Genomic DNA, 72,089 nt, shown 5'->3' with positions numbered 1-72,089 from the left:
ATGTGTTTGTTCATCACAAGTGTTTACCTTGTTTTGTGTCAACGGCTGTAACTTTTGCCATGACATCAGAGAGGAACTTTGCATCTAAGGAAATACTCAAAACTATCACACAAATCATTGTTAACTTGTATTTATTCCAGTTCTTTCATTTACTTACCAGTTTTCATTCTTTCTGCAACTTCCTTGGAAACCTTAAGAGTAAAGGTTCCTTCTTTGCTGTCCTTCACATTCATTGTTATATTATTCATTTTGTTTTTTCTTGCACTTGGTAATGCATGGTCTTTATATATGCTAAGTGAGAGACCATGGGACTATACTCAAGGTGTGTGACTCGTTATGTCTAATAAAAACTCATTAATGCAATAACAGATTTCAATTTGTCTGATTTAAGTGGTTGTCTGTTTGTAATTGTTGTGGTTTAGAATGTATGTGATATTTATGGCATAAACAAGTTTTAGTAAACTAAAAACATTGAACATGAATGACCTGCACATTATAAGGAATTAGGCTGTTTTTTTGTAGTTTGATTTAGATTGTAGTTATGTAGTATAATTTTGTAGTTATGTTGTGTTTTGTGGTATGTATTTTTTTTTACATTTAACTCTTTCCTTCAGTTAGCTAAGGGCAGGTTAGACAAACCACTGAGAAAAATCACAGATGCACAATGTATTTGTCTTTATTATAATTTATAAAAGTGATCTGAATGTTGTATTTTTCAATTGACAATGCACACTAGCACAATGCAGCACATGCAAGTGAAGCAGCAACTACAGATTTCAGCATAAACCAATGTTGACCACATTACATTAAATGTCTGTGACATTTTAGTTATTCCATAAAAAATATTACTTAAATATGCAGCTGAATACTATAAGTGGTCTGTATGAAAAAAGTACAATAAACTTATGCACAAATCCAATATAAAGAATTTAAAGGAAAAAATTCACGAAATGGCATGCACATTGATTTATTATGCAATTATATGGATTAAGGCACGAAAGACTCGTGATCATCGTCATGTGTTGAATGTGGCCAATCATGAGAAGCTGTGACGTCATCACAGCCTGGTGCAGTCGCTCCTGAAATTTTTTTTTTTTTATTCTTTCAAAACAGCTTACAACAGTATTTAACAGCAACATATAAGACAATACAAACAAACAAAAACAAAGAGGGGGATACATATAACAAGTATACAGCATGTACCTTACAGCTTACACATAACATTTTTTAACCTTCGAGATGTTTTTATACATTTCTTGTTGCTAGTGATTGAAGTCAAAGATTCAAAAAAAATATTAAGGTCTTTACAAAAAAAATTTAATGAGGGAGTAATAGACATTATTTTTGTCTTATGAATATGAAACTTCCCAAAGAGGATTAAAACCTCTAAAGCATTATTAACTTCCTCTGATCCAGTTTTACAATTCAGGAAAAAGATCATAGATTCCTCTATTTTAACTATCTTATAAAATACATCAAAAATTATATTAGATATCCGTTTCCAAAAGCCTTCAGAATATATACAATTACAACATAAGTGAGTGTTTCATCTTCTAGATTACAGAATGAACATTTAGGTGAGACATCTTTTTTAAACTTGTTTATAAAGGTATTACAGGGATAGTACCTGTGCAATATCTTAAAGTGTACTTCCTTTACCTTATTTGGGAGTAAATATTTATTGGAAGCTGTCGCTCCTGAAATGCTGCGCTGGCTGAGCAAGCCGGCTGTACTCGAAACACTCTCGCGTTACTTTGATGCCACACGTGAACGTCACGTGGCGTCGGCGCCGGTTCAAGTCGGACAAAATTTCTAACCGGCATGCACTACTTCAGGTCAGCCGCCGATCGGTCTGTGCAGCGCCGCATGAAGTCGAACGCACCTAACGTCTCCCTCCCGCTACACTGTTTAATCTAAAAAAAAAAAAAACCAATAAACATCGCTAATGACACTTGTGTGAGCGCAAACTAACAGAATCACTGCTGTAAAGTAAAACAAACAAACAAACAAATGACCCAGCACCTCACCTCTGAAAAGATTTGCGACGGAGTTTCTCCGGAGAGCAGAGTGTGTGTCTCTTGCCTTCATTTCTGTGCGCGCGTGTGTGTGTTTGTGAATGGGGGTTTCACACACACACACACACACACACAGCCGGCACAGTGTCTAATTACGCTCGCGCGCACACACACACACACACACACGCACACACCGCAATGAGGAAGAAAATAGATTTTTAACCTCTGTATTGAGAATTTCTTTTGCCTCACTCGCGCGCACACACGTGTGTTATAAGAAACAGTACACGCGCTGTACACACGCGCTTCCGAACACATAATAAAATATGTTTCACACGCACACGTAGTCACAGTGTTATAGTAAACAGTACACACGTGCACAGATGTTGATTATACCAGTAAGAGACGAGCACCAAGACCCAGCAGGGGAGATGAACACCCGCAGCGCAAGAGAGAGAAAAACCGTTGGCTCAGTTGTGATGACGTGACGCTTGGTGTCAAAACAAGAAGCACATGCGTTATACATGATACTCGGAGCTCGTAAACCAACACGAGCTCCGATCCAACGAGCTAAGTCAAAATTTATTAAAAATCTTTGCTCGTCTTCCGGAACACTCGTAAACCGCGTTACTCCTAATCCGAGGTTCCACTGTATTAGGAATAAAGAAGACTTACGTATATTGTTACATATAATAACCATACATTAAAGCAGATTACCTCTTCAACTTCGACATTCCCTGGCAACAGATGGATGTTAAGTTTATTGAGTCTTTGTTGATAAAAGAGAAGAAGTTGGGCTCTGACTGGTTCTCGAAATAGCAGTTCTCTTAGAAGGCCAAAAAGGGAGAAATGCTAAATATCAATGACCACGTGCGTGCTGGTGACTTTTAGGGGCTGAATGATCTGAATATCATCCCCGGTCACGTGTGCCACAGTCAATTTGACACTATCTATACCTGTAAGATAATACATAGACTGTCTAGTTTCTATATATAATTACTTTTTCTCTAAAAAGACAAATCACAAACATATAATATAAATCGATGAAGTCACTATTTACTAGATACTGTTGTATTTCACTTTTGAATCAAAAGTTTTATTACCACAGTAATGAAACATAATTTGATTTTCTTTTAATACTTTGAGATATATTTGGCTGTTCTTGGGGATCTTTCACCTCTGTAAAAATAAATTTTTACGTGCAATATATTTGTTTTTGGAACCAGTCGCAATTCTTTTAGCCCTTAAATGGTTTTAGCCCTTAACAGAGTCCTACATAAAGTTATTTTGAAAATACTAGAAGGCAGCTTTCACTTTTTTGTTAAGTTGTGCTTAATAGTAATAATATACTTTAAACTGCACCTCTTTATTGAACTCTAAATGGAAAAAAAGTCAACTTACTGGTCTCACAATGTGGAAGGTGCAGGCGACGGATCGATCCTTCAAGGCATTTAATGCTGTATAGATGTCCTGCAGGCCTGGGAGTTGGCAGCTTTGATCCTTACCTTCCCCATGACCTGACTTTCACTTCCTGGTCACTTCCTGAGTGTTTTCACGATATACATTCATTAATATCACAGCACTTTGTGAAGTCTCATTTTCTTGCGAGTCATTACTATTACTGACTGCCTCGCCATTTTTTGTTTATTATTGTCTTTTTAAAATCGTGTAATTTGATAAACTTTCTGCCAACTTTTTGCCTTTTGGAGATTAGTTATTCTTTTATTTACTTAACTAATAAATTTTAACCAACTTTAGTATGCTACTGTATGGTATGTCTCTTATACAGAAGAGCTGTTACGGGGACCCAGACCCAGACAAAGATTGTACTGAACAGAACCCAAACGGGTGGTTTATTAACAGACAGTGAACTACTAGAATCACTTTAGGATATCAAAACCAGAAAGTCTTAACTGTGGGGATGAAGGAGGTGGTGGAGATGAGGATCCGATCACAGGCGGTGAGGAAGACACAATGGCGGCGTGGGGTCGGGAAACACGGAGAGGAATTAGGACGCTGAGACGAAGGTGAGGAGGTGTAATTTCAAATCTGAATAACGGATTGTGTAATGAATCTTCTCCAGGAACAAACAGGACATAATAGTGTATCCCTGAGCCGCTGGGCGTGAGTGGGTGACGTGGCATCCTTCTACTTGAACAAAAGAGAACGCCTGGCCAGGAGTATCGCAAAAGATAATAAACGCTGTTTAGCTGGAGTTAGACGCCTATCTTTCACCCCAGTGATACCAAAAAAAACAATCAGAGGGTCTGGTTCAAGGTTGCATTTCAATAAGTAGGACAAGGTTTTAAAAACATCCCTCCAGAATTTTTCCAAATTCGGGCATGTCCAGTACATATGAGTAAGAGACGCCTCTCCGCTTTTACATTTATTACAAGAAGGATCAATGTCTGGGTAAAAACGAGAATGTTTAAGTTTGGAGAAATGAGCCCTGTGTACAACCTTAAACTGTAATAAGGAGTGGCGTCACATAAGGAGGTTGAGTTGACAAGTTTAACAGTTGAATTCCAAGTATTATCTGACAGTGACAAATTTAAATCTTTCTCCCAAGCAGTTTAAATTTTACACAAAGGGGTGTAACTCGAACCCATCAACCCACCATAAAAAGTGGATATTAGGCTTATACGCAGCGGGGACAAACAGAGGAGATTATCTAGAATGTTTGCAGCAGGAACTTCAGGGAAATTTGGTATTAAAGAGCTAATGAAGTGTCTTACTTGCAGGTATCTGAAAAAAATGAGAATTGGGTGGGTTAAACCTTTCAGAAAGCACTTCAAACGATGCAAACCTATGGTCAACAAACAGATCTTTGCAAAGCTTGATACCCTTATTGTACTATTCCTGAAACACTGAATCATGTAAAGAAGGTTGAAAGAGATGGTTAGAGATGATAGGACTGGACAGAGAGAAGCCCAGAAGACCGCTGTGCTTTCTGAACTGAGCCCATACTCTTAAGGTATGCCTAACAACTGAGTTATTGATTAATTTAATTGAGGGGATGGGGAGTGCAGATCCATTTGTCAGAACTGAAGCAATAGGGCTTGAATATAATAATTTAACCCAAGTGATAAAACTTTAACCAAAATTGAATTTTTCTAAAGCCCTAAATAAATACTCCCATTCCACACGATCAAAAGCCTTTTCAGCATCCAAAGAAAGGACACACTCAGGGATCCCCTTTGATGGTGTGTACAGGATATCCATAAGACGTCGAATTTGAAAGTAAGAATAACGATTTTTAACAAAACCGGTCTGATCCTCAGATATAATTGAGGGTAGAACATTCGCTAATCTACGAGCCAAGACTTTAGCAAGGATTTTAACATCCACATTGAGAAGAGAGATTGGTCTATATGAAGAGCCCTTTGTTAGGTCCTTATCCCTCTTTGCTATAAGGGTGATGCGAGCCTCATTAAATGACGCAGGCAGCTTACCTTGCTTAAAAGATTCAGATAGAACCAAAGCTAGTTGTGGTGCGAGGTATGAGGAGAATGATTTAAAAAACTCTGCAGGGAACCCATCAGGACCCGGGGACTTACCAGATTGCAATGATGAGATAGCTGAAATTATTTCCTCTTGTGATATGGGCTCTTCTAATCTTAATCTAGAATCAGGGGACAGTGTTGGGATATCTAGTTGATTCAAGAAATTCTCAACTGAATTACGGTCCTTTGGGAACTCAGAAGTATATAATCGAGAAAAAAAATTCCTGAATGCATCATTAATATTAGAATGGTCAGTAGTAATGTTACCATCCTCCATCTGAATTTTTGTAATATGTTGCTGTGCTCTAAATCCTTTTAACTGATTAGCTAAAAGTTTCCCTAATTTGTCACCATGAATGTAAAATTGGCTCCTACTCTTTAATAATTGACGTTCAATTACATGAGATGAGTTTCTACACGTTTTTTTATAGAGATCGAGGTTTTTAAATAGAGCATACTGCTGATCAATTTCTTTAATTTGGTTGGTCAAGTCTTTTCGCTCTTTATATGCCTTCCTTTTCATATTTGCAGTGTATGAAATTATCTGTCCCCTGAGGTAGGCTTTCAGAGCATCCCAAACAATTAATTGTGACACTTCAGGTGTTTCATTTGTGTTTAAGAAAAAAACTATCTGATCTTCCATAAATTTAACAAAATCGTCCTCTATCAGTAAAGATGAATTAAAGCGCTAATGTTTATTAATTTGAGAGAGATCGGGGAGCTTTATGCAACTTATTTAAAGGTATCTTACACCCTACACCATTTGATGTCAACCTTTTTTTTGTTGTGTCGTGCTGTTTTGTCTTGTCATTTGTTTTTTGTTCTGGAAGCTCTGTTACTAAAACCAATTCCTTGTACGTGCAAGCGTACTTGGCAATAAAACTCTTTCTGATTCTGATTCTTTATAGACATAACAACTGGAGCATGATCTGATATCACAATGCTCTGATAAGCACAGGAATTAATTGGGATCAGTTGATTATCTATAAAGAAATAATCAATTCTGGAGAAAGTATGATGAACATGTGAGAAAAAGGAGTATTGTCTCTTTTTTTTAATTAGGAAGCGCCATATGTCAGAAATACCAAAGCTGCAGAGATAGGACTGAAGTAGCGTGGCGGATTTACTCAAAGGTATAGGATAGGGAGATAAACTGTGAAGTGACGGATCAAGTGACAGTATGAGCTCAGATCTGGTAGAACAGAACATTTTTTTAAAGAAGGAGACATCATCTTAATTATGGGCATATAAATTAACCAACACTACATTAGAATTAAATAACTTCCCTGAAACAATGATAGAACGACCATGTATATCCGTAATAACATTATGATGCTCAAAAGAGATGTTTGGATTAATGAGAATTGAGACGCCCCTAGCTTTGGCCTGAAAGGTCGAGTGGTAGTGCTGCCCTCCCCAACGCGACATAAGGCGAGAATTATCAGAACTGCGAATGTGAGTTTCTTGTAAAAATGCGATTGCAGTGTTAAGTTGTTTAAGGTGTGAAAAATAATAATAATAACAACTACTCATGTTTAACACAATACTCTTACTAGGAAAAACGTAAGCATGGCCAGATTTTCAGTTAAAAATGGTACTTTCCTGAGTTCTGTATTATTGCGTATTGAATAATAATAATAAAGTGCACTACGGTGTTTTCGGCAAGCTGTCTATGTGTTTCTGCGCCTCTTCTGTCCGGTAGAGAGAGTGATCCGGAGCCGTGCTGATACAGGAGAGAAGGCCGGAGTCCATGCTGGTATAACTCGGTCATAACTTCTCTACACTCGGTTCGCTCGCTTAAAACTTCGGGAGAGTAGTCTTCCACGATACGAACCTGCTGACCGCGGAATTCCAGCTTCCCTCTCCGCCGAGCCTCCCGAATCAGAAGGTCTTTAACCTGGTACCGGTGTACACGGAGAATGATGGGCCGAGGTCTTTCCTGAAGCGGGTTTGGATGTTGGTATGTGGTGGGCTCTATCAGTCTCAGGTGGGGATGGCAGCGGTTCACTTCCAAACACCTCGCACATTAGTGGGGAGTCCACCTTCAGTACCTTCTGGAAGACCCAGGACACGCAGGTTTTGTCTCCTGCTCCGGCCTTCTAGGTCTATAACTTTGGCCGTTAACTTAGTGGTACTTTCCCGAAGTCCGGAGCATATGTTCTCCAACTCGGTCACACGCTGGCTCGGGTCCTCCGTAGCGAGTTTTAATGAGGCTAAGCGCTGTCCATGGTCCTCCACTCTTTCTCTTTCCTCTCTCCTCCTGTCTTCCCCTTTCACTCTTTCTCTCTCTCTGTCGAGCTACACATGTTGTTCCTGAGCTGCCAGTAATCCAGACTTCCTCTGCCCTTCGGACCTGTCTGACCCATCCTGGTGCCCCACTTCTGGTTGGAGATCTTGTCACATGGATGCCCCGTGTGTCTCTTTGGGATGCGTCTGGTGTCTGGGGATGATTCTCTCTACCTAGAAGATGGCTCTGGGCTCGACTGGTGTTGGCAACTGTTTCTCTGGGGACTTCACAGTTCGATAGTTCAGGACTGGAACTTCCTACAAGTCTACCTGAGTCTTCAATAACTACCTGGACTCCATATTAACATCAATTAATATCAGCTATTATAGCTGAACTGCCTCCCACCCTACACACTGTAAATTAATGATGCAGATCATTTACTGCTTTCTGTTTCACCCAAATGAGGATGGGTTCCCTGTTGAGTCTGGTTCCTCTCAAGGTTTCTTCCTATTACCATCTCAGGGAGTTTTTCCTTGCCACTGTCGCCCTCGGCTTGCTCACCAGGGACAAACTGACCTTTCTGATTCATACACATTCACATTTCATACAAACTTAAATAATTCTTTTGATTGTGTAAAGCTGCTTTGCGGCAATGACAATTGCTAAAAGCGCTATACAAATAAAATTGAATTGAACTGAATTTAAATTCAGCCGCTTAGATGGCCTCGACTGTTAGAGCGGTCACAGAGTCGTCTTTTTTCACGGCTTTAACACTCCTGGTAGCCATTATAAATAAAAAATATATATAACCATGGCCTTCGAGTGGCGCAGTGGTAAAGCGCTCGCCCTATCATCCGGAGATCGCTGGTTCGAACCCCGGGTGATGCTGTTTTCCTCTCACAGCCGGAGGCACAGAGAATGCTGATTGGCCGAGCTCTCTCAGGGGGGCGGGATGAGAGGTACTTGGGCTCCCACATTAATCACGGCTCTACAGCCAATCAGGGGTGTCTGTGAGCTCGCGCACGCGGAAGGGGCGGCTAGCGCTTTCCTCTGAGTGTGTTACTCCGCCCCTAACGGTGCGTGAGCAAGCAGTTCGAAAAGATGCGGTCGGCTCGCGTCACGTGGTTCGGAGGAAACACGGGATAGCTTTCGTCCTCCCGACTGAGTGGTTGTAGTAGCCTTAATGTGGGAGCCCCCTAGTGACGGGGAGGAATTGGCCACGACTAGATTGGGGAGAAAATCCGGAAAAAAGAATTGGACACGACTAAATTTATTAAAAAAAAAAATATATATATATATATATATATATAACCGTGGGGTAGAGTATAAACTTATTGTAAACTAAAGATTTAATTAACATTTAGAGAGGAATAAGGGAGTGAAGAAATTTGAAATTGTCGGAGCACCTAACTAACACGTCTACTCCATGTGGCTGCTAACCGGAAGTCCCCCACACACCAGACATTTGTCTGGTAAAAACAATTATTATACTTAACCACAGTTAAACCACAATCTAAACACTTACCAGAAATGTCACCGACTATCTTTGACTACTTCACTGTCTTTTTCACACCTGTTAAGATAAATAAATAAATGAATAAATAAATAAATGAATAAATAGTTTTTATCTTTAAACCATTGCTGTTGTCATATACTGGAATCCCCCCCAAAAATATGTACTTCGTTAAAAAAAGTGAAAAACTAAATATTATTTTAGTACAGAGGAATGCTATACAGAGCGTTAAACCTGGATGAATCAGAACATTCTGCAGAAGAGTGGTATTTGTTTTTTTGTCTAGACCTGGGGTTGTAACAAGTGGGGGCTCATCCGGGATACTCAGCCTTTGGTTTGTTTGGCTGCCTTCGTAGGTTGGACAGTAATTATAGAACACTGGCTTTTGACTTAATAGCCTTTACGCTAGCTCCTAGGAAATAAAACGAGAGGAAATGGAGGCTCAAAGACTACGGTTGCGGGAGCTGGAGCTTGAGATGGAGAGGGAGCATTTTTGGCAAGATTTCAGCCCGAGAGTTCCCCTGCCCCTCCATCATTTGCTCAGTTACCTGCAGCGGCTGCGCCGGGTTCTTCTTCTCTCGTTTCTGCCCCAGTTACTACCTCCCCACCCCAGTTTGATGTAAGCAAACATATTGTTTTAGTACCTCCTTTTAGAGAGACCGAGGTGGATAGCTATTTTATAGCTTTTGAGCGTGTGGCGGCTACATTACAGTGGCCGAGAGCAATGTGGGCTCTCTTGTTACAATGTAAGCTGACTGGTAAAGCGCAGGATGTGTGCTCTGCGTTGCCTATTGAACAAAGTCTGGATTACGACACGGTCAAACAAACTGTTCTACGTTCAGGTTTTGTGACCTTGCATTTAAAACAATGCTAAAATAATGTGCAAACAGTTCAAAGGATTCTTTAGCTAAAAGATCTATGCTATGTTTAATAATATTCTCATACATAATGCTATCAAACAGCACTTTTTACTGTCATGGGTCTCTTATACCTTGTTATGAAATTATGCTTAAATAAAACTTTATGGTGAAAAATATGATGTGAGATATTAAACTCTAGACAAGGCCTTGATGCATACAGTAGTACCACAGCTGCAAGGAAAACTCTTAGCATTACAACTTTAGAAACTACACCTGGTTTTTATTTATTTACTTATTTATTTATTTATTTATTTATTTATTCATTTGTGAGCACTGAAGTGGAGATCAAAATTATAAAACAACCTACAATTTCCTAAATTTCCACATCGCTGTCATATTTGAATTATTCCAATGGGAGTAGCACAGTAGCTTTGTAAGCATGTTTTAAAAGTTAGATATATTTTTAAGTAATTTAAAGACTTTTAAGAAAAGACGCCTGGTCAAAACTTTAGAACACTTTCACAGTGTTTTAGCAGCTTGTGGACTTTCAGACCAACCTGGATGTTTCTGCAGTTTTTCGCCCGGTACGTGCCAAGTTTGTGAGTAAAATTATTTTCAAATATGGTATATGCTGATGTTCGAGTAAAAATTACAAAAGACACAAAAATGATGTGCACAAAAGATGTGCAGAAATGATGCAGCCTTGGTAGTACAACCCCATTAACAAATAAAAACAGCAATCAGTATCACAGTAGCATCCCAGCTTCAGTGGAGCTACAAAGTTTCAGATCCACAACCGCCAAAATACTAATGATGCATTTACAGTGCTGTTTGTCTACAGTATGTATAGTCAAAATTAAATATGATATATTAAATATACAGTACTTATTTGTGATTGTGATGTGAGAGATGTAACAAAAAGCCATTAAATATAATGTTTATAATTATATAAAAATGAACGATGTATGCGTTGATTTCATTAGATAACAATAATTTGAATTATTTAATTAAAATAAATGTATTAATTGAATACATTATTAAGAATACTACAAAGGTAAATTAGATTGTGTAAATTTGATTTAAACACGAGCTGAATTAGTTAGGGTTATTTAAATTAAAAGAGACAACAAGCAATTAATCCGTACCTGCCTTTGTTGTGGAAGAGATAGATGCTATACTGTTTACTCTGTTTTTTGTATTTTTTTTCAATCAAAATAAATTTGAATGTAGGCTATGGCTTCACTGCGCATGCGCAAAATTAGGTCGTTTTCTCCTAGAGCGGTGCTGAAAAGAGTGTTCTGTACATTAGGAGGAAGTGTACAGTACTTTCAGTTTACGTTAACCGCATTAAAGAATAAATCACTGTGTTAATATATTGTTAAACATGTTTCTCAAGCATTTTTTTCTGGTAACCGTGAATGAACTTAAAATGCTCCGTTTTTTTTTTTTCTTATACATAAGTGTACTTAGTACATCATTTGAATCTGTAAAGGGTCTATTTTTATTTATGTACACTAACAATATCCACAAAACATTATTCTTTTAGATAAATAAAGAAATAAAGAAAATAAACAGGGTGCCAATTCTGAAACGCCTCACTAAAATGAACTGAAACCCCTAAGACTGCACACACTGACATGAGAAATATATCTATAGAAATCTTAAAGTGTTTGCTGTTAAATGAAGCAACTTATATAAATATTCTCAGTTTATGTCATCTGTATGAATCCAGGGAGAGATACGGTCTTTTCGTTTGACTTTATTATCTGATAACATCCTGAGGCAGGACACGCCCACACGCTATTCACAGGGGAAGCACTCTAGGTAATCTACATACAAGACCACGCCTTATGAGGCAGGACACGCCCACACGCTATTCACAGGGGAAACATTCTGGGTAATCTACATACAAGACCACGCCCACCACGCCATTCACAAGTGGAAACAGTCTGTAATCTACATATAAAGCCCCGCCCCCAACACACACACACAAAGACAGTTTTCTGCGCGTGTGGAAGATGTCACGCGCTGTACAGATTTTTAAGGTTTTTTTTATTTTAATTAAGCTTTACAGAATGTTCTGGACAGTGGGAGGAGTTTATCTTTTCTTCAGAAAAACACTGAAACTCCGACAGAGGGAGGGTGTTGTTTGAAGAGTGAGTTAAGTTTGTTTGATATTCAGACATTAGACAGACATACGGAAGCGGTATTTTAGGAACTGTCTACAAATTTCCGTAAAGTGATTAGATACATTTTTTATATTAAATCACGATTTTTTTTAAATAGCTTCTAGGTCATGTGACCCGGTGACACCAAAAGGCCCCCCCCCCCAAAAGGTACACCTCATTGTAACCCAAGATATTTGTTCATTTTTATTTTAATTTCATCAAGTCACTATTTCTTCAATAGCTTCTAGGTCATGTAAGGAGCCGAAGTTTGAACTGCCAGGCAGGAGGTCTAGAGGAGACCAAAGAGGAGATTTATGGATGCAGTGAGAGAGGACATGAAGTTAGTTGGTGTGAGAGAAGAGGATGGAGAGGATAGGGTTAGATGGAGGCAGATGATTCGCTGTGGTGACCCCTGAAAGGGAACAGCCGAAAGACAAAGAAGAAGAATCTTAACATTTAAAATGCATCTTTTCCTCTAATGTTTACAGTGAATTATATTTATTTTTAACTGCTGCATGTCCAATAATCCTTTTTCTAAACTACAAAACAATAGGAGCAGTATGGACAATACAGTGTTTTAAACTTAAAGTTCTTAAAATATATATTTATATGAATTTACACACTTGGACTGTTGTAGTGATACTGTAGCTTCTATGGGTCACAAACATTTGCTAACCTATTAGCTTAATGTGTTTTGGCAACGGTTTAGCTATAAAAATAAAATAAAACATTACAAATAAAACAATTAGCACAGAGAGGCTGTAAACTGGGTGATTATTATGATATGCTTTGATGTCTCTCTTCAGGTTTGTGGTATTTTTCCCAGCTGTTGTGTTTCCCACATTGTTTCACTGTTTTCTTTTTTAATAAATTAGCAAAAATGTTGCTGTGTGAACATTAATGAGAAAAAAAAGACCTTTATTGATTTTAGCAAATGGCTGCAATATAACAAAGAGTAAAAAATTTAAGGGGGTCTGAATACTTTCTGTACCCTGTGTGTGTGTGTGTGTGTGTGTGTGTGTATGTATGTGTGTGTGTGTGTGTGTGTGTGTGTGTGTGTGTATATATATATATATAACAATAAATGATTAAATCATGCTGTAAAAATCTGTCAAAAATACAAATGAAGCAAAATACATTTTAAACTAGTAATGAACATCAGCTCATATAGAATAAACTTCCAGTCAAAAGTGTATCATTAAATACAATTTACATACAATTACATACAATTGCAAAATACAATTATTAATGCATTTATGATGCTAAATACAAAATATAACTAGATCAAAGCAAGATAAGACTGTTAACAACTAAACCATTTTTTACCATACAATTAGAATTGGGCTCAATAGAACACAGAACAAGTCAAATGAAATGTGCCGTACGATGTGTGTAACGTCCACTATTCCAGAGTTAAAGCTGAATCCAATTCATCTACTAAGAAAGGCTTTTATAGACGTCTGCTTTCACAGGTCTTCCTCCTGGCTCGAGAGATCTATACAGAAGTCTTGTCTGCTTAAACTTGTACATTTCATAAGTAATCATTCTTCAGTCAACAAGTTGACATTATGGCAGGTGTGTTTAACCAGGGGTCAGTTCACATTTGGAGCCTGGCTCAATGAGAATGTTGCACTTTCATTGTAGAGGTGGAGTCTTCAAGAGAAACTAAAAGAAATTATAGTAATCACTGCAGATGACTACAAATTGACTAATACAAAATCTTTTCATCATTTGTATATTAATTATATAATAAAAATTAAGCATAAAGCACACACACAAACCTCTTTTCCGGTAATTTCTTCACAGAGCCGTAGAACCAGGTGTTTGATATAACGAATTTGGTATCGCAGATTGATGACGAGCCCGAAGAGGGAAAAACCATGAAGGTCTATGATGACATGTGTGTTTGTCACTTTTAGTGGCTGAATGATCTTCACCTTACCACCAGTAATAAGGGCAGCAGTAAATTCAACCACATCTATATCTGTAGAACAAAAACCAAACCTGCTATTTTACATAACAATTACAAACATTACCTTTTATATTTAGCCCAGAAACACATATTGTAGATTATAACAATAATTACTCATTGACCCACTGAGTTTTTTTTTTATTATGAACTTTTTTTTTTACTTTTGACTCCTACTCCACTATAATATGCGCCATCGTTAGGCACAGCAAGCATGATAAGGTTAATTCAAGGTAATTAACGCTAAAGTCAAACAACACAATTATCCAAAATGATTATATATATATATATACACACATGGTAAAGTAGACATATATCAGGACTTTTGATTGTGTAGATCAGCAGGACACGCTTATGAGAATAAAAGCCACCTTTATTTCTCTATATAATCCCCTTCTACTCTAACACATTGAGAACTGGTGACTTCACCTGACTGAGTTTACAAGTCGTTTAGCAGGGGGGGATCCTTTTCCAAATCAGTGATTCCGATTCATTTTTTTCCATTTATTTTCTGACATGTTGATGTTATATCTTTCACTTAGATGTTAAAAATTGACCTGAGCAAAACTCATATTATATAGATTCAGTACACACAGACCGATATATTTCAAGTGTTTATTTCTTTGAATTTTGATGATTATAGCTTACACTTAATGAAAACCCAAAATTCAGTGTGTCAGAAAATTAGAATACTGTAAAAACGTCCAATATTGGAGACTCATGGAGTCACACTGTAATCAGCTAATTAATGCAAACACCAGTAAAATGTTTCCTAAGCCTTTAAATAGTCTCTCTTTCTGGTCCAGTGGGCCATTCAAGAATTAGCAGGAGATTCACAAGGAGTTGACTGCAGCTGGAATCAGTTCTTTAAGATCATGGATGTATCCAGGACATGGGCTACAGCTGTCACATCGCTTGTGTAGAGAATCTAAGAGATACTGTGAAGAGGAAGATGTGAGATGCCAGAGCCGACAACACAGGAGAGCTGAAGGTCACCATCATGGCATCCTGGGCTTCCATAACACTTCAGCAGTGCCACAGACTGACCGGCTCCATGCCACGCCGCATTGCTGCCGAAATTCATGCAAAGGGCTACGACCAAGTATTGAGTGCTGCATATGTTCGTACTTTTCAATAGTCCAACATTTGTGTGTTTAAAATCTTTTTAAAAAAATTTGATCTTAAGTAGTATTCTAATTTTCTGAGACACTGAATTTTGGACTTTCATTAGCTGTAAGCCATAATCATCAAAATTAAAAGAAAGATTTGAAATATATCAGTCTGTGTGTAATGAATCTACACGAGTTTCACTTTTTGAATTGAATTACTGAACTAAATTAACTTTTCTCTTATATTCACACACATTCTTGTAATATTTTATGTGCACATAGCCTTAGAGAGCAGATTTTACTTTTATTCATTTGTAGCATATTTACCTATGAATTTATAAAAGTTAGCCATGAGTTAACTTACGGATGTGACAGTGAGGAAGATGCAGACGACTGATAGAACCTTCACGACAGTAAATATTGTACCAATGGCCTGCCTGATTTGTTCGGCCTAACCCACGCAAGGCGCGTTCCTCCCAGTACTCTATCCTGCACAGCACTTCGCCTTTTTCATCCATATAAAATATAAGGTCAGGTGATGTGGATATAAACCGACCTGCATGAGGGCAGAGAAACCTGAAAAAAAGAATTGCTTGTCAGAAATGGAGTTGAAGCAGGATGAAAAGGGCAGACTGTTCTTTAACAAAGTGAAATATTATTATTATTATTATAAAAAAAAAAAACTATGAAGATAGACAATCAAAAACTGTGATATAAAATACATTTATATTTAAATAGATACAGTTATATCAAACCACAGCTGCATTTTAATGAACTATTGAAGGCTGAAAGAACTGCCATTGGCTTTTTATATCCATACCAGACGTATGCGACATGATGCATCAAAATCTTTTATAATTAGTGATCATATCTACATTTAAATAATCTTCAACAAAGTTATAAGGGGGAAAAAGCTTTAAATGAACAGTAAACATACTGAATTACAGACAGAATTCTATTACAAACCTGCTTGTAAAAAGTTTCATAAATTTCATGCAGTCTATAACAATGATTCTTGCATCTTACTGTATCTACACCTCGCACTGCAACAGCTGTCTACAATGTATGATTGTACTACAGACACAGATCATTTAAATGTAGATATGATCACTAATTATAGTTAATAATTCAATAGTTCATTAAAATGCAGCTGTGGTTTGATATAACTGTATCCCCCTACAGGGCTCTATCCTAAAGATAGTGGAGTGTTAATATGTCTGGCTGTCTGGATGTATAATGGACACCTCAAAACTGTTCCCCACTCATATTCCTCTGGGACATAAGGGTAAACCATATAAACATGTTGTTTGAGGTCTTGGGAGAATAGAGTAAATTGACCGATAGCGCCATCTGCTGTTTTGGAAGAGGGAGTTGCTCCATTGCATTTGTGAGAAAATAGGTTGGGCGCATGTGTGAGAAAATACGGATGGATGCATTTGTGAGAAAATACGGAGGGTGCATTTGTGAGAAAGTAGAATTTTTTTCTTTGTAAATCGGATTGTGTTTGTTTGCAAAACGCTGCATTTGTGAGAAAGTCGTTTTTTTCTTTGCAAAGCAGATTGTGTTTGTTTGTTAAATTTTTGCACATAATTAACCCCATACAAGAGTGCAGCTCTTGAATGATGGCTATGTTATAAATGGTGTCCAATTCCAAAAAAGTTGCACTGCGCAAGAAGTCATGGAGCACATTCGTTCCATATATGAATTGAAACTTCAGAACAGCACAGAGTAAGTATATCAAAAGGGTGGGTGGGGTCTATATAAATTCTGCAATTAATCTTTTATTTTCTGTTTAAGAATAGAGATCCTGAGAGCATCGAACACACAGCTTGTAAAACCTACGCTAGAACATGGAACTGAAATGAGTGGATCAGTTCTGTGCATGCTTTTCAAGGACAGAGTCATTTACATACGACCTTCTGTTAACCTGTCTCAGCTCGATCAAGTAAGGTTTGACATTTTAAAAAAAATATATGGACAGAATATTTATTTATCTGTTTCATTTACATGTAATTTTAGGGAAAACAATAGTATTTATAGTTCCAATAGTAACAGTAGCTGCTAATCCTAATAAAAATGAATGAAATGAAGTAAAACAAATAAAATTAAACCATTCTATATTACAAACTTTAGATTTTTGTATTCACAGCTGGGAATGACTAGGTACTTTTTATGTACACTGTGTTTCTTGTTATCTCTTGTTTCTTTAAGAACTCAACATCTCCATCATCACCAGCCCAGACACCAGCTGTAGCACCATCTCATTTGCAGCCATCATCACCAGCCCAGACAACAACTGTAGCACTACATCATGTCCAGGAATCATCACCATCCCAGTTACCAAATGTAGCACTACATCATGTCCAGGAATCATCACTAGCCCAGACACCAGCTATAGTACCAACTCATTTCCAGCCCTCATTGCCACCCCGCATATCTGCTATGGTACTACTCTGAACCCACCATTACTTAATAGTAATTATATACATTTATGATTTTTCTTGGAAAATTACCTAAAATGTATATGATATGCAGGACAATGCTGGCCCTCTGTTACATGTTGAATGGATCAATGCAGGAACTCCTGATGTATGTACTATAGATTCTGGCATAATTTAAATGCACTTTCCTTACAATTTTAATAATTTTCTTGTTAAATGTTAAATGAATTCTAGATTTTATCTAGTGTTTCCCGAAATGCATGTAAAGGTAAGGCTGATACAGTAGAATTAAAATTTGTGTCCCATCTATGAAAGATAAAGACCCAGCTAAAGCCTTTGTTTGTGATTTACTGTTTTCTGTAGATGTAAAGAACAGTATTGTATCTGAAAATCTATTATATAATCTATCATTTATAGCAATAAACACAACTATTATTGTCATTTTTTTAGTTATGCCAAATTTTGATGCTCAGAATCTTATAATTTGATCATATGACTTTTGCCTGGTTTTCACTCAAGGTCACATTTTACAAACTGAGTATTTGCTATGTCAAATTACAAAATGGTGCAATAATTTATCTTGTTATTTAGCTGTTGGTTTTTATTTTAGGTCTATTACAGGATAATCCAACCAGCAAGTGACGAACACATCATGGCTCTGTCAGGTGCAGAAGAAGACGAGCCAGTTATGTTGCGCTCTCCCAGTAAAAACACTTCAGACAACGTGAGTGTATTATTTACCGTAAGGTTTACCTAAAATAACATATTTAAAATAGTAATATAATAAGCTTATAAAATATATTATAAAATACTGTATGTTATGATGTTTCTTATATCTAAACTTATATTTAGGATGCAGGTGATTTGGCCGACATTCTGAAATCATTCCAGAAAGAAAATCTTGACATGGATGAACACACTGTTGTTGTTGCAAGGAGGTCAAGAATTCTCCACAGTGCCTGTCAAGCATTGTCAAAGAGCTTCTTTGCATAGCACCGAACTCCACATAATGAGTTTGTTGGAGATTCTGCTGACGATTTTGGTGGTCCACAAAGGGAGTTCTTTAGGTTGGTAAATCTTTTAAAAATGATCCCCTGGTTTCACTGACAAAGCTTAAGGCTAGTCCTACACTATGCCACATGTTTGAGCTGTCTTAACTGAAAATAACTTGGACTGACTTTTTCTGAGGCATGTTTATAAAGTATGTATAAACATCTTAGTTTAATCAATTCAATTCAGTTGTATTTATATAGTGCTTTTCACAATTTTTCATTCATTTCATGAATTTGAAATAAAGAAAACACAGAACAACAAAAGCCTAGGCCTACAGTAGTCTTGGCTTTAGCTATGCTTTGTCTGTGAGACCCTGCCTATGTTTTTCATTGATTTTTCTGTCTTTGTAAATCATTTCTATGTAAAGCTAATGTTTTTTTAGATATTTCTTGAAAATGTGAACCACATTGCTTCAGTAAAAAAGAGAATGTAATTTTTTTACGAAAAGGCGCTATATGCCTACATCATGTGTATTCTGTTCCGACATGAGTCTGATTAAAACTTTTAACACAATAAAAAACTATTTAACTTTAAATTAAAATTTCTGTTTTCTTTCTAATGAACAGACATAATTTTCTTTCCATCAGGCTCTTAACGATCGAAGTACAGACAGCACTTGGAATTTTTGAAGGAAAACAAGGCCAGGTTTTCTTTGCCTACAATCAGACAGCTTTAGAACAGAACCGATTTTACACGGGTGGGAAACTCATTGCGTGGTCCATACTTCATGCAGGTCCAGGAATTAAAGCCCTTTATTCTGCTTTATATTTGCTGATGTGTGGACAGGAAGGGGAGTTGGACAGGTTTGATTTTCAAGACTTGCCAGATAATGAAGTTCACTTCAGGATGCAGCAGGTATATAATGTACAAATATTTAGCTTGATAAATAACAATAAATTTTTATATGAAACAATATTTCCTATTTCCTGCCATGTTTAGACATTTTCACAAGTGTGAGTGACCTAATTTCACTGAAGGCCAATCTTGGTGATTGGATTGCAGATTGTGGGGTACACTGGATCTACACTGCTGGCCTTTCTGACATGCTTAGAATTTATAGCCTTGTCATTAAACATTTCATTTATCATAGGTAAGCTTGTATAAAAATTTCTAATGAAAACACTTTAATTTATAATGTTGGGAGGACCTCAGCAATCACTGATAGAACACAGAATAGTGAATATATTTTTTGTTCTATTGTTACCTTCCTGTAATTAGGTATGGTTAGGTTAGGTAGGTTTTGATGTTTTCTTTATTTTTCAATGTTTTTTTTTTTTTTTTCATCTTAGGTCTGCCAGCATGATCTCACAGTTCAAAGCAGGAGTCAATTTGTGTGGATTACTTTGGCAGATAGTGGAAAACAACTGGAAAGTCTTCAAGCCTCTTTTCACCAACACACAGAAGCCTCTGTCAAGAAGTGAGTTTAGAGACCTTCTTGTTGTGAACTGGAGTCGAGATGGTAGTAACAGAAGAGATGCTGAAGAAGAGACCATCTTTTCATGGGAATGTTTACTCAACAGCTTCCAGGGTAAGTGCTGACATTTTCTTCACATGTACAGCGATTTCCGATTAGCCTTAAGCTTTATGTTTAATGAGCATTATATTTAAAGCATTTTTTCTTGTTGTTCTATGTACATAACAACAGAAAGAGCATCTCCTTTGACTTTTGAGGATCTTTTGACATTCCTGTCTGGTGCTGATTGTCTTCCTCCCCTGGGTTTTCACAAGAAAGCAGAGATTGACTTTTATACACAAGACAATACTTGTCGAAGACTTCGTTCTGCATCAACATGTTCAATGTTTCTTTTCTTACCAAGAGGTGTACAAGATGAAACTGAATTAGAAAATCTACTAACTGAAGCAGTAAAAGGCTGATTGGGGTTTAGAAAAGTTTAAATTTAGTACAATTTTGTTAATATTGCACAATATTGTTATTATCTGATATTATTTTAATATCTTATGTTCTTGTTCTCGGTTGTGTTACCAGAATTTTCCAAATGTAGCATTTTCTGATTTTATAAACAAGATTATATATTTTATTAAAATAATGACAAATTAACATATTATAAAAATGTAATGTTCAATAATGTTCAAATGACAATTATTGTTATGGAAAGCAAAAAATGCATGTTTTAAAAAGCTACTTTTGGCTTAAAGTACAAAGTGTATTTAAAGTGTAGTTTTTTCAATAATTATTCATTGTGAATTAAGACACTTAAAACATAAAAGATGCACCGTAAAAACAGATTTATTAACAAGCAGTTCTGTTTTACAAAGTTATAGATTGAAAATGAAGTGGGAGGGATGTCTGCTCCAGTCGAGGGTGAGATCATGACCCATGTGCCACATGCAGCTTGCTATTTCCATTTCATCTCTTTGGCCAACTGGTTAGCGCTAATGTAGAATTCTGGAAACACTTCCTTATACATGTTCTTTTGGTAGAAGATGTCTTTACTGTGGAATAAAAGGAAAATGATTTAGTTGGCGTTAAAGAAAAGCAACTACCAAAAGAAAATTTAGGCTGATTGACGTACCGATGCACCAATCTGTTACGCAGAAAACGCAGCAGGCCGAGTAAATCATCTGGAATGTTTTTTTCAAACTTGGGGTCAAAATCTCCAATCTGTAAACACATGATACAATTGTATGTTCCTTCATTCCCTAAAAGATAAAAAGTACTAGAAAGCGTTTTTTAGGGTTAGGGGATCGGCTTAAAAGGACACCCAGGAAGGAGAGAGTAAGGAGACAATTGTCGAGGAGTTTAAAGATTTTTATGGAGACTGTTGTTGGTGGATATCCTGTACAGTTGGATTATCACCCCCAGTCTGCTTCACCACCTTACTTCAGCTCCAAAATCGTGCTCCCGGATTATCACCATCACTTCCAGTGAGGCCGATCCAGCTCTCCCACCACACTCCATTTATAAATAATCATTTCACATACTTACACATCATTCGGTTGTATATATTTTGTAAATATTATTAGAATTAGTTTTTGTTGTTGTTGTTTTTTGGTGCACCTATTTTGTTTCGTTATTGTTTAATACACATTGGGTAGCTGTTTACCATTGGTGTTGGTGCTTTTCTTATTTGGAGATCCTGTTTAGTGTAACCAGGGCCCAGTTTTTCAAAAATAATCCAGTGGGATTTTGGATCACGGATTGGATCAAATCTTGGAAATGGGTTTTTCAAAAGTGATAGAGGGATTCTGAATTAAGATCAGACCACGTAATCCAATCTTACATTTGATTTGGATCAAACCTGCCCTTTGGGTTATTCGAAACTTTGAACTCAGATTGGGATCTATTTAATCCAAAAAAACAGGATCATCCTGATCCCATCAAAAGGGTGGCTTCAGTTGTGATTTCTTTACTCAAATAAACTAAAATAAACTAAAATAATAATAATAATAATATATATATATATATATATATATATATATATATATATATGGTCCTACATCAGGCACAGGTTCATCAAAATTGCCATCAAGAGGGACATGACGCCTGGTTGCAATGTTATGCAAAACAATGCATGCAAGGATTATGTTGCATGCCACCTTGGGTTGCACTCGCAAGTAGTTAAGACATGCAAACCTTCTCTTTAGGACTCCATTTAAGCGTTCAATGGCACATCTTGTTTTGCAATGTGAAGAGTTGAAGTTAGAGTCCTCAGGTGTGTTTGCAACTGGAAAAGGGGGTCATTAGCCATGGTAGGAGGGGATACGCACTGTCTCCCAATATTATGCCATTTGGTCCGTGGGATTGTAGTGCTCTGTATAGTGCACTTTCTCTTAGAATACGTACATCATGAACAGACCCTGGTCATCTCACAACACAGTTTGTTATTATGAGGTCGGCGTTGCCCACAAGTTGGATGTTAATGCTGTGCCTCCCCTTTCAATTGACATGCTCCCATTCCCTTTTATAAGGTGCTTGGATATGCACATGAGTACAATTAATAGCACCAATAGTGCTAGGCATGTTCCCTATTTGAAAAAACTTGTGCTTAGTCTGAGCTGTGTGGTCATCCTTGGGAAAGTAAACAAATTTATTGATCAGACTGCCCAGTTCTACTGACATAGCCTTCACCACATTACTCACAGTTGTTATTCTTACTCCTATGTTGTCACCAATTACTTGGTAGGAAGTCCCACATGCGTAAAAGCGCAGAGCGATTAAGCACTGTTCCTCCACGGATAAAGCATGACTCCTTTGGGTTTGGTGTTGGAGTGTTGGCCTGACAAGATCTGCAATGTACTTGATGTCATCTCACCCAAAATGAAAACGTGCATACAGTTCTTCTGATGTGTATTGCTCGAGTGGTTTTGCACGCTCAGCATCCACCCTTTGACGGTACCTTCTCCTACGGTAACGATGAACAATACCCGCCATGTGGATGCATCTGTAGGCAAGAAAAATGAGTGCAAAGACATGATGTCTTTAAGTGGTGTCTCCCATTAACAAGCAACGAGCTGATTAGTGTAAGCCTAATTGAGCACAAGCCAAAGCAATCATGCTCAAGTCTTTTAAGATCAGTGTTGCTACACCAAAGAGTTGGAACCATGGACTCAAAAGGGCCTAATTTCATGCCCTGTGGCAGAAACCTGTGCACTGCTGGAGGGTGTTCGAGCCAATTTTGCCTCAATAGTAGAAGGTTTCAGTTCTGCAAAGGGTGGAGAAGTGACTAAAAAAGTAAAACACAATATTTGGGAGTACATAACCATTCATGTCAATTCCATGGGGTCTGGCCAAAGGAAGACCATAAAACAAGTTATGTTGCGATAGAAGAACCTTAGGGCCAAGGCGACAAAAGACCTTACTGAAGCCAAGAACCCCAAAACAGGTAACAAGCCATATAAAAGGGGTGATTTCACTGATATGGTACTTGATATCATCGGAGGACAAAAATCAGAGGCTCTGCATGGCATTGAAGGCATAGAAGCAAATGGAGAGGCCATAATTACAGAGACTAGGACTTCAGAAGAATGCGAGCAAAATTCTCCTGCAGAGGAAATGTTTGTCCTAGACTTAACTACAGTGACTGAGGAGGAAGACAGATCCCCAGTGGATGTAGTGAAGACAGTCCAAGATGTTCCTAGAAAACGCTAAGCTACAAACAAGGATGGTGACAGCTATGAGTTACTTCATAAGCGGGAAACCCGAGAGAGCAGACGTAGAAATTGAACTGGGTAAAGAACAAATCTTGCTTGCCCAACTGCAGCAGAAAAAAGTGCAGATGGAGATACATCTCCTAAAGGCAAAGATGGAAAGTGCTGGTGTCTGTCCTGTAAATGAGTTTTGACTTTTTGACAGTATTGTTTTTGTTTTGTTATTTAACATTAAAAGAAACAAAAAAAAAAATGTAAAATGTTTTTTTTTTTTTTGTAGTGTTTCTGTTTCTTACAATTAAAACAAACAATGGCTATTTGTGGCCACTGGTAATTTGCCCACCTGTTGTTTTTTTACTAAGCCAGTAGGCTACACTGTTGGTTCCATTTAAGGCTATGGTAAACTGGATTTGGTAATCCTGAAATTTGATATTTGGATCACAGTGATCCAACCCAATGTTCCTTTAAAAAACTGTCATAAAAGTAAGATAGATCAGTTAATCCTGGATAGCAAAACATGGGATTTCCAAATCCGGACCAATTTGATCCAGATTAAATTTTTTGAAAAACTGGACCCAGGTTATTAAATTATTCGATCGTTACACAGTGATTATTTTATACACACTTTATGTGCAGCCCTGACCATCACACCTATATGTGCTTGTTGTTCTTCCCATTCTAGATTTATTCCCCATATGCTGTTATAATGTACAGTACTCCATTCTTTTAGAAAGGCTTTCCACTTGTTTTTGTGGATTTGTCATCATTCCACTACAATTTTATCCCAAAGGTGTTCAGTGGGGTTAAGTTCAGTCAGGGCTCTGTGCAGGACACACAAGTTTTTTCACTCCAATTTTGTTTTGTGCTACAGCATACAGAGACATTCTATACTTAACTGTTTGTTTCTAAATGTGTGTTAACAGTTTGTGCAGGAACCACATATAGGCAGGATGGTCTGGGGTGCAGATACTTTTGGAGTAGATTAAAATAACCTTAGATCTCCAGCCTAAAGAATTTTCATATTTTCCCACAGCTTCTTTAAGCTCAGCGTCCACCGCTTTGTAGTTCTGGACTTGTTCCATGTCTCCAATCTCCCTCAGAAATCCATCTCTCCTAGACGGAAACAAACGTTAAATATTACTGAGGGTTAGATTTTGTCAAAAATTCCTACAAAATCTTTGTCATTTCTGTTTTTCTTTTTTTTATGATTCTTTGGTGTTTTTAGAATTAAAGAGGAATGGAAATGTGAACATGTATCTTATTTTCCATATAAAATATAATATTATATTATAATAATATAATATTATATTTTATATGGAAAATAAGATACATGTTCACATTTCCATTCCTCTTTAATTTTAATAATAATAATAAAATAAGTATAATGCAATATAAATATTTACAATGTAACCAGTTAAAGTACAATTAAAGTGCTATATATCGAGTAATCCAGCTCACCTAAGCCTTCTGTTGCTGTTATTCTTGCATGCCAGGCAGAAAAGTAGAAAAGAGGCTTTAAAGATCAAATCCAGAGCCAGGAAAACAGAGCGACAGACAGAGAAAGCAAAAGCAGAAATATAGCATCAATAAGCAAAATTTTGCATATGTACAGTAAGGATAAAGCGCATGCGCACAAAAACGTGTGGAAACGTTAAATCTCGAGATCCAAAGTTCATGCATGCAACAAAAATAAAGGCGAGTGGAATATTTTGTTACCAAAGATCCAGACTTTCCTGTATTTTTAAATGTAGTCTTAAGGAATAGTTTTTTCTCACCCTTTATCGTCCCAGAAATAAGGATGTTCTACTGCCTCCTTGACGTTCAGCCTGGCTTCTGGTTTATGTGCAATCATTTTCTCAATCAGATCTTTTGCTTCCACATCAGTTGTTTCGTCCAGTTGGTAATTTCCTTTCCGAATGTTTTCTTCTGTTTCATTCCCTGTGCCGAAAGGATGTTTCCCACCAGAGAGGATGTAATACATCAACATTCCAGCCACCTGTAACCACAAGTAACTGTGTTTATTTAACCCTAAAAATAAACACACTTTTAACTTCAAAAGATGTTTGTAGATCAATAATGAAAGTTGTATATTCTATATATATATTATTTCTCAGTCTCTCTCTCTCTCTCTCTTTAATGTTCATTAAGAAACACATTAGAAACTATGAGACGGACCTGAATGTCAGTGCTTGTTTTGTATCCACACGTTCCGTCTGTATTCAGGATCTCTGCTGCCTCCCAGCCTCGTGTTCCGGCTCGTGAGGTATGCACCGTACTTGCGTTTTGGTTTATCATGCGGCTTATACCAAAGTCAGCCAATCTTGCGTTTCCTTCCACATCTGTTAAAAGGAATGATAAAATTATTTCGACACTATCCAGTGTGTGTGTGTGCTGTAATCATGAGATTAGCACTTGATAGTGAGTAGATGATTTCAGTGTGCTTAGTTTTTTAATGAAAGAAGCTTATTAGATGGAAAAAAATAAATACCAATTAAAATATTCCAGGGTTTTAAATCTCTGTGAATGATTTTAGCATTGTGGAGGGTTTGCAATCCAAGAAGGACTTCCTTCATCACTTTCTTCAAAGCATCCTGGTCCAGTTTACTGGTTTTCTTGTATTCTTCAAAGTCATATTCACAGAGTTGCAGGCAGAGGTAAACAAAATTCCGGTCTTCTGTAAAATCTAGATATCTGACAATGTTCTTGTGCTCCAGCTTTAAATCACGCAGTATTTTCATCTCCTTCTTCAGTTGTTCATTGTCATCCTTGAGCATTCGTTTAACTGCTACCTCAGTACCATCATCCCTCATCCCGATGTACACCTGGGTTGCTAGGGCTCCACTTCCTATTTTATATTCCCTGTTTGTGCACAGGAAAAGTTTTCCATTTCCTAGCTTCCCCAAATCAGGATCTTCGATAAGTTTCTGAAATTTGTTTAGATTAATGTTGCTGTACTTCAGCCATCGTTCTTTAAGTTTGGTGCGAGTTTCATTGTCCACTCTCTGTGGGCCTGTGAGTGATGTGGAGTAAAGAAAGACAGTTAAAAATACAGAACCACTAGGGTGTAAACTTCAGGCTTTCATGCAATATGACATGATGTCAGTGATGCCTTTAATTTCATGAATGATGTAGAAAAGAACTATAGAAACAAATCAACAAGTTTGCCTATAAAGTAACTTACACATCAGCTTAATCTTAGAATTCCATCAGTGTTTGTAGTGAAACAAGCTTAGCTTCACAATTAATACAATCTTTGAAGCAAATCAGTGAATCTGAGGGTAACTGAATGAAGAGAAACTACACGCCGCAGTACAGACCTTTTGTATTCCTCCAGTTCTCTAAAATGTTGCTGCTTTCATGATTCATGAACAGTGTTGGGGAAGTTACTCAAAAAGTAATCTACAAATTACTACTTTAAAATTGTAATTTGATTACATTACTGATTATTACATGTAAAAAGTAATCAGATTACTAATTACGTTACTTTCAAGTTACTTTGAAAACCTCTGTTATGGCGTGCACCTCAACCTCGCTCACCCTGTAGGCTCCCTGCGGAGGCCACCAGTTCGGGCTGTTTGGCGATAATTAACGTTAACTGATCTCGGGCTTTCTCCGCGTTAAAACTCCCCCCCCCCTTTCCTTTTTTTCCCCTTCCTCCCTCCTTCTAAATAAAATTACCTCTTTTCCCGTAAGACCCCCATTTGTAACGCTCGTAACATAATGTTGTTGCCGTTGGTAACTGTGATCACATAACATGCATTAAAAATATATGCATTTAAAATGCATTTAAAATATAATACGTTACATTACTGCTGGAAAAGTAATTGGATACAGTAACGCATTACACCAAACTGTTTATGAACAGCAGTTTTGTTCGTTTTGTATAATTTACTTATCCTCTTTTAGTTCGTACTTTCTGTGTAGACATTTTCATACATCTTACCATCAAACTGCTGGTCCAATGACGGATTTTCATTCGGCTTCTTCCTCATGTCTTCAACAACGTCACCATCTGTGGTGATGTTATGATGAATAATAATACATGAACATAAGATGTAACATTAGATTCAGTACATACATGTTATTATTCATGAACACTGAAATAATGCAAACACTGAAAAGCAAATACTTTCACTGAGCCAGTTTATATTCACAATTAATACAACATTTAAAGTGAATCAGTAAATCTGACAGTAAGAATCCTCGGGTGAATGAAGAGGAAACTACAGAACCCAGTACAGACCTTGCCTCCTGTATTTCCCCTCCAGTTCTTTAACAAGGAAAGGTTCATATTTCTTCAGTGCTTCATAAAATACAGCTTTGCTTTGTTCGTTGTCTAACGACTTGTAGAGTTTTCTCATCTGGTTGTGGGTTGTACGTTCGGCTTGGATACTTATATACGACTCGTAGTTGATATGGTTCCCTTGCAGCAGCTCATCAGCCAGAGGCATCACTGAGGAGACCCTCTGGATAAACTCGGACCTCGTGGCATTAACAAAGTTAGCATCTGTAGTGATGTTATGACAGATATTAATACATGAACACAAGATGTAAAAGCTTTCATTGAGCTTTATCAAGTTATTAAAGTGGACTTTAATAAGACGTAATATATAAATGTGATGTTTACATATGCATTTATACGAGGTATTTAAACTGTTGTTTATAATGCGCACACATATAGCAAAAAAAGTACAGGGTTGGTTTACTGCCCGTGTGAAGCAGAGACCCCTTAGTGTAACATCAAGTAAAACCAGAATGTAAACCAAACATTAATAAATGGAACAAATAACATGATCTCAATATTGTGCAGTTTGTAGGTTTTAAAATAAATATCAGTAATAGTGTCATCAACTGTTAACCACATCTGCACGATACGATGAGATGATATGATGTACAGTTGTGTTCAAAATAATAGCAGTGTGTTAAAAAAAGGGAGAGTAACGGCTGTTTATCTGAACAAACAAAAAGTGAATACTGTACAACAAGCCGCAATACTTGTTGATGAATTTGTGTTGATGCATAAAACGGTGTTCATTTGAAATCGACCAGAATCTATGTCTGTTCTGCAGAAAGGCATTGAAACCAATCTGTCCGATTTTAAGACAAAATATTTGAAATTCAGAGGTGAATGTGGATATTGTCATAAAATGGAACATGTGCTTGCTGACTGTTCTAAATTAAAATTAAAAAAATGAGACAGGATGTGGTACTGTAGGTCAATCACGCTCAGTAGTTTTATTGAAAACTGTGCCTGCCGAAGTTGCATTTGATGATGTGAGTAATGAAGATTGTTTTAAACCTTTTGTTTTTGAGAGTTCTGTGTCTCTGACAGGAGCAGATGATCAGCGCACTGTGATGATCTTGCAAAATACCGAAGGTTCTCAATCCTTCATTTTAGCAGATGTGCTGCCATTTTGTGCAGAAACCTCATGTGGTACCATTACTATAGTACAGGGAATTTATTTATTATTATTTTTTAATTTAATTTATTAATATAATATATTTATTATTTATTTATGTGTGTTCCACTTCATAAGGTATGGATTACATCTGATTTGCCGTCCGGATGTTTTAATGTGGCAGTTTGCTCTTCATTGCCTGTTAAGGAAAATGATTTTATTATGGGGAATGACATAGCTGGTGGGAAAGTTATGCCAGTTGTACATGTTGATGTGCCATCTGATGATGTGTCCCCTGATAATCTTGCTAAACATTTTCCTTAAGTGTTTTCCAGCAGTGCAGTGACAACCAGAGCACAGCTGAAAAGGGAATCTCAGCAGGAGGAGTTTGGACTGTGGGACACATTGTCAGCAGATGCTTTTGAACAGGAAAAGTTCTTAGATAAAGAACCAGGTAAGGCTAGAGTTGTTGAATCCTTGTTTGCACCAGAAACAGTTGCGTTTTTACCCATTTCACATAAAGTTTTGGTAGATGCTCAACACAGTGATTCTACACTCAAGAAGTGTCACACGAGTGCAGATGACAATCATAACCAACGTTTAATGCGTTGATGGCCCAGAAGTATAATCTAGAGATACAGGATAGGAAGGGCAGAAAACATTGTTGCTCATGCTCTCTCTCTCAGGGTTAAGATTTGAGTTTTTTTTTTCTTTGAAGTTAAGTTGAGGGGAAAAATAAATTATATAATTTTAATGTGTATATATGTTTTTTTTTGTTTCCTCTTAGATGGGGAAGTGTTACGACCTGAGCTGTGCTTTTCTTGTTTTTTCCTTTGGATTTTGGTGCATTGTATATGTCTCCTCATTGTTTTTTTTTTTTTTTTTTTTTTTTCCCTCGTGCTTGCACATGCTCTTTCTCCCGTCTTCCCCACATTCAGGTTGACGCACCTGTTGCTAATCCACGAGAGTGGTAATTGGTGGAGTCTTTTAAAAAGACGCTGCAGAGGATGTGAAGAGACCTATCTACTTTCTTTTTTTCTTCTCTTTGCCTTAAATCCAGTTTGTGAATGTTGTGTGTGCTTTTTGTTAGTCTTAATTGTCTGTAAATAATGAGTCTGCATGGTTAATTGTTAGTGTTGATTTGGATTCAGTCTATTTGCTTTACGAGTGCTCTGAATTAAAGATAAACCGATTGATTTGTCTGCTTTTTTTTATGTCACGTTGCCTTTCTTTGTTTCTCCATTTATGGGGATTGACTTATCCAACGAAAGGCCGTAACATATAATATAATATAATATGTATTATAAATGACACTAATCTGAGATGTTTTAGGTATTGTGATATCCTTTTCTGACAATTAAAATAGCAAACAAACTTTCATTAGAAGTAGATTATTTAATATTTTTGTATATAATTTTTGATATTAATAAAAAGTATTTAAATGATTTATGTATTTATTCATCTACTTATTTCTTTTCAGTAATTTTTTGTAGACATTATATTAATTTAAAGTGTTTTAATATAAAAATATATAACACATACAGTATATATCATGATACATATTGTGTATTGATTGCAGGTTTACATACGTGCGCCGGCCATCCTTTGGTCTCACGTCTGCAAAAGAAAAAAAAGTTAACAATGAATTGGACATACAGTAAATGTTATTTTATTCCTGGAAATTAAATCTCATTGTTGGATGTTTTTCACTGCAAACTACCATCTGTTACACTCAGTTTCCCCAGCAGTCATGGACTTCTACAATAAGCTGCGTCATAAACTACAGAGTGAAGCTGAAACTGGTGGAGGAGGAGGTTAATGATGTATACTGAACTTTTAGTATTTTTATAAATGTTTTTTAATGATCTTTGTTATCAATAAGGTTTCGTGTGCAAGAAAAGTCAACACTATGTTCTTTATCACTGACACAATTAAGGCATGAGTTTGCCATTTTATTATTATTATTATTAAAACAACATTCATATTACTGCTGCTGCATTGCGTCTTAACATCAGTGAGAGTCTTAACCCTCTAAACCACTCCAATCTGACAATATTTTGACATCTGTGCTTTTTAACAACTTACTCAAAGACAGCATGCACACACATTAGCGCGTTCATGCCGTTCAGCCTTATTTGCAGTAATAATAATAATAAGACGAAAAAAACAAGACGGCGAATTTCACGCGCCTTAAAAACGAAATTTATCATAACATGCATTGTATTTTTTTTCTGGTATACGCTACCTATGATTTATTTATGCTATTTTACCAAGGAAATTATATATATATATATATATATATATATATATATTGTGGCGTGGGCGGGGTTTTGGACTAGTAACCATCATGATTTGCGGAAGGGGGTGTTAGGTGTTCACCCTGTCGAGGAAAGGTGTTTGGGTTAGTGGCTTTGGCCACGGTGTGTGTGTGAGTTAGAAGTGTGTCCTGTTGATCTGTGTTTAGTGACTGTGTGGTTTGTGCTGTGATGAATAAAATACTCCCAGCCATTTGCATTGGGCAGCAAGGAAGCTCACTCGTCTCTCCTAGTCCCTTCGTAGCAGTGAAAAACGCTACAATTGGTGTCAGAAGTGGGATGGAGAGTAACGGGTTAGAGCGCACCCCGGAGCAAGCTACAGCTCCGTGCGCCATCAGCCGGCGAGGCGACCTGCAGCTGCACCTGCCGTCCTACAATGGCGCTGTCGAGCCCCACGCGTTCATCGGCCAGGTGGAGCTAGCCGCCGACTTTGCGGGCTGGTCCCCGGCGGAAACAGCCGTCCTGGTGGCCCTCTTGCTAAAGGGTGAGGCGCTCCGGTCGTTGGAAGACCTCCGGGCGGATGAGAGGAAGGACTGGGCGAAGCTGCGGGAGTCGCTCCACTTCCGGTTCGGCGCGGGTGACCGTCAGGAGGCCGCGCGCGAAGAGCTAGCGACCCGCGAGCGGAGCGCCTCCGAGCCACTGGGGGCGTTCGCCATGGACTTAAGATCTCTCGCACGCCGGGGCTACCCGGAATTCGGGCTCGTCCAGCAGGAAGAGCTAGCTCGCCGTGCGTTCCTGCAGGGAATTTGGCCGTCGCGGCTTAATTTTAGAAAGGTGGGGTGCGGTACTGAATCTCGCTGACGGAACGTTACGTGGTAACTTCGGGTTAGCCAGGTTGCTAGTTCCCAAAGCGCAGCCGGACGTGTTAGTAGCGCGCACCAGGGGGGAGGCTTCCGGTGGACGCGCCATGTAAACATCCGGTAGCAGACCGAGCGAGAATAATGGCTGAGCTTATGCAGCGTAGCAGCATGGGGCTAAGTCCGACACAGACCGACACAGTGAAGTCCCTTTTACATGAATTCGCGGACATTTTCGCGGTAGATGAGCGCGAGTGCACACATACTGATTTGGTGCAGCACACGATTGATACAGGTAACGCAGCTCCTGTTCGGTTACATCCGAGACGCCTTCCCTTAGCTAAACGAGCTATCGCCGAGCAGAAGCTGCGTGAGATGGCCGACTCGGGCGTCATAGAGCCAGCGTCCGGACCGTTGTCTTTACCGGTTGTGTTGGTGCGTAAAAAGGACGAATCGTGGCGGTTTTGTGTCGATTACCGGCGGTTGAACGAGGTAACGCGCAAAGATTCTTATCCGTTGCCGCGAATAGATGATGCGCTGGAACACGTTGCGGGCTCGGCGTGGTTTAGCTCGTTAGATCTGCGTAGCGGGTACTGGCAAGTAGAGCTCGCCCCGGAAGCGCGACCTAAAACTGCGTTCTCGATCGGGCAAGGGCTATGGCAATTCCGGCGCATGCCGTTCAGCCTATGTAACGCTCCAGCTACGTTCGAACGGTTGATGGAGAAAGTGTTGGCCGACGTTCCTCGCAATCGTTGTGTCGTCTACCTGGACGATTTACTGGTGCACGGCAAGGAGTTTGAGGTCGCGCTAGCTAACGTACGGGAGGTATTTTTGGCTATACGGCGGGCGAATTTGCGGCTCAACCCGAAAAAGTGCCGGCAAGAGACCGTGTTTCTGGGACACGTGATTAGCGCACTACGCACGTTCCTCGGGTTAGCCTCGTACTATCGTCGGTTCGTGAAGGATTTTGCCACGATCGCTAGTCCGCTGCACGGGCTCACGAAAAAGAATCAGCCGTTTCACTGGGACGGGGTGCGCGCGCTTTCACTCGGTTACGGGAAGCTCTGGTCACGTCGCCCGTTCTCGGATATCCTGGCGCGTCTCCTACGTTTATCCTCGACACGGACGCAAGCGATGTAGGGCTAGGGGCTGTACTGTCTCAGGTTTCCGAGGGTAAAGAGCGTGCTATCGCATACTTCAGCCGCGCGTTGTCTGGACCGGAGAAAAATTACTGCGTCACGCGGCGCGAGCTGTTAGCGGTCGTCGCGGCCCTTAAACATCGTATTTATATGGGCAATCCTTCTCGCTGCGGACCGATCACGCTTCGTTGGTGTGGCTGCTTAGTTTTAAAGAGCAGGGGCAGTTAGCGCGCTGGCTCGAGCGGTTGCATGATTATAATTTTACCGTTCAGCACCGAGCGGGAAAACTGCATGCTAACGCCGATGCTTTATCCCGCCGGCCGTGTAGCAAAGAGCGTTGTCTGCACTGCGAGCGGGTTGAAGAGCGCGTGGGTGGTCGCGACATCGAACACTCTCCGACCCCCGTGAATGAGAACATCCTCCCTGCGCAGTCCTCTAGAGCCCCCGTCGGTAATCGCTACAATATATATATATATATATATATATATATATATATATATATATATATATTATTATTTTATTTTTTAATAAATAAAATAAATGGACCACTACCAGTGCTGATGTGTTTTCCTTGCTATAAAGGACATATTTAGAATGATGAACCTCGACTGAGTCACTTGGAGGCTGTAAACATGTCAGTAGTACCATTTCAACAGCTGTGGACACATCTGTATGTGAAAAGTAGAGGGGGAACCTTATCTGATAGCATGAACTGTAGCCATCAGGATGTGTTTCTGTTGCTATAAAGGACATATTTAGAATGCTCAAACTTCACTAAATCATCAGATTTACTTTTGCTGTGTAAACAGGTGAGCAGTAACAAAACTTCTACTATTTACTTAGAACATGGACATATGAACATACTGTACTTAGTTTTAGAACGATGAAAATCGGAGAACTGCAGTAACAGTCTGATACATAAGGGAAGTTATTTATTTAGAAAACAGTGTTGAATCAGTATCTGACATTGACAATGAACACATTTAGAAGGATAAAACTGCAAATTCACCTGTGGTGTGGGACAAATCAGTAGCAACAATCTGTTATGTATGAGAACTCGAAAATATAAGGGAAACAGTGTCTGACAGTGACACAGCACAATGTACAGACTTTTCCTGTGGTCGGGAAACAAGTCAGCAGTAACACTGGTGATATTTTGTCTGATATTTCTTCTGAGACGTCTTACCAGCAAAACCTTAATGCCAGAATAGAGACCCGTCAGATACAGTCTCAAGACATTAATAATAATTATAATAATAATAATAATGCGAGATAATTAGCATTTTATCCGCGTGATGTCAACTCACTAGGTCACATCAATCTGAATAAACCTAAACTGTATATTAAAGGAATCAGCACTGGTAGTGGTCCATTTATTTTATTTATTAAAAAAAAACAAAAAAAACATATATATATATATCCTTGGTAAAATAGCATAAATAAATCATAGGTAGCGTATACCAAAAAAAACAACAACGCATGTTATGATAAATTACAATGTCTTTTTGGCCTTTATCGCGCTCCGTAGAACTTAACTGGTTCGCGCATAACCCTCCGCGAGCGAGCCTTCTCCTAAATGGTCAGGGGTAGCTCAGTGGTTAAGGCATTGGGCTACGGTTCGGAAGATCCCAGGTTCAAACCCCACAACCACCAAGTTGTCCCTGTTGGGCCCTTGAGCAAGGCCCTTAACCCTCAACTGCTCAGATGTGTAATGAAATAAAATGTAAGTCGCTCTGGATAAGAGCGTCTGCTAAATGCCCAAATGTAAATGCGCGTTCCCTGTGCCGTTTTCACGGGGGTGGGGCTAAAAAAAACTTATCCTGATGGGGGAACCAACTTCGACACAGCACCGGCTCAGATTTAAACAGAAAATTTAAAAGAATGAGGAAGTACACAGAGCACAAAGTGAGTTTGTGTTGTTTTTCCGAAAAAGAAAGTAAAAACACAATAAAACGTATTTACTGGTTAATTAATCAGGTCTAATTTATTTACTTAAAGCTGTACTGAATTACTGACTGATTTTATCTAAGAGTTAAACATTAAATGAAGCCGCGGACAGAACAGAACATCTTCCCCAGTCAGAGTAATCAAACAGAGTAATCCCAGTCAGAGTAATCCAGTCCCGTTTCCTTACCTGTAAATGAGCTGCTGTGAGGTGGAATGAGCGGCTTTAAGACACTTTTTTCTTCTAACCTGCAAATAGTGAGATGTGTCGTTCACGGTTCTTTAACGTGACTCAGATAAACGAGTATTGGACGCGCATGCGCAAATCTTTGCAAAACCCCCGTAGGTTATGTACAGGAAACAGAAATAAGCTTATAATAAGTTACTCCCATAGACGGTATGCGGTGCAACAGGTTCAAAAGAACGAACGACTCAGACAAAAATATATGAGGTAATCTACTTATTCCGGTTATTATAATATGTACTTAGCTGCATTGTAATATTTTCATCACTGGAACTATAGCCAAAATTTGTGTATGTAGACGTATTGGGGGCTCTTTTTATTGAAAATTTCAATATTTCAAAATTTTTTTCATTGAAAATGCAACATTTTATTTTATTTCTTCAATGAACTAAATGACTCAAAAAAAAAGATTCGTTTATTTTGATGAACGAGATTCAAAGAACTAATTTACTAAAATGATTCAGATTTCCCATCACTACCTGCAAACAATCTCGGCTTGCAGGAAATCGGATTGCGCCTGCGTGGAAAAACAGACTCCTCAGTGGCCCTGATCGCGGAAGTGGGAATGACGTCATTCCTACCTGCGTGCATTCGTACCGTTAATGCTGTGGGACTGAATTTAACAAGTGAATGTGTTTGTTTCAACCTGATCCACAGTGTACATAACACTATCACTCATTTAAAGATGAATAATTACTGATGTTTTTTTCATTATTTATAAAACAGTACACTTAATATTAAAAGAGTAAAATTATAATTCAGTTCAACAGAATTTTATTTGTATAGGGATTCTAACAATTGTCATTGTCGCAAAGCAGCTTTACACAATCAAAATAAATTACGTATTTGTATAAATTGTGAGTGTGTATGAATCAGAATGATCAGATCATCCCTGATGAACAAGCCGAGGGCGATGTTGCTGAGGTAAAAACTCCCTGAGATGGTAATAGGAAGAAACCTTTAGAGGAACCAGACTCAACAGGGAACCCATCCTCATCTGAATGATAACGGATAGCAGGAATTGATCTGCATTCATACTGTGTGTTAGTAGGCTGGGGGTTCAATATAACAGTTGATGTCTTTAAGTTAATATGGAGTCCAATTCGGTATTGGAGGCTTAGGTAGACTTATAGACAACTCCAGCCCTGAACTATCAAGCGACTGCAGTCACAAGTCCTCTGAGAACAGCTGTCTGTTTCAGCCAAGGCCAGGGCTGTCTTCATGGTAAAGTGGAACCTCACCACAAACATCCCAGGCAGGCCACATGGGGCATCCATGTGACAAGATCTCCAACCAGGAGCGCAGCACCAGAACGAGTCAGACAGATCCAGAGGGCAGAGGGGGTCTGGACACTCATGAACCGGAAGCTGGAGACACGTTGAGGTTACTGACCATCACTACTCAGGTTCCCCCATTTTTAGACTATCTATAGTGTGCCTGGAGAAGTCGGTGTATTGTAAATGTATCAATTATCATTTATGTATTCATAATTTTCATATATTTATACTTTTTATATATTTTTATTGTTTTAAATAATTTTTATATTTATCGTACAATTTGGCACTAGTCGACCACTATTCACCACTAGTTAACTAATGAAGGGCTGCTATGGCAAGCCCTTTGGGCATATATTAGATATTGGGGATATCATAAGCATATTTCCGCCAACAAATTATGTAGTAAAGGCCAAAATTGCACTAGTACCACTAGTGAAAGTTTTTTTTTTTGACTAGTTAACTAGTACGGCTTAAAGTTTCCACTAGTTAACTAGTGAATTCCCCTAGTCAACTAGTGAGGCCTAAAATGCTCATTATTTGACTACTTGAACAATATGTTAATTAGGAGGTGGGACTAAGGGCATTCAAGGAAGCTGCATATTTAAAAGTAATTGGTTGAAGTTTTTTCATTGCTCATTGGTGAAGGACGTATTTGAAAAGCAAACATGGCGGATGCCGTCCTGAGACGTATTAGAAAAAGATGTATTGCAATTGAACAAGCATATCATCAAGGATCTGCAGGTGAAAGGGAAGTGCACACTATTGACATGTCTACTGCTAACTTGAGAAGAGTTAAAGACTCTCTTAGCGCCCAGGCTATGCAGGATATAGTTCAGAGTCTTACAGATCTCAGATCTGTCATTACTGCAGGCCCCAATGCATCATGTCCTAGCTTCCATCAAACACATCTCTTGCATTCAAGTAAGTCAGCCAACGATATTGTTTCAGTTTCAGTTTGTCACATATAGGATTTTACAGTGTAACAGATGCCAAAAGGAAAACTGTGCTTTTTCCCCTGACAGTTGCATTGTATTTATTTATTTTTTACATTATATTGATTAAGCATAATTTACATCAATCATTAGACAGCGACTTTAATATTGTGGCTGTTAGACCTAACAGTTTAACACAGACAAGTTTTAAAATATTTTAATACTTGCGACGATATGCCTTTGCACATAGCAAAGCCTCACTTTTTACCCTATTATTGTTATTCATTTAGGAATACTCCTCAAATTGTATTTACATATTTTAGGAAGGTGAGGGAGACCTGCCCTTGACATGACAAGACAGCAAATTGAGCTGCTTTTTACTCAAAGCTTTACTGTGAGAGCCATGGCAAAGATATTGGGTTGTTCTTCTTCATATCTTAATATATTAAAAAATTAGGTATTTTCAGATTTCAGTAAGAAACAGATTTACCACCATCAGTGATGCTAACCTAGAGGAGCACATTAGGAAAGTCCTCGACCAGTTCCCTAGGTCAGGTTCAGAAGTAAGCACTCTACAACATATTCAAATTTTTTTTTTTTATTCTTTAACACGAACAAAATGCATATTTAATTACGAACTGTTTGCAGATGATGAGGGCATATCTGCATGCTGAAGGGGTTGTAGTGCCAAAAAGGAGAGTGAGAGAGACCCTTAAACCCCATCAATTCAGCTGCCGCAGACCTGAGATGGAGCCAGGCTGTAGCTAGGAGAACATATTACGTGCCATTTCCGAACAGTTCGGTAATTAGTGGCAATTGTTGTATTTCTATATAGTGGGGGGAGTAATATGTGCATATAATGTGCATCAGCAGTACAGTAGAATGATCTATAATGGTTTTCGTGTAATCAAGTTACTTTTTTTTTTCTATTTGATGTGAAATGGTGTGCAGATAGGGGGGTGTGACAAATGCTGGTATTGATGGGAACTCCCGGCTGATCACGTCGTACACGACTTCTACGAAGACGAAGACTTCTCGAAGACGAACAAATACTGAACCCCGAAGATCACACTCAAAAAATGGCACTGCAAATGGTTTATAAGCCAGAAATTCAAAAACAACTGATTTTTTTCACAAATGCTTGGAACAACTATAAAATAAGATCAGCACACAACCGTACACCAACACAAATTTAGATGGATGGCATGCTTGAAAACAGGGAGCAGGAGTCAACAGCTATCAACAACGTCTATGGAGATGGCCCTTACAGCCAAGAAAATCTGGAAGCTGGCTTGGCAAGACATAGCGTTCAGCTCGCCCAGTTACGAACAAACAGTGAAGACCTTGAACGAGCAGTAATCGTGACACAGCCTCTCGATAACCTAAGCTCTAAAGAACGAACGACAAAGAATCACACATATTCAGGCCCGGTACCCAAACAGAAAAGAACCTTAATTAAAGTTATTAGTAACAGTTACTGGGCCAACTGTTACAAATGACTGTAATTAAGCCAGATAGTCAAATCTAATGGTCCTGTTGCTATAAACCTTCCCGACATGGACTAGACCTTTCCAAATCCCAAAGCCTCTCTTATGGCCTGGAAAAGCATTCCGATGCAGTACGTCCTCCTGTGCGACGCCTCTTGGCAGGTACAAGCACATCATGCAGGTTGATGCGTAGGGCAAACGACGCTGACCTGCCTCCTGTTGGTAAATGTCGATGCAGGGCTTCCTGGAAAAACCCAGAGCAGGAACTTCATCTGCTCCAGTGACCAAAATCAGAATGTCTACAAAGCTTAGTTCAGTCTCTTTATCTTTTTTTTAAGGGGGGGGCTAAATACAAGTAAGATTTGCAGTAATTTCTAAAATCAAAAGCATAACGTACATCCTGACTACATCTATTTAATGTCAACCATTTAAAAACAGACTGCTTTTGGAGTACACCTCCGACATGGAAGGTATATTTGATGACCTAAATATGTATGTACATGTCCTATGTTCTAATGCCTTTGTTTACATTGGTGTCATTTTACTAAACTGCTCAAAATCACATAATAAAAAAAAAAAAAAGAATTCGCCTTCCATCACAGTACAATTTTAAGTGGACCTTTGCATAAAGGAATAAAACGTACCTTTAAATCATATTAAGAACCATCTCCCAGCTGTAGATGGTGTCCTCCTCTGCCTCACGATGGTTGGTCCCTCTTCTACTCTAACTGTAGCTGATGATGGCCGTAAAGGCTGCCTTTGACAGAGGTTCCTGCATGTTGGCGAACAAAGGAAGGAAGGCAATCCAGTTCTCCTTGACCAGGTCCCACAACTTCCCAAACGCATTCATTCCGTCCGTGAACTAGATTATCATCTTGGCTGTACTATAAATCAGGAGAGATAAAACCAATTATTTTTTTTTTGAAAAATAAAAAACAATGTTTGTTCTAAATGGACAAATAAATTCATACACATTTATTCACAATCCCAACCTTTTAAATGTTAGCATGTGGACAAATATTTCTACATTTGTAAAGATACAATAACTTAAAGACAACTTAAAAGACATGCAAATTAAAATATTACAATTTCCAACCTCACAGCTGTAAAGCTTTTTCATTTGTGTGTGTGTGTGTGTGTGTGTGTGTGTGCGCGCTTGTGTGGGTGTTTACCTGAGAAAAATGTAGTGCTTCACCACATAAGCGTAGATCTTTGGTATGTCCTCAACCGTGGCAGTAAATACGTCCGGGAAGCCACATTCAGCAATCCAGTTCCCCAAGTCTTGCCGTCAGATCCCCAACACTCTTGCACTGTAGGATCTTAGATAAAAACCAAGAGTGTGGACAAAGTCCCAAAGTGAGCCATTGTCAACTGCTCCAGCGGTGGCTCCTGGCCACACATCAGCTGAAAGAGGGTGGGATCCAGGGCTTTGATACACGGACCTCCGTGTGCAACCAACCAAGCGATAAGATTGCCACCTTTTAAATATTTTCGCTAGTCTAATGCTGCCTGGTCATAACCAAGAAAGACCTGGCCGTGCTTTCCCTCGAAAATGCCAAGAGTGGTCTGTACCGCCATCATCAATAGTCTAAAATGAGAGACGTAAATCAAGTTGTACTACTATGCAGGTTACCTGAAAACATGCACACACTTGTAATAACACCTGTAAATAGTAATATTAATTTAAAGCAATCTTAAAAGTAATTAGTTTCTTGTGTTATACTGACCCGAAAAACTCTCGCTGTGTGAGACTGATTACATAAAAAATATTTTTGGGCAAAATCCTTCTTTTATTTTTTTATTTGGGGTATGTGAACTGCATAGTCACATTTAAGTTCTTGAAATAAATATTCTTTCGGTATCCTTGAGTGAAACAAATCAAACCTACCAATGAAAAACTGTCACTCTGAAAAAGAACCGCAATAATGTCACTCTCTTCCCCATCATGAGAATCGTCAATCGTTTGTAAAATGTAAAATGTTTGGGCAAGGCTACACATAAAAACTGAGCTATCGTCATGTAAAGATTTACCTCTGGGGTCCCAGCGTTCAGCCATCGTGCAGAATCTAGACCTGCCTCCTGTTATTGAAGAGAGTTACTTTTGAAACTCTCAGAAAAGCCTTGAAAAAAAGTGAAATGATGACTTTTAACCTAGGTTTATTTGATATGAGGACTATTCTTAATATTAGTCTGAATTATCTAATGTGTATATAAAATAAATTATTCTTTTATAATAACTAACAGAAGATGGGTTTAAATCTGGCCAGTCTGTTGGCTGGTGATGGAGGCATGATTGCTGGTGGCGCAGAGGATTTGGATGGATCTGCATAAACAGATGGTGGGTCTGTGGGCGAGAATGCAGGTCTGTTGGCTGGTGGTGCAGGGGATTGGGAGGGATCTGCATAAATGGCTGGGGGAGCTGTAGGCAACACTGCAGGTCTCACGGCTGTCTGTGAAGCAGTCGGTGTGGCCATCGGTTGTGCAGATAGTGAAGAAGCAGGTAGAGAGTGTGGAACTGTCTCGGGATCAGCTGGTGGAAGTCTTTCAGGTGGGGTTTGAGTCCTTGCGTCAGTTTGTGAGATCTTAATGGAAAAAAGAAAACAGCCTGATTAATAAGTGTAATCACTCTGATAATATTCAAACAGGTTTGGCCAAAATAACAACAAAGACTCACCTCTAAAGGCAGTGTAATGTAGGTCTGGGGAATAATATAAACCCTGCTTCTCCCAACTGCGGCCCTCGGCTCGTGGACAGTATTTACCTACATTTTTTTTCAAGACCTTGGACTTATCAGCTCTTGGGAAATGAAATCCAATGAGATTCAGACTAACTGTGGGAAAGCTTTGACATACATAATTATTAAACTCCTGGAGAGACCAAGAAAGTTGTACGTAGTTTCTCAGTGAGAATCTCTCTGGCAAATCATGACTTGTGATTCCTGGAAAATAATCAAACAAAGGTTGTCAATATGACATCAATATGTCTACTGACTCAATAATTTCTCTTAATAGTTAACGACTTAGATTCAAGACTTTATTGGGTGTCTTTATAGGCCATGAACAACATACATTATATTTATTGAATTTGGAGCACACTATATGACAATATTTGTGCTACAGTACAGTACATACACCAGGGCTACCTTATGAGAAAAATTGTTTAGCCAGGGAACATCCTTATCACTATGCATGTAGATGAATGGGATTACAATGAAACCATGACACTTTGCAGTATTTGTGGTATTTGCATTATCCTGCCCTGGTATTAATGTGACAAAAATAATTACCATTTGAAGATGGCAGAGTGCAGTTAATAATTAGTTTATGTGGAACTTAGACTGCGACATGCATTTTGATGCAGTTAATTGGTGATTGTATTTAACTGTTCTACACATTGCACTCTGGCCATATAGATTTAAATCCACGTCATAAGTAATGTTGGTTTTCTGCGGAAATAAAGGAATAACATGTTCAAGTGCATGCTTACATTCCAAACCAACACAGTGTGTACATTACCTATGCCCTTTTTGGAAAGTTCACAACGTTCCTTATGAAGCGGAGATACAACTTCTTCAGCGTTTGATAACAGGAACAGCTTTACTCTCCAAAGTCCAGTTGTCCTGTCTGCAAGCGTTTGTGTTTCTGTACAAAAACAGAGTGTAGCCTGTTATGTACTGATATAGAACGGTGTCACCAGTAAATCACGTTTAGGTCAGAAAAGCACTTTGTATAAGTTTAGAGGACAATTGTGAGTTAAAGGTCTAACTAAAATATCGACGTGGTCTGTGAAATGACTGTTAACTTTTTCTCTATTAAGCCAGAACAGTCTTTTCCTAAGCTTAACCAGCATCCATACAAAAGAACATATCTGTATTTGTAGTTTAGTTGTAAAGCAAGGCATGTTTTAGGAGACAGAGAAGTATACGATGATATGCATGTGAGGAGCTGCTCCAACTTATTACCTCATTAAATTACCTCATTAAAACCACGTTCTACGGCAGCTTTGCGGGAAGTCTTGCTTGTGGCCATTAATGTTGCATCTTGATTTTGCTGCCACCTTGTGGTGATGTTGGAAACAGCGTGCAGAAGCCCAGCTGTGTTTATGATGAATGTGCTGATATGTGCTGACTCAATACTAGTCTTACTTGATCTTAGTGCTGCATTCGACACCATAGATCATAATATTCCCATAGATCGCCTACAAAACCATATAGGTATTCAGGGGCAGGCATTAAAATGGTTTAGATCATACCTGTCTGATCGATCCTTTTTTGTAGATCTAAATGGAGTACCGTCTGATGTAATGCCAGTAAAATATGGGGTCCCACAAGGGTCAGTTTTAGGACCTCTGCTGTTCTCAATATACATGCTTCCCTTGGGAAACATCATTAGAAGGCATGGGATTAGTTTCCATTGTTATGCTGATGATACCCAATTATATATCTCAACAAAACCAGATGAAATACCCAAGTTGTCTAGATTAACCGAGTGTGTCCAGGACATAAAAGATTGGATGACCAATAACTTTCTTTTACTAAATTCAGATAAGACAGAGATATTACTCATCGGCCCAAAAACCAGCACACAACAGCTTTCACAATTCAGCCTGCGTTTAGAAGGATGTATGATTTACTACCAGCTCAACAGTAAAAGACCTGGGCGTAATATTAGACAGTAACTTGTCTTTTGAAAATCATATTTCCAATATCACAAAAACAGCCTTTTTCCATCTTAGAAATATCGCCAAACTTAGGAGTATCCTATCCGTATCTGATGCAGAAAAGCTAGTTCATGCATTCATGACCTCCAGACTGGACTATTGTAATGCATTACTAGGTGGTTGTCCTGCATCCTCAATAACACCTATATTATCATCCCTGCACTGGATACCTGTTCAGTTTAGAATTAATTACAAAATAGTACTACTTACATACAAGGCTTTAAATGGTTTAGCTCCCACATACCTAACCAGTCTTCTAAAACGCTATTATCCACCACGTCCCTTAAGATCACAAAACTCCGGACTTCTGGTAATTCCCAGAATTTTAAAATCTACAAAAGGGGGCAGGGCATTTTCATATTTAGCTCCAAAACTTTGGAATAGCCTTCCAGACAGTGTTCGGGGCTCAGACACAGTTTCCCAGTTTAAAAGTAGACTCAAGACGCATCTCTTTAATCTGGCGTAACTCATCCCATAACCTCATACTCCAGTACATCTATCCTGAATGGCAACTACGCTAATTCTCTCCATCTGTTCTGTACTTTTCTACCCATCCCGAGGCATCTGGAGATTGTACCAGCTTCAGTAGACAGAGGCCAACCCTGCGAGGTTTCTGAGGCATCCAGAGAAGGACCAGATCCAGCTGGATTCTGCTTTATGATGGTTGGAGCTACACATCCTGCTCCTGTGCTCCCAGTGATCCAGACGCCATCTGCCCTCTGCACCTACTGACTGCCTGTGCTGAACTGGACTTCAAGTTAATCTACACAACTTCTGTTATATTGAACTTTCACCTGCACAACACACATGATGTTATTTCTATCTGTTATCACCCAGATGAGGATGGGTTCCCTGTTGAGTTTGGTTCCTCTCAAGGTTTCTTCCTATTACCATCTCAGGGAGTTTTTCCTTGCCACTGTCGCCGTCACCCTTGGCTTGCTCATTACAGACATTTCATTTATTCATCTCATTATTATCTAGACACATTTTTCTCACACATACACAATTCCAAATGTTTTCTTTTCTTTTCTAAAAAAAAAAAAAAAAAAAAAAATATATATATATATATATATATATATATATATATATATATATTTTTTTTTTTTTTTTTTTTTGTGAGGCTGCTTTGAGACAATGACCATTGTTAAAAGCGCTATATAAATAAAATTGAATTGAATAAAATTTAATTGAATTGAATATGTGGGTCTCTCTGAATAATGAAGTGGAGATTACGGATTAAGTGATGAATCATGATTGATAAATGGATGTGCTAAACAAGATCCATATAGGCAGCAACTTACACTTCTAATTGAGTTTGTATACTTCTGTCACATCAGGTGTATCGATACTGAAATTGAATTACTGTAAAATATTTCCTTTATTTAATTTTTATTTTTTTATGGACAGGAATTTCAGTGTTTTGTAAACCATATAATACCAGCTATGCAATGTATTTGTGTGTAGATCCGTGTTGTATTATAATTTTTTTCATTAATTCAATCTTGCTTCACCCAGATTATCAAAAATTATTACATAAATAATAATTCCCAGTGATATTAAAGTGGATTTATGGTGGTATTAGAGTAATATTACTAAAAAACATTAACTTCAATTTTCATTCGATCTCTTCCATCAGAACGAGACGAAGGACTGCTGTGGACGACAGCTTCGCCTGTTTGTCTATAGTCTAAAATCAAATGTACGCATGGGTGCCCGCAATAACATAAAACAGCCCACGTGTCATGATAAATAAAATAAAACATTAACTGGGTGATAAAACATACAGTTAATAAATATACAGGTATTATGTATAATATCTGTCAGGGCACAACCTCCGACTTCACCTTCAGTTCAGCAGCATCTCTCATTTCATCACTCCTCTTACTGCGCTTTTATACATAACAACGAAGTATTAATAAATAATTATAGAACTCAAATTAGTCCTGCCTTTCTTATTATTATTATTTATTGTAGCCCAATATTAGAGGCACTGAATAAATTCTTTTTTTTTTTCGTTACAAATGCAACTTTATCTTCACTAAAACTGGAGATCTGTCCTGAACTTGGATCAGGCTTTAATTCAATGCTGCTATCAGCAATATCAACCCCTTACAAGTCCTGTTACTAAGCTAATTAGTAGTTATTTTAGTTATTTTACTTTCATTAAATTCACGACTGTTATTCTGTTGTGTGTGTGTGTGTGTGTGTGTGTGTGAAATGTATACTTTAAACAGATGTGTACGTGCCGGGCACCTCCAGATTTATTCATTGAATTTCCTTCAGCCTCACCATTAGATTCTAAAGCCAACATTCAAGCCCCATCAGGAGTGTCATGCACACTCGGAACGTGACCGGCACTAGGACCCGGAAGTTAAGCGGTCGCAAACCAGGAAGTATAAAAGAGGTAAACAAACCATAGCACCTCGCTCAGTCATTGAGTTTCGCTGATGCCACGTCGGAATCCTTCACCTAACTGTGAGTACTCATCCTTTTGGTTTCAATTCCTGATCGAGTGTGTATCTATAGGACGCGGGTTAGATTGTGTCTTTCCCTTACTCCCCATTTGTGAGAGTCCTTAGACTAAAAGCGTGATTATCCTGCCTACTCGTGTTTCATCCGCGTTTGGGTTTACCATTCACGCTACAAAGGGCTAACCGCTAAAGCTACGTCTTCTGGTCATCTCAGGTTAGTTCTTGACAGAATGACTGAGCCTTCCGCGGTGAACCCAGCGGATTACGCGCACCTCTGCGATGTGGTTGATCAGCACGCCAAGCTCATCAACACGCTAACCGGGGAGATCGCTAATCTGCGCCGGGACCTCCAAGACGTCGCTAATCTGCGCCGGAGCTCCGGCGGGAGAACGCGGATCTCCGGGCGGCTGTGGATAGCGCGGCTAGCCGGTCTCCCGTCGCGGCGGCCGCGGCACCGCACCAACCCCCCCCCCCCCCCTCCTTCTGATGTATTTTTGGCACTCCCGGATAAATGGGACGGCACGGACGGGAAGTGTAATGTGTTTTTAACAGCGCTTGATCTGGTGTTTGAGTTAGGCAGGGAGGATCGTCCGTGAGCCGGTACGCTGCTGAGTTCCGGACCCTCGCTGTGCAGACCGACTGGGGAGATGCCGCGCTCCGGACATCCTTCTACGAGGGACTGGCACCACGTATCAAAGACGAGCTCGCCGGGCGAGAGCTTCCTGCTACCCTGGAGGGGATGATCCAGCTCTCCCTCCGTATCGATCAACGCATCCTCTCGCGCCCGAAGCCAGCCCCTAGGACCCTGCCGCCTGCACCCACCTTCTCCTACACCACGCCACGACCACCTACTGCTCTCACCACCTCCACTACTGGATCTGTCGGATCTCCACCTCCTGCCGTGGTTGACACCGGAGCCGGGGAACACATGCAATTAGGACGCGCCTCCCTGACCGTGGCGGAACGCGAACAACGGTATCGAGAGGGGCTGTGTGCCTACTGTGGGTCGGCGGCGCACCACCGAGCTATTTGTCCGATTCGCCCGGGAAACGAGAGTGGAAGGAGAGACTCACCGGGCCCCCTCCACCTCTCCTCCACAATCGACGCCACCATCGCCAACGTTTCACGGTTCAGGTAAACCTCCAAATTGGCCACAAACGAGTTCGAAGCACCGCGTTCATCGACTCCGGTGCCGCGGGTAACTTCATTGACTCTAATTATGCCAAAGATTTGGGGGTGAGGACTGAGGCGTTATCCCAGCCGGTAAAAATCACTTCGGTCGACGGTCGGCCCTTATCATCCAGCCCTATCACCCATCAGACCCAACCCATCACGCTCGCCATAGACCAACACCAGGAGCAGATCCAATTCCACCTTACAACCATCTCATCACCGCCCATCATCCTCGGCTATCCCTGGCTGTTACAGCATGACCCGATCATTTCGTGGACCCGGAACCGGATACTCCAGTGGGGGCCGACCTGCACCGAACTCTGCCTACAGGCACGGACTGGGACGTGTTCCAGGGAGTCCGAGGCCCCCGACGTCGACACCAACGCCATCCCTGTCGCCTATCGAGACTTGGCTGAAGTTTTTTGTAAGAGACGAGCTACCCATTTCCCGCCTCATCGCCCTTACGACCTGGCGATAGAACTTCAGCCGGGCTCCGTCCCTCCCCGCGACCATCTCTACTCGTTATTCACCTCGGAGACGCAGGCGATGGAGGAATACGTCACCAACGCCCTCCGTCAGGGAACCATCTGGCCCTCCACCTCGCCTGCCGCCGCGGGGTTCTTCTTCGTCAAGAAGAAAGGGGGCGAACTTCGCCCATGTGTCGACTATCGGGGGCTAAACAACATCACCATTAAGAACAGACATCCACTACCACTCACCAACTCAGCCCTGGACGCCCTCTCTGGTGCCACCGTATTCACCAAGTTGGACCTCCGGAGCGCCTACAACTTGGTGCGCATCAGAGAGGGTGATGAGTGGAAGACGGCATTCATCACACCCACCGGACATTATGAGAGCCTGGTCATACCATTTCAATTCAATTCAATTCAATTTTATTTGTATAGCGCTTTTAGCAATTTTCATTGCCGCAAAGCAGCTTTACATAGTCAAAAGAATTATTTAAGTTTGTATGAATTGTGAATTTGTATGAATCAAAATGGTCAGTTTGTCCCTGGTGAGCAAGCCGAGGGCGACAGTGGCAAGGAAAAACTCCCTGAGATGGTAATAGGAAGAAACCTTGAGAGGAACCAGACTCAACAGGGAACCCATCCTCATTTGGGTGAAACAGAAAGCAGTAAATGATCTGCATTTATACAGTGTGTAGGGTGGGAGGCAGTTCAGCTATAACAGCTGATGTAAATTGATGTTAATATGGAGTCCAGGTAGTTATTGAAGACCCAGGTAGACTTGTAAGAAGTTCCAGTCATGAACTATCGAACTGTCAAGTCCCCAAAGAAACAGTTGCCAACACCAGTCAAGGCCAGAACCATTTTCTAGGTAGAGAGAATCATTCCCAGACACCAGACGCATCCCAGAGAGACACACGGGGCATCCATGTGACGAGATCTTCAGCCAGAAGCGGGGCACCAGGATGGGTCAGACAGGTCCGGAGGGCAGAGGGAGTCTGGATCACTGGCAGCTCAGGAACGACATGTGTAGCTCGACAGAGAGAGAGAGAAAGAGTAAAAGGGGGGGGGGGGACAGGAGGAGAGAGGAAAAAGAAAGAGGGGGGGAAAGAGAAGAAGAGGTGAGATGGCAGTTAGGTATGGTCACAGTCACACAATGTATAATGTGAATGTATATTAACTGTAGAGTGCAAGCAGAGACTCCGGCAGGACTAACTATGACAGCATAACTAAAAGGGAGAGCCAGAAGGAAACACAAACATGAGGGCTTCCTGACATGTAAAGCAAACAATCACCTCACCGTCAGCAAACCTGAGTGATCAATGAGAGTGAGGAAGACAGCATCCAAACATACCAGTTCACCATAATACTCTACGTCCATGAGTCCCCCAGATCTGCTCCTTTACCTATGGCAAATCTATTTATAAAAATGCTTGGCTAAATAAATAGGTTTTTAGCCTGGACTTAAACACTGAGACTGTGTCTGAGTCCCGAAGACTATTTGGAAGACTATTCCATAACTTTGGGGCTTTGTAAGAAAAAGCTCTGCCCCCAGCTGTATTTTTCATAATACGCGGTACTGACAAGCAGCCTGCATCCTTTGATCGAAGTAGGCGTGGCGGATCGTAAGACACTAGCAGTTCGCTCAGGTACTGCGGCGCGAGACCATTTAATGCTTTATATGTCAAGAGTAGTATTTTAAAATCAATGCGAAATTTCACAGGGAGCCAATGGAGTGAAGATAAGATAGGGGTGATGTGCTCATATCTTCTGGTTCTGGTGAGGACTCTTGCTGTTGCATTCTGGACTAGCTGAAGCTTATTTATGCATCTAGCTGAACAACCAGACAGTAAGGCATTACAATAGTCCAACCTAGAGGTGATAAAAGCATGAACTAGTTTTTCTGCGTCGTTTAGCGACAATAAATTTCTTATTCTGGCAATATTTCTGAGGTAAAAGAATGCTATCCTGGTAATATTATCTACATGTGCTTCAAATGAAAGGCTGGAATCAATAATCACACCAAGGTCTTTCACTGTTGCATTTGATGGAACAGAAAGGCCATCTAAAGTTACGGTGTGATCTAAAATTTTACTCCTAGCTGTATGCGGTCCTATGACTAGAACTTCTGTAACTGTAACTATAACTGTGTATCGTCAGCATAACAATGAAAACTAATACCATGCTTACGGATTATGTTGCCCAGAGGAAGCATGTAAAGGGAAAAAAGCAGTGGACCTAAAACTGAACCCTGCGGAACGCCAAACTCCATTAGAGAACATGCAGAATAATCACCATTTAAGTCTACATACTGATAACGATGGGTCAGATAGGATCTGAGCCAGGAGAGGGCTGTACCCTTAATTCCCACTACATTTTCTAATCTGTGAAGAAGAATAGCGTGATCAACAGTGTCAAAAGCTGCACTGAGGTCAAGTAATACAAGCATAGTTACACAACCCTGATCAGAGGCCAATAGAATGTCATTTACTACTTTAACGAGCGCTGTCTCTGTACTGTGATGAGGCCTAAATCCTGACTGATACAGTTCATGTATGCCATTTCTATGTATATATGAGCATAGCTGCTCCGCTACTATCTTTTCCAGGATCTTAGAGATAAAGGGGAGGTTTGATATTGGTCTGTAACTGGACAGCTGACAGGGGTCGAGGTCAAGTTTCTTAATTATTGGTTTGATAACTGCTAATTTAAAAGATTTTGGAACATATCCAATGCTGAGTGAAGAATTAATTATTCTCAACAGGGGTTCTATTATTGCTGGTACTATCTGTTTAAGAAAATGTGTCGGTACAGGATCTAATATACAGGTTGATGAATTTGAAGAAGAGATGAGTGAAATTAGTTCATTCTCTTCAAGGGGAGTAAAGTATTCTAGGTTCTGGTCTGACATGGCTAGATTAACATCTGCATCAATTACATTGTTCGGTTTCAAAACCTCAATTTTATGCCTAATATTTACAATTTTATTATTAAAAAAGTTCATGAAGTTCTCACTATTGCATGATGTTGTTGTGGAGATTTCTGCAGTGGTCTTATTTCTGGTTAATTTGGCTACAGCATTAAATAAGAATCTAGGATTATTTTTGTTATTTTCTATAAGAGTGGAGAGATATGTTGATCTAGCTACACTAAGAGCTTTTCTATAGTTCAGGATGCTCTCCTTCCATGCTATTTGAAATACTAGTAATTTAGTTTGACGCCATTTACATTCTAATTTCCGAGCGGTCTGTTTTAAAGTGCGCGTGTGATCGTTATACCAGGGAGCAAGTTTTTTATCTCTAATAATTTTTCTTTTGACTGGAGCTACATTATCTAGGGTATAGCGAAATGTCGACTCTAAATATTCAGTCGCCTGATCGAGTTCTGTGGGGTCAGACGGTGATCTAATCGAAGTTGGGAACTCTGGGAGATTACTGATAAAACTCTGTTTGGTAGTTGATGTGAATGTACGTTTCATACGGTAGCGCGGCGCTGTGTGTACATTATTATTGTGACACACTTGAATTGAGACAAGATAGTGATCTGAGATAACTTCAGATAGTGGTATTGTGAATAAATTTCTTATACTTAATCCAAATAATATTATTAAATCTAAAGTGTGACCTGCTTTATGAGTGGGTCCTACTACACACTGATTTACTCCTACCGAGTCCAGTATAGACATAAATGCAGTTCTCAGAGGGTCTTCTGGGTTTTTAAAATGAATATTAAAATCTCCAGCAATTAACACTTTGTCTACAGAAACGACTAGGTTTGAGAGGAAATCTGCAAATTCACTAAGAAATTCCGAGTACGGCCCTGGAGGTCTGTAAATGACAATTAGCGGGATCGACTGAGCTGACTTAATATAGTTAAATACACTTATGTTACTATAAAGAATTTCAAATGAATTAAATTTGTGTCCGTGTTTTTGTACAATAGTCAAATTATCATTGTGAATAACTGCGGCGCCTCCTCCTCTACCAGTTAACCGAGGCTGGTGTATGTAGCTGTATCCAGGAGGACTAGCTTCATTTAGAGCTACATACTCGTCCTGTTTAATCCAGGTTTCTGTTAAACAGAGTATATCAAACTCCTGATCTGTGATAATTTCATTAACTATAACTGCTTTAGATGCGAGAGATCTAATATTTAACAGTCCTAGCTTCAGATCAGAGGTGCCGGCTGCGCATTCAGTCTGATCCAAGTTTGTGGTCTTTATGCTAATTAAATTACTAAAACAGACTTTCTGAGTCTTTCTAAATTTGATTTTAGCTCGGGGAACAGACACAGTCTCAATAGAGTGAACCCTGAGTGACGACTCTATGCAGCTAGCAGACGGTTGGGTTAGCCTGTCTGTCTGCTCCCTGGCCTGGGCTCTGGATTGTCACCGATTAACTAGGCCTTTTCTAAGACTATGAGCTATACTACAAGAAATGAGAGCAGCACCTTCCCGAGTGGGATGGACACCGTCCCGCCCTAACAGGCCAGCTTTGCCCTCAAAGGTCTTCCAATTATCAATAAAGCCCACGTTGTTTTCGGAGCACCACCTGGACATCCAGCGGTTCAGCGACCATAACCTGCTGTAAGTTATGTCACCACGTCTCATTGGGATGGGACCAGAGCATACTACTCCATCGGACATCGCCTTCGCTAATTTAAACACCTCTATAAAGTTATTCTTACTAACCTCTGACTGACGAAGGCGTATATCGTTAGCTCCAGCATGTACTACTATCTTGGAGAACCTGTGCTGTCCTAGAGCCCTAAGATTACCTGCTATGTCCGGTGCTCTGGCTCCCGGGATACACCTAACCACTGCCGCTGGTGCCCCTAAAGGTCTAGCTAATTTCACGTGTCTCAGTATAGAGTCTCCTATAACCAGAGCTCTTTCAGGTTTCTCAGTGGGTGCATCACTAAGAAGAGCAAACCTGTTGGACCATTTGGACTCTGCAACGCACCCTCGGCCTTCCAACAATTCATAAATGACGTCCTCCGAGACATGCTGGGCCGATGGGTGTTCGTCTACCTGGACGACATCCTCATCTACTCCCGCCACCTGGAAGAACATATCCAACACGTACGTGCTGTTTTAAAGAAATTGCTCGCTCACCAACTGTACTGCAAGCTGGAAAAATGTGCTTTTCACCAGCACTCCACCACGTTCCTGGGTTTTGTCATCTCGCCCCAGGGTGTGGCCATGGACCCGCAGAAGCTAGAAGCTGTACGTCACTGGCCCCTACCCAGGACACTCAAACAGCTTCAGCGGTTTCTCGGGTTTGCGAACTTCTATCGTCGCTTTATCCGGGGCTACAGTACAGTTGCAGCACCATTGACCACATTGACCAGGCCCTCATCTCACCCATTTCAGCTCAATCCTACCGCCATCTCAGCCTTCAAGGAACTCTGCCATCGCTTCACCACCGCCCCGATTCTTCTTCATCCGGATGCCAATAAACCCTTCGTTGTGGAGGTGGACGCGTCGGATGTGGGCGCCGGCGCAGTTCTCTCCCAGCGAGGTCCAGACCAGAAACTGCACCCTTGCAGTTTCTTCTCCAAAAAATTTGACCCCACTCAGCAGCGATACGGGGTAGGGGACCGCGAGCTGTTGGGCATAAAGTGGGCTTTGGAGGAATGGCGTCACTGGCTCCAGGGCGCCAGTGAGCCATTCATCGTCTGGACCGATCACCAAAACCTGATCACCATCAAGAACCTCAAACAGCTCAATCCACGACAGGCACGGTGGGCACTATTTTTCGAACAATATAATTTCCATCTTTCTTACCGTCCGGGGTCGAAGAACACCAAAGCCGACGCCCTATCACGCCAGTATGAAGACGATCTCCCCCCGGCGGAACCCGTGCCTGTCATCCACCCATCCCGAATCCTCGCACCTCTCCACTGGGATTTGGAGACCAGGGTCCGCCAGGCACAGGCGGCGGAGACCGAACCGGCAGGTGTGCCGCCTGGACGACTCTACGTACCCCAACAGCTGCGAACGGAGGTTCTCCAATGGGGGCATTCGTCCACCATCGCCGGACATTCTGGGGTGCGACGAACCCTATCATTTATTCAACGGGCGTTCTGGTGGCCCTCCTTGAGGAGAGACGTCCTCGAGTTCGTTCAGGCGTGCCCGGTGTGCGCCAGGGCAAAAGACACAAACCAACCAACTCCAGGAGAACTCCAACCACTCCCAGTTCCTCGACGGCCCTGGACGCACATCGCCCTGGATTTTATCACGGGCCTGCCGGTTTCAGAGGGTATGGACACCATATTAACCATCGTTGATCAGTTCTCCAAGGCCGTGCACCTGGTGGCCCTAGCTGGACTCCCATCAGCTAAAGACACCGCGGAATTGATTTTGGAACACGTAGTCCGACTGCATGGGTTCCCAAAGGACATCGTCTCGGACAGGGGGCCCCAGTTCACAGCCCGGTTCTGGAAGGCCTTCTGCCGTCTGATCAATTCCACCTGTAGTCTGTCATCCGGTTACCACCCCCAGACTAATGGTCAGACGGAATGGACCAACCAACAACTGGAGCGCTACCTGAGATGTTTCGTGTCCGATCACCAGCGCTCCTGGGCCCGCTACCTCAAATGGGCCGAACTGTCCCACAACCTTCACGTCTCCTCAGCCACCAACCTAAGCCCATTTGAGGTGTGCCATGGTTTCCATCCTCCCATGTTCAACCATCAAGAACCGGAGGTTGACGTACCATCGGCCCAACAGTTGGTCCGTAGGTGTCGGCGGATATGGAACCAAGCGAATCGCGCCATCCAGCGAGCCAACACCAGCTACGTCGCCCAGCATCGCCGCCGACACCCGCCGGGACGGTTGTACCACGTAGGTGACAAGGTATGGTGATCAACTAAAAACCTCCATCTGCACACCGAATCAAGAAAACTATCACCAAGGTTCATCGGACCATATCGCATCACGTTACGGATTAACCATGTCACCTACCGGCTCCAGCTGCCTGCGGCGCTCCGGATCCACCCAGTCTTCCATACATCACAGCTAAAACCCTTTATCACTTCACCTCTGGTTCCACCCACCCCCCCTGCTCCTCCTCCCTGAATCATTGACGGCGGTCCCGCTTACACCGTGACGACCGACGAATCCTCGATTCGCGACCTCGGGGCAGGGGCACCCAGTACCTGGTCGATTGGGAGGGCTACGGCCCCGAGGAGCGATCTTGGGTCCCAGCACGGTTCATCCTCGACCCTGAGCTCATCCGGGACTACCGTCACAGGGTATCCTCCACCTCAGGACCGTCTGGAGCTGGTCCTGGACAGGGGGGTACTGTCATGCACACTCGGAACGCGACTGGCACTAGGACCCGGAAGGTAAGCGGTCGCAAACCAGGAAGTATAAAAGAGGTAAACAAACCATAGCAACTCGCTCAGTCATTGAGTTTCGCCGATGCCACGTCGGAATCCTTCACCTAACTGTGAGTACTCACCCTTTTGGTTTCAATTCCTGATTGAGTGTGTATCTATAGGACGCAGGTTAGATTGTGTCTTTCCCTTACTCCCCATTTGTAAGAGTCCTTAGACTAAAAGCATGATTATCCTGCCTACTCGTGTTTCATCCGCGTTTGGGTTTACCATTCACGCTACAAAGGGCTAACCGCTAAAGCTACGTCTTCTGGTCATCTCAGGTTAGTTCTTGACAAGGAGACCCTCTGTGGCATCACCCATACGCTCATGTGGCATCACTGGGCAATTCTAATTCATATGTATACATTTTATTTTGCTGTTAGATCTGCTACAAATACACATCTGCACATACTATCAGTCTTCTAAACAGGTTACTTATGTATAGCCTATATTATGGTTTCTTGCGAATGTGCTTTTTGCTTTTATCTGAACAACAATGAATATTGCCTCACAATTAATGGTTTATAATAACGTAAAAAAAATATCAGCCACGACCACGGGTGATGCGGCCAGGCTGCCATTCAATACACTCGCGCACTTTCGCATTTGCAGATCTGTTTGCAGGAGAAATAGTTTTATATAACCTGAAAAATATAAAGTAGCTTAATGAATCAACATCTAAAAAATCATAAAGTTTTAGTCATGAAAAAGTGCCTAAAAAACTCTCACGCCATAACAGAAAGTTAAATTGAGAGCCAGGGCCTTTAAGGCTTTCCAACACTCAGTGGGAGCACTGACCAATCACAATCATTGTCCCGCCCCCTTTATTTGCATGCAGCCCACTAGTAGTACTAGTGGATTTATGGCAAGCCGTTTGGGCATCAATTGGATATCAAGAATATTTCCGCCCACTAGTTAACTAGTGAATTTCACATGTGGACAATATATGATGGTTTCTAGAAAGCTATTTGAGCATTTATTCTGATATCCCTGATATCAAATATATGCCCAAACAGCTTGCCATAGATGCAAAAACTTTCACGTGGATGATTTATGATGGTTTCTGGGAAGCCATTTTAGCATTTATTAGCATTTAGCATATAGCATTTATATTTACATTTAGGCATTTGGCAGACGCTCTTATCCAGAGCGACTTACATTTTTAGCTCATTATACAGTACATCTGAGCAGTTGAGGGTTAAGGGCCTTGCTTAAGTACCCAACAGTGGCAACTTGGGGGGTTTGAAGCTAGAATCTTCCGAACCGTAGTCCAATGCCTTAACCACTAAGCCACCACTGGCCCCTATATTCTAGCTTATATCTCGCATTCGCGTTCACACAGACCGGACTACATTACGGAATGCATATCCCGCACTTGACTACACAGCTGTCATAAATAAACCTCTCTCACCCGCAACACTGTTTTGTCGGAAATATTAGCAAGGAACATCGCTAATTTTTTCAATTCAATTTTATTTGTATAGCGTTTTTAACAATTGCCATTGTTCCAAAGCAGCTTTACACAATCAAAAGAATTATTTAAGTTTTTATGGAATTTGAATGTGTATGAAATCAAAATGGTCAGATCGTCCCTGGTGAGCAAGCCGAGGGCGACAGTGTCAAGGAAAAACTCCCTGAGATGGTAGTAGGAAGAAACCTTGAGAGGAACCAGACTCAACAGGGAACCCATCCTCATCTGGGTGAAACAGAGAGCAGGAATTGATCTGCATTCATACTGTGTGTTAGTTGGCAGGCAGTTCAGCATAACAGTTGATGTTAATTGATGTTAATATGGAGTCCAGTTAGTTATTGAAAACTCAGGTAGACTTGTATGAACTATCAAACTGTCAAGTCCTCAGAGAAACAGCTGCCAACAGCAGTCGAGGCCAGAACCGTCTTCTAGGTAGAGAGAATCATCCCCAGACACAAGACGCATCCCAAAGAGACACACGGGGCATCCATGTGACGAGATCTCCAACCAGCAGCGGGGCACCAGGATGGGTCAGACAGGTCCGGAGGGCAGAGGGAGTCTGGATCACTGGCAGCTCAGGAACGACATGTGTAGCTCGACAGAGAGAGAGAAAGAGTGAAAGGGGGAGACAGGGGGAGAGAGGAAAGAGAAAGAATGGGAGAGAGAGCAGAAGAGGAGAGATGGCAGTTAGGTATGGTCACAGTCACACAATGTATAATGTGAATGTATATTAACTGTAGAGTGCAAGCAGAGACTCCGGCAGGACTAACTATGACATCATAACTAAAAGGGAGAGCCAGAAGGAAACACAAACATGAGGGGGAACTGGGATGTAAAGCAAACAATCACCTCACCGTCAACAAACCTGAGTGATCAATGAGAGTGAGGAAGACAGCATCCAAACATACCAGTTCACAATAATACTCTACGTCCATGAGTCCCCCAGATCTGCTCCTTAACCTAAGGCAAATCTACTTATAAATATGCTTGGCTAAATAAATAGGTTTTTAGCTTGGACTTAAACACTGAGACTGTGTTTGAGTCCCGAACATTATTTGGAAATCATCGTTCAGTTTACTAGAAAGTAAACTGGACCAAATTCAGGCCCAAGTGGAGGACCATGGACAGCGCTTAGCCTCATTAGAACTCGCTACGGAGGACCTGAGCCAGCGTGTGACCGAGTTGGAGAACATATGCTCGTGACTTCGGGAAAGTAACACTAAGTTAACGGCCAAAGTTATAGACCTAGAAGGCCGAAGCAGGAGACAAAACCTGCGTGTCCTGGGTCTTCCAGAAGGTACTGAAGGTGGACTCCCTACTTCTGTGCGAGGTGTTTGGGAGTGAACCGTTGCCATCCCCGCCTGAGACTGATAGAGCCCACTGCATACCAACATCCAAACCTGCTTCAGAAAAGAGACCTCGGCCCATCATTCTCCGTGTACACCGGTACCAGGTTAAAGACCTTCTGATTCGGGAGGCTCGGCGGAGAGGGAAGCTGGAATTCCGTGGTCAGCAGGTTCCTATCGTGGAAGACTACGCTCCCGAAGTTTTAAGCCAGCTAACCGAGTGTAGAGAAGTTATGACCGAGTTATACCAGCGTGGACTCCGGCCTTCTCTCCTGTATCCAGCACGGCTCCGGATAACTCTCTCTACCGGACAGAAGTGGTGGCTACGCTCGGTAGAAGAGGCGCAGAAACACATAGACAGCTTGCCGAAAACAACGTATGTGCACTGTATTATTATTATTTAATACGCAATAATACAGAACTCAGGAAAGTACCATTTTTAACTGAAAATCTGAAAAGTTCTACCAGATCTGAGCTCATACTGTCACTTGATCCGTCATTTGACAGTTCATCTCCCAATCCTATACCTCTGAGTAAATCCGCCACGCTACTTCAGTCCTATCTCTGCAGCTTTGGTATTTCTGACATATGGCGCTTCCTGATTAAAAAAAAGAGACAATACTCCTTTTTCTCACATGTTCATCATACTTTCTCCAGAATTGATTATTTCTTTATAGATAATCAACTGATTCCAATGGTTAATTCCTGTGCTTATCAGAGCATTGTGATATCAGATCATGCTCCAGTTGTTATGTCTATAAAGAATCAGAAAGAGTTTTATTGCCAAGTATGCTTGCACGTACAAGGAATTGGTTTTAGTGACAGAGCTTCCAGAACAAAAAACAAATGACAAGACAAAACAGCACGACACAAAAAAAAAAAGGTTGACATCAAATGGTGTAGGGTGTGAGATACCTTTAAATAAGTTGCATAAAGCTCCCCGATCTCCCTTAAATTAATAAACATTAGCGCTTTAATTCATCATTACTGATAGAGGACGATTTTGTTAAATTTATGGAAGACCAGATAGTTTTTTTCTTAAACACAAATGAAACACCTGAAGTGTCACAATTAATTGTTTGGGATGCTCTGAAAGCCTACCTCAGGGGACAGATAATTTTATACACTGCAAATATGAAAAGGAAGGCATATAAAGAGCGAAAAGACTTGACCAACCAAATTAAAGAAATTGATCAGCAGTATGCTCTATTTAAAAACCCCAATCTCTATGAAAAACGTGTAGAATTGCAAACTAAGTTTGAACTCATCTCGACGCATGTAATTGAACGTCAATTATTAAAGAGTAGGAGCCAAATTTACATTCATGGTGACAAATAAGGGAAACTTTTAGCTAATCAGTTAAAAGGATTTAGAGCACAGCAACACATTACAAAAATTCAGATGGAAGATGGTACCATTATTACCGACCATTCTAATATTAATGATGCATTCAGAAATTGTTATTCTTAATTATATACTTCTGAGTTCCCAAAGGACCGTAATTCAGTTGAGAATTTCTTGAATCAACTAAATATCCCAACACTGTCCCCTGATTCTAGATAAAGATTAGAAGACCCCATATCACAAGAGGAAATCATTTCAGCTATCTCATCGTTGCAATCTGGTAAGTCCCCGGGTCCTGATGGGTTCCCTGCAGAGTTTTTTAAATCATTCTCCTCATACCTCGCACCACAACTAGCTTTGGTTCTATCTGAATCTTTTAAGCAAGGTAAGATGCCTGCGTCATTTAATGAGGCTCGCATCACCCTTATAGCAAAGAGGGATAAGGACCCAACAGAGTGCTCTTCATATAGACCAATCTCTCTTCTCAACGTGGATGTTAAAATCCTTGCTAAAGTCTTGGCTCGTAGATTAGCGAATGTTCTACCCTCAATTATATCTTAGGACCAGACCGGTTTTGTTAAAAATCGCTATTCTTACTTTCACATTCGATGTCTTATGGATGTCCTCTACACACAATCAGAGGAGATCCCTGAGTGTGTCCTTTCTTTGGATGCTGAAAAGGCTTTTGATCGTGTGGAATGGGAGTATTTATTTAGGGCTTTAAAAAAAATTACATTTTGGTTAAAGTTTTATCACTTGGGTTAAATTATTATATTCAAGCCGTACTGCTTCAGTTCTGACAAATGGTCAGCAGTCTCAACCATTCAGCCTTCAGCGGGGAACTCGTCAGGGGTGTCCTCTTAGCCCATTACTCTTTAACCTTGTTATTGAGCCACTAGCAATTGCATTCGGTAGTTGTTGAAATATATCCAGGATTTGGAGCCAGAGAGAAGAACATAAAGTTTCCCTTTATGCAGATGATCTTCTACTTTTTATATCAAATCCAATCTCCTCCCTGCCACCTGTGCTGTCATTGCTCAGGGAATTTAGCTATTTTTTCAGGATATAAATTGAATTTGCACAAAAGTGAACTCTTTCTGCTAAATAATACAGCACTAACAACTGGTATGCACAATTTTCCATTCAACATAGTGAAAAATCAGTTTACCTATCTCGGTATTACAATTACAAGAAAACATAAACACCTTTTTAAAGAAAATGTTATTAGGTTGTTGAACCAAACAAAAAAGGACTTGGGTAAATGGTCACCACTGTCCATGTCCCTGGTGGGACGCATTAGTGCCATTAAAATGAGTGTTCTTCCTAAATTTTCATATCTTTTTCAGTCTGTACCTGTTTTTATTCCCAAATCTTACTTTGGTGCTTTAGATTCAAATATGTCTTCTAACCTTTGGAAAGGTAAACATCCACAATTAAATAAGTCCCCACTTCAAAGATCTAAAAGAGACGGTGGCTCTACCTAATTTTCGTTTTCACTACTGGGCAGCAAACATTCGATGTGTCATCTTTTGGGCATATTTTCATAATCAACCTAATCGGCCTGCCTGGGTGGAAATGGAGATAAGGTCAGTCAAAAATCTCTCTGTCTCTGCACTCCTTGGATCTGCACTCCCCATCCCCTTAATAAAATTAATCAATAACTCAGTTGTTAGGCATACCTTAAGAGTATGGGCTCAGTTCAGAGAGCACAGTGGTCTTCTGGGCTTCTCTCTGTCCAGTCCTATCGTCTCTAACCATCTCTTCCAACCTTCTTTACATGATTCAGTGTTTCAGAAATAGTACAATAAGGGCATCAAGCTTTGCAAAGATCTGCTTGTTAACCATAGGTTTGCATCGTTTGAACAGCTTTCTGAAAGGTTTAACCCACCCAATCCTCAATTTTTTTAGATATCTGCAAATAAGACACTTCATTAGCTCTTTAATACCAAATTTCCCTGAAGCTCCTGCTGCAAATATTATAGATAATCTCCTCTGTTTGTCCCCGCTGCGTATAAGCCTAATATCCACTTTTTATGGTGGGTTGATGGGTTCGAGTTACACCCCTTTGTGTAAAATTAAAACTGCTTGGGAGAAAGATTTAAATTTGTCACTGTCAGATGGTACTTGGAATTCAACTGTGAAACCTGTCAACTCAACTTCCCTATGTGCTCGCCACTCTTTATTACAGTTTAAGGTTTACACAGGGCTCATCCAAACTTAAACATTCTCGTTTTTACCCAGACATTGATCCTTGTTGTAATAAATGTAAAAGCGGAGAGGCGTCTCTTATTCATATGTACTGGACATGCCCGAATTTGGAAAAATTCTGGAGGGATGTTTTTAAAACCTTGTCCTACGTATTGAAATGCAACCTTGAACCAGACCCTCTGATTGTTTTTTTTTTTTTTGGTATCACTGGGGTGGAAGATGGGCGTCTAACTCCAGCTAAACAGCGTTTATTATCTTTTGCGATACTCCTGGCCAGGCGTTCTCTTTTGTTCAAGTAGAAGGATGCTACGTCACTCACTCACGCCCAGTGGCTCAGGGAAACACTATTATGTCCTGTTTGTTCCTGGAGAAGGTTCATTACACAATCCGTTATTCAGATTTAAAATTTCACCTCCTCACCTTCGTCTCAGCGTCCTGATTCCTCTCCGTGTTTCCCGACCCCACGCCGCCATTGTGTCTTCCTCACCGCCTGTGATCGGATCCTCATCTCCACCACCTCCTTTATCCCCACAGTTAAGACTTTCTTATTTTTTATATCCTAAAGTGATTTTAGTAGTTCACTGTCTGTTAATAAACCACCCGTTTGGGTTCTGTTCAATACGATCTTTGTCTGGGTCTGTGTCCCCGTAACAGCTCTTCTGTATAAGAGACATACCATACAGTAGCATACTAAAGTTTGTTAAAATTTATTAGTTAAGTAACTAAAAGAATAACTAATCTCCAAAGGGCAAAAAGTTGGCAGAAAGTTTAGCAAATTACACGATTTTAAAAAGACAATAATAAACAAAAAATGGCGAGGCAGTCAGTAATAGTAATGACTCGCAAGAAAATGAGACTTCACAAAGTGCTGTGATATTAATGAATGTATATCGTGAAAACACCAGGAAGTGAAAGTCAGGTCATGGGGAAGGTAAGAATCAAAGCTGCCAACTCCCAGGCATTGAGTCTGAGACTCACGCAATCATTCTTCTTGACATGCTCTTGTAACACACTTCCAATTTCTTGCTCTTTCATATTTAAAACAATTGTCTATGGAATTTGCAAGCAAAATCACTGAGCACAAGTCTCTTTTCGATAAGTCAGCTAAAAACTGCTTTTATTTTCAAATTGCTACATGGGTAGGCAGGTGTTCTGCAGCTGGAGCACACTAGAGCGACAATCCACTACCTTTGTCTCTACAAGTGAAGAGAAATAATATTCGTGTAAAGAGGTTGAATTAATACACATTCACAGCTGCATGAGGCATCAATCACACCCAAAAGAAGGGATAATAATTGGGACAGTCATAATAGTGCTGAACAGTTCAACAATCTAATAAAATAACTCAACATACAAATGCATTTACAGATTGCATCAAAGTTACACACCTGCTGGGGCATTAAAGACTGTGTGAGGGGAGTGACATAATATTATCCAAAAAGGGAAAATTCAGGTGATTATCTGATACCAGAATATTTGCATCAAGTTTAATGATTTAGCACTTTCTATATTCACAAGAACATTCTTAGGCTAACAAACATGATTAAGAGAGAATTGCAGAACAATCTTCTCGTCTTTCTATCAATAATGATTCTTGTTGGATTGTAAACCAGATCATCTGCATTGGGCAATAAAATGTCAGAATTGAGAAGTTTTAACAGGTGCACCTTTAAAAAGATAAATGAAAAGGATAATATGGTGCCTACGACTTGTGCACAGTACAGTGGAACCTTGGTTTGCAAGCATAATTTGTTAAAGTGTGCTTATAATCCAAATCGTATATCAAAGTGAATTTCCCTCCATTTCTACTTTATTACTTTGAACAACATTTCCAAATTAGTCTTTCAAGGATGACATGTAACCTTCCAACTGAGACATGTAACTTCGTTACTGAGAAGAATCAGCATCATAGGAAATCGGAGTTGCATCATAGGAGAACTCCTCCCCCCATATACACATTCAGCTCCAGTCTATATCCCAACAAAAATGAAGCGCCAAAAATTAAGTATTTATTTGTTTTTACCTTGTGGACACATTACTTACTGAATTTAACTCCTGACTGTTACAGTATATTGGGCAGTTTTAGGAAAAAATAGACAATGAAATATCTGTTACACATCTATGTGCATTAAATACCCATAAACGGTTTTGGAGGAGTTGCAAATAGACGGTAAGCATGATAACAGCAGAAGATGAAACCGTGACGACGACAACAGTTAGTGTTCCTTGTGTGTGATCTATGCTTCGCAGGCAGGCAACAAAATGACCTTTAACAATCTAAAAAGGTTTCATGGATCATGAGTGATATTGTGATTCACTAGAGAAGTTTAACATTTTTTTTTATTTATATATTTTTTATTTGTTTATTTATTCATTCATTCATTTATTTATTTTTCATCCCTCTTCCCACTCCTGAAGCACTGCTATTGTTTCGTGTGGTCTGTTCACAACTGAATAATCAATAAAAAGCAATTAACAACAACAAAAATCACTAGAGAAGCTTGCTCATGAGGACTGTGATCAGGTTCTGCTGGAATTATTATAGGCTGGGTAGTAAAACTGCATAGTATATAACACACAGTGCAAACTGGAAAGAACTCTTTCTGAAAATCAATTAATATTTTTGTATAAATATGTTTCAGTCCAGGATCTGGGAGTGATGTGGAATCCTGAGAACGAGACTAAGTCTGTTTTGGAATTGCTAAAACAGGCTTCTCCCACCCCTGTAAAACATGTAGGTGGATTAGTGCATAGTGCATAGTGTTTTGTGATGGACTTACTTCTTATCCTTAGTCACTTTGCATGCATTGATCTCCAAGAGTGATTGACTGATTGATTGATTGATTGCTTCTTAATAAATACACAGAAAAAGAAAAAAAAAAATTTCTTATTGAAAAAAATAGTACAAAATTGTTTGTACTACTTTTAAAAAATGTTTTTCTCAACAGTTAAGTATTCTCAGCAAATGAAAATATTCAAGTGTAGTCGCCTATTATGTTCACAGGGCTCCAAAGACCCTGAACTATTGTATCTTGATTTGCATGAAAACTGTTCTGAGGATGCAGACAGAGACGACTACAGGTGCATAAATACACACATTGCACACACATGAATACATTGACTTTTCCAAAACAAGTTTTTATTTCTGTTTGTTTTCACTTGTTCAGGGCACAAATATAATATCAGAAATATTTTATATAAAAATCTGAAGAGACCGAAAATTTTAATAATCACACAGTTATGGATTTTTGGTGTCATAAATGCACTTAAATAACATATTAGCTTAGCTATCACTTTAAAACCTAATTAATTACTTTTTCAACTTAACCTTCCATGTATGAGTTCAAACAAAATTTGACTGCTTAAGTATTATAGTACATTTCCCACCTGCGTTTCCGGTTCTTCAGGATTCTCCAGCTTCTTGCTGGTCAGTTTGTATGCAAATCCTCCGGCCTTGTGTTTGAAATGGATGAGGAGGTCAAAGTGCAGCTCAGAATAGTGTCGTGGGACTGCTGTTACTTAGGTGCATTAGGACCAAAGATGCCTGCAGGACATCTATACAGCATTAAATGCCTTGAAGGATCGATCCGTCGCCTGCACCTTCCACATTGTGAGACCAGTAAGTTGACTTTTTTTCCATTTAGAGTTCAATTTAGAGGTGCAGTTTAATGTGTATTATTACTATTAAGCACAACTTAACAAAAAAGTGAAAGCTGCCTTCTAGTATTTTCAAAATAACTTTATGTAGGACTCTGTTAAGGGCTAAAAGAATTGCGACTGGTTGCAAAAACAAATATATTGCACGTAAAAATTTATTTTTACACAACAGAGGTGAAAGATCCCCAAGAACAGCCAAATATATCTCAAAGTATTAAAAGAAAATCAAATTATGTTTCATTACTGTGGTAATAAAACTTTTGATTCAAAAGTGAAATACAACAGTATCTAGTAAATAGTGACTTCATCGATTTATATTATATGTTTGTGATTTGTCTTTTTAGAGAAAAAGTAATTATATATAGAAACTAGACAGTCTATGTATTATCTTACAGATATAGATAGTGTCAAATTGACTGTGGCACACATGACGGGGGATGATATTCAGATCATTCAGCCCCTAAAAGTCACCAGCACGCACGTGGTCATTGATATTCAGCATTTCTTCCTTTTTGGCCTTCTAAGAGAACTGCTATTTCGGAGATCAGTCAGAGCCCAACTTCTTCTCTTTTATCAACAAAGACTCAATAAACTTAACATCCATCTGTTGCCAGGGAATGTCGAAGTTAAAAAGGTAATCTGCTTGAATGTATTATTTATTATGTGTAACAATATACGTAAGTCTTCTTTATTCCTAATACACAAATTTACTGTTAATTGACTTCATTATTTAAATCAATTTATAAATGTTTACACTTTTGCCTTGAAGGTGCAGAAAAGACAGGAGCGAAACACTTACATCAGGACAAGCTCGAATTGTTTCCTGACCCCAGGCGAAATATATAAGCCATGTTGTAAACTACTAACTGTAATTATGTATCCCAACCAGAGGTGAATTAAAGCTGCTCATGTTGCTATACAAAAGGATTATTATCACCTTTGTCACTTTTGAAACATGGTTGACATCTCAAATAATCTCTCCATCACCTCTTTCCATAGTATGAGACTTTTAATTATGACATTGGCCCCAACTTTCACCCAACATTTGAGGTGATCTTGAGAGAAGATGTTAAAGAAGTAAGCTTAAGCCTTTTGGACGAAAAGGACAAAGTGGTGTGGATGCCTCGTGTCGTCTTTCTAACAGGTAGGCACATTTATCAGGGGCTGGTGGCAGAGTTACGTCTTTAACTCTGAATGAATTTAACTGAATTCATTTATTCAGTGAGTGAATATCATTGATCACAAAAATGGTTGAATTGAGTGTTTTGAGTAAAAAAACCCTCATAGAATAACACAGTGAGGCAGGCAGGACACATACACAGAACACCAGTGTAGGAGGGAAAAAGTGCTATTTATTTATAAATTGTGGGGAAGAAGTAAAGGGTTCTTTGGCGTAGCAGCTGGATGCTTTAAAGCTTCTACAATTCCACATATTGTGGTGGGAGCTTGTATGCTAATGGGTTACAGTTCTTGCAGGTATGACTGTAAGAAATGGTTTATGGTACAGCATACAGTTTTACTAATTACTGTTATACTTCCTCGGGCTCATTTTGTGCTTATCAGGGTTGTCAGATCACATGGACAAAATTACTGTACATAGTGCTTTGTGATGGACTTACTTCTTATCCCTAAACCCACCAACTTTGATAAAAACAACAGTCAAAAAAATGTCATCTGTACTAGAACTCCTTCTGTAGCTGAATTATTTATACTCACACTTTGTCTCCCTAAAATTAGCCCAGAACATGTCATCCAGTCCATTATCATAAAAAGCATCCAGTGAGTCTTGATTTAAACCAGTGATTGGCTGGTTTTGCGGCACATTGGTCATGCTGTGCCAGGTTAATCAATTTTTTATTTTTGTTATCATTTTTTTTAAATCTGATATTGCACATTAACAATTGAGTGCTGAATATGTAATGTTCTTTCTTTGGGACATTTTGAATGCTTTTGCAAAAATTGCAATATGATCCAAACCCTGGGTGTTGTGGGCCATTGCACCCTTAACACAGAGTGAAACATCCCTACAGGTGAACTGTAGATCTGGGTCTATATTGAAATAGTGTCAAACTATCCTGTCTTCCTTTCTATTTTGTCACATCAGATACGGCGAGAACCTCACACACACTGGATTCTACAGGTAGGGCTGTATTTTAATTTTATTATTATTCTATTTAACAGAGATAGTTTAAATTATACTTTGTCTGTTTAATATTTATATGAAATGCTTAACATGAAACCCATTCAAATATAAAAATATATTTTTATTTCTGTTAAATAAAATATTTCAATACAAATGTAATCCTGTTGCAGCAGAAAAATGTTGCTTTGTACAATTTAAAATGAATGTTTGTAGTCATTTGATTATCATCTGCATTTTCGGAGCTGAATTTATCGATAAACATTGGGATAAGCTCATTCAGAGAGACTTCCCTCTGTAATGGACATTGCAGACCGTTTAATGGCAAAGAAAATGATTAATGATGGGATGTATAGTAACATTCACAAAAAGACAACAACTCAGCAGCAAATGAGGGAACTTTACAGAAGTCTCAACTCAAGAGGAATAATCGTGAAAGCGGAGTTTTATAAGATAATCAAGGAGAAAGAGCCTTTCCTAGTGGACGATCTGGAGTCAGAATCATGCCAAGTCTAGTGTTGTTGTTCTGTTCTCTACAGAGTTTAAATATGCATTGTAATAAATTTAGAAACAAATGATTACATTTTGAAATAATTACTTAATACTTAAGTAATACTTCAGCAATTAAGGAGTACTACTCAATAAGTAATTACTAAGTAACGCTTAAGCATTATTTAAGTACTTAATTGTTTAATGTACAGTATATGTTGTTTTACATTCTAAGAAATTAAATGTTGTATTTACTTAGTACTAATAAATTAAATGCAACAAGTTTTTAAGTTAGTGTAACTTGTTAGTGTAAATATATATACTGTATGCAATGTACTTGCTCTGTTAAAGTCAGCTAGTGAAATAAATACAACCTGATTTACTACTTAATATCGAGATTTTATTAGAGTTCCTGGTCAGAAGTGCTGGGCAATATTTTAAACTCCATTTTAAAAGGCACATGTAAGTTAATCTATAACACAAAATTAAACCAAAAAAAGTACTAAAAAGTACTAAAGGACTATTGTAATGCCCTACTGTCTGGTTGTTCAACTAGGTGCATAAACAAGCTTCAGCTAGTCCAGAATGAAGCAGCGAGAGTCCTCACTCGAACCAGAAGATATGAGCACATCACCCCTATCTTATCTTCACTGCATTGTCTCCCTGTGAAATTTCGCATTGATTTTAAAATACTACTCTTGACATATAAAGCATTAAATGGTCTCGCGCCGCAGTACCTGAGCGAACTGCTAGTGTCTTACGATCCGCCTCGCCTACTTCGATCGAAGGATGCAGGCTGCTTGGAATAGTCTTCCAAATAGTGTTCGGGACTCAGACACAGTCTCAGTGTTAAAGTCCAGGCTAAAAACCTATTTATTTAATCAAGCATTTTTATTATATATTAGCTTAAAGCATTATGTTTAATGAGCATTATATTTAAAGCATATTTTCTTGTTGTTCTATGTACATAACAACAGAAAGAGCATCTCCTTTGACTTTTGAGGATCTTTTAATATTCCTGTCTGGTGCTGATTCCCCCCCCCCCCTGGGTTTTCACAAGAAAGCAGAGATTGACTTTTATACACAAGACAATGGTTGTCGAAGACTTCCTTTTGCATCAACATGTTCAATGGTTCTTTTTTTACCAAGGGGTGTACAACACTGTAAAAAGTAATTTGTTAGGTTTACTTAATCAAATTGTGCAAACTTGTTGCCTTAAGTCAGTGGTTCTCAAAGTGTGTGGCGCCCCACTAGTGGGGAATACAGACATGACAGGTGAGGCGCAATGAACGGGAGGGAATTAGTGAAAAATAATAGGAAAGTACCTATTTTAATTCATGCTTTTCTTTATTGACAATAAACATTGGACACTCGAAACTAAACAATCACACGCAAAGAAATGGATCATTAATTAGTTGTGGTGCGAGGTATGAGGAGAATGATTTAAAAAACTCTGCAGGGAACCCATCAGGACCCGGGGACTTACCAGATTGCAATGATGAGATAGCTGAAATTATTTCCTCTTGTGATATGGGGTCTTCTAATCTTTATCTAGAATCAGGGGACAGTGTTGGGATATCTAGTTGATTCAAGAAATTCTCAACTGAATTACGGTCCTTTGGGAACTCAGAAGTATATAATTAAGAATAAAAATTTCTGAATGCATCATTAATATTAGAATGGTACCATCTTCCATCTACCACCATAGAATAATAATGGTACCATCTTCCATCTGAATTTTTGTAATGTGTTGTTGTGCTCTAAATCCTTTTAACTGATTAGCTAAAAGTATCCCTAATTTGTCACCATGAATGTAAAATTGGCTCCTACTCTTTAATAATTGACGTTCAATTACATGCGTTTAAACTTAGTTTGCAATTCTACACGTTTTTTTATAAAAACGTTTTTAAATAGAGCATAGGCGCTATTAAAGAATTCTTTAATTTGGTTGGTCAAGTCTTTTCGCTTTTTATATGCCTTCCTTTTCATATTTGCAGTGTATGAAATTATCTGTCCCCTGAGGTAGGCTTTCAGAGCATCCCAAACAATTAATTGTGACACTTCAGGTGTTTCATTTGTGTTTAAGAAAAAAACTATCTGGTCTTCCATAAATGTAACAAAATCGTCCTCTATCAGTAATGATGAATTAAAGCGCTAATGTTTATTAATTTGAGGGAGATCGGGAAGCTTTATGCAACTTATTTAAAGGTATCTCACACCCTACACCATTTGATGTCAACCTTTTTTTTTTTTGTGTCGTGCTGTTTTGTCTTTTGTCATTTGTTTTTTGTTTTGAAAGCTCTGTCACTTAAACCAATTCCTTGTACGTGCAAGCATACTTGGCAATAAAACTCTTTCTGATTCTGATTCTTTATAGACATAACAACTGGAGCATGATCTGATATCACAATGCTCTGATAAGCACAGGAATTAACCATTGGGATCAGTTGATTATCTATAAAGAAATAATCAATTCTGGAGAAAGTATGATGAACATGTGAGAAAAAGGAGTATTGTCTCTTTTTTTTTAATTAGGAAGCGCCATATGTCAGAAATACCAAAGCTGCAGAGATAGGACTGAAGTAGCGTGGCGGATTTACTCAAAGGTATAGGATTGGGAGATGAACTGTCAAGTGACGGATTAAGTGACAGTATGAGCTCAGATCTGGTAGAACAGAAAAAATGTTCAAAGAAGGAAACATCATCTTAATTAGGGGCATATAAATTAACCAACACTACATTAGAATTAAATAACTTCCCTGAATGTGAGTTTCTTGTAAAAATGCGATTGCAGTGTTAAGTTGTTTAAGGTGTGAAAAATAATTATAATAACAACTACTCATGTTTAACACAATACTCTTACTAGGAAAAACGTAAGCATGGCCAGATTTTCAGTTAAAAATGGTACTTTCCTGAGTTCTGTATTATTGCGTATTAAATAATAATAATACAGGGCACATACGTTGTTTTCGGCAAGCTGTCTATGTGTTTCTGCGCCTCTTCTACCGAGCGTAGCCACCTCTTCTGTCCAGTAGAGAGAGTTATCCAGAGCTGTGCTGGATCCAGGAGAGAAGGCCGGAGTCCACGCTGGTATAACTCGGTCATAACTTCTCTATACTCGGCTCACTGGCTTAAAATTTCGGGAGCGTAGTCTTCCATGACACGTATCTGCTGACCGCGGTATTTCAGCTTCCCTCTCCGCCGAGCCTCCCGAATCAGAAGGTCTTTAACCTGGTACCGGTGTACACGGAGAATGATGGGCCGAGGTCTCTTTCCTGAAGCGGGTTTGGATGTTGGTATGCGGTGGGCTCTATCAGTCTCAGGCGGGGATGGCAGCGGTTCACTCCCAAACACCTCGCACAGAAATTTCGAGACAAACTCAGTAGGGAGTTGACTCTCTGGAAGACCCAGGACACGCAGGTTCTGTCTCCTGCTCCGGCCTTCTAGGTCTATAACTTTGGCCGTTAACTTAGTGTTACTTTCCCGAAGTCACGAGCATATGTTCTCAAGTGGGGGCTCATCTGGGATTCTCGGCCTTTGGTTTGTTTTGCTGCCTTCGTAGGTTGGATAGTAATTATAGAACAATGGCTTTTGTACGGTGGCCCTGAAGTGCAAAACAAATTAACAAATCCAAAAACAAAACAACAAAACCCAAAACAAAATAACAAATTCAAAACCAAATTAACAAACCCGAAAACAAAATGACAAAACCCAAAACTAATT

At 39.6% G+C, this 72,089-nt stretch overlaps 1 protein-coding gene and 1 long non-coding RNA gene across 2 annotated transcripts; both read right to left on the bottom strand.

The window, feature by feature from the left end:
* Nucleotides 1-21,088: 21,088 nt before the first annotated feature.
* Nucleotides 21,089-26,777, bottom strand: LOC128511952 (serine/threonine-protein kinase/endoribonuclease IRE1-like). Its single transcript, XM_053484995.1, has 6 exons — nt 26,456-26,777; nt 26,143-26,306; nt 25,743-25,963; nt 24,960-25,080; nt 21,393-21,481; nt 21,089-21,312 (listed from the first exon to the last, which is right to left on the bottom strand). Exons 1-6 carry the CDS (start codon nt 26,775-26,777, stop codon nt 21,216-21,218), a joined length of 1,014 nt encoding a protein of 337 aa, XP_053340970.1. The 3' UTR covers nt 21,089-21,215.
* Nucleotides 26,778-26,922: 145 nt separating this feature from the next.
* LOC128512277 (uncharacterized) lies at nt 26,923-28,303 on the bottom strand. The gene is made up of 3 exons (XR_008356277.1): nt 28,211-28,303; nt 27,911-27,979; nt 26,923-26,977 (listed from the first exon to the last, which is right to left on the bottom strand). It is a non-coding gene; the product is annotated as an uncharacterized LOC128512277 (long non-coding RNA).
* Between the last annotated feature and the right edge of the window lie 43,786 nt (nt 28,304-72,089).

Source organism: Clarias gariepinus, chromosome 24, assembly GCF_024256425.1.
Source record: "Clarias gariepinus isolate MV-2021 ecotype Netherlands chromosome 24, CGAR_prim_01v2, whole genome shotgun sequence".
NCBI classification, from domain to species: domain Eukaryota; kingdom Metazoa; phylum Chordata; class Actinopteri; order Siluriformes; family Clariidae; genus Clarias; species Clarias gariepinus.
The sequence above is the reverse complement of the archived record's forward strand: the minus strand, read 5'-3'. Positions and strand labels throughout refer to the sequence as shown.

Bases quoted from the DNA above. Each gene is read 5' to 3' on its own strand.
- LOC128511952 (XM_053484995.1), bottom strand. From the start codon at position 26,777: ATGAGGGATGATGGTACTGAGGTAGCAGTTAAACGAATGCTCAAGGAT. The intron at 26,307-26,455 runs GTATTTATTTTT...TCCTTTTAACAG, and splicing joins ACCCTGGAATATTTTAATTG to ATGTGGAAGGAAACGCAAGA. The intron at 25,081-25,742 runs GTGAGAAAAAAC...GTTTCCGTCTAG, and splicing joins TATTTCTGGGACGATAAAGG to GAGAGATGGATTTCTGAGGG.